General features: G+C 43.6%; 2 protein-coding genes across 3 annotated transcripts; both read right to left on the reverse strand.

The window, feature by feature from the left end:
• Window positions 1-20,993: 20,993 nt before the first annotated feature.
• Window positions 20,994-45,770, reverse strand: TRIB2 (tribbles pseudokinase 2). 2 transcript variants are annotated; one of them, XM_032294081.1, is made up of 4 exons: window positions 44,911-45,491; window positions 44,017-44,272; window positions 39,017-39,309; window positions 20,994-22,013 (listed from the first exon to the last, which is right to left on the reverse strand). In XM_032294081.1, exons 3-4 carry the CDS (start codon window positions 39,169-39,171, stop codon window positions 21,545-21,547), a joined length of 624 nt encoding a protein of 207 aa, XP_032149972.1. In that variant the 5' UTR covers window positions 39,172-39,309; window positions 44,017-44,272; window positions 44,911-45,491; the 3' UTR covers window positions 20,994-21,544. The 2 variants fall into 2 exon arrangements, with proteins under 2 accessions (XP_032149972.1, XP_032149971.1); XM_032294080.1 differs by lacking the exon at window positions 44,911-45,491 and adding an exon at window positions 45,587-45,770 and having other exon boundaries at window positions 21,004-22,013.
• On the reverse strand, window positions 45,769-47,303 carry LOC116562014. The gene has a single exon (XM_032294082.1). It carries the CDS (start codon window positions 46,264-46,266, stop codon window positions 45,769-45,771), a length of 498 nt encoding a protein of 165 aa, XP_032149973.1. The 5' UTR covers window positions 46,267-47,303.
• Window positions 47,304-72,089: the final 24,786 nt, after the last annotated feature.

Here is a 72,089-nt window from a genome sequence, read left to right on the forward strand (position 1 = left end):
TTCATTCACGTCTATAAATATACTCAAAGGGCTTCTGAGGTCCTCTCTCTGACCTTCTTTTCTTCCCATTTTACACAGAGTGGGGACGAAGCTAAACAAATGACTTCCCAGATGATGTTCAAACTCTGCTAGGCTTCCACAGGACTCTGGAAGGAGCACCAAGGAACCAGACGTGCTCCTGACATGCTGAAGACGCCGCAGTGCTGGCACTGCCTGTGTGCACTTAGGAGAAAGTACAGGATAGGCAGAGAAAGAGCTGAGGAAGATGGATGTGGTAGGAGGAGTTCCCAATTCTCAGTGTCTCAGTCTGGCTTTGTGAATATGCAATGTGCAGTCGGGCTTGCCAAAGACAAAAGGGTAACATTTGCCTACAAATTCCAGTGGATTGAAGCCATATAAAATCTCAGTGCTGGGCCAATGAGAGCAACAATCATCTTGCCTTGCCCTGCAGAGGAATGTCAGGGGTTCTTCTCTTCAAGGAAGTGGAGAGGGGAGAAAAGAGGAGAAGGCAGGGTATGAAACACAGGTCCAAGATGGCCTTGACTTTCAAACCAGAGACCTGATCTGAACTCCAGCTCTGACGCCCACTGCCAGAGTGACGCCAGCAGAGGCAATCGGTAGGTTGGCCAGCCTTATTGTCCCAGGTCTATCCAAGTCAGATGGACCTTGGGTAACCTACTTAAACTTTGCAAATCCTCACCTCCTCAGATATATAAAGGGTCTGATGATACCCACCTGCTTAGCAGGATTGTTATGAAGATCAGAAATTATTCGCATGGAGTACAGAATAGTTATTACACAGAGAGGCAAGGGAGGGGCATTTCCGTAGTCCTCTATCTAAGCGGGAGAATTTCGGAGTGGACGCTCCCGCAGGCCACTGGGCATGGGCAGAGTGAGTCCTGCACTGCAGCCTGAGAACCTGCTGTCTTTGAGTTGTGTGCCTGATGGGAAGCACACAGAATGCTCACCAGATGGGTGTTGTATAAATAGCATCTTTGCCATGCTATTGCTACTGCCCAAACTTCTTTACCAAGAACTAGGTTGTGTCTGCACTTCTGGGTGCCCCAGCCTCTCACCATGGCCAGCTGTGGCCCCTGGTCACCCTGGGGAACACGTCCCTACACACGGATTCCGGGGACTCCATGAGCTGTGAGTGGCTCCCTGGCTGCAGCAGTCTATTCAGTCAAAAGAGAGCAGCACCAGCGGATTCGGATCCAAGTGTGCAAGCACATCTCCATCTGGCCAAGCATCTTCTGTCTGGGACGCGACCACCCACACCATTCTCTTCTGATCAAACAGTCGGGCTTGCCATGATTCAGCTTCCATTCCAGTTCTGCAGGACCCACTCTCCTCCAAAGGACTGGAAGGCCTGTCTAATGAGCGAGCAGGAAGTGTAGGCTGTGCAGTCCTCCCATCTGAGACTCTGGGAGAGCCAACTCACATCTGAGATGTTGGTGGAATTTTTCTCCTGTCATTATTTTTAGCCTTATTAGCTTTGCATTGTTTTTGAGAGATGAAGCACAAAGACAGCATAGAGAGAGGCAGTCAGGCAGCTCGGCTTCGGGTTCTGATGCTGGCTTGTGACTGTATGACCTAGGACATTTGTTTTTACTTATTTGAGACTCAGTGTCCTTGTCTGTGCAATGCCAATAGTACTGTCTGCTCATCTTGCCATCGAATGTTGTTGCTAGACTCAAAAGAGAGAATAATGAAAGTGAAAGAGCTTTGTCAACTGTAAAATGCCAGTGTTTAGTGGTTATAGCTTACTAACCCCCTATGAAGATACTTTCTTCTTTCCTAAAACTGTTCCTTTTAGATGTCACCTGCATGTGGATTGGAGGCAGGGATTGTGACAAAGCCTCAAAAGATTAGAGGGAGAGAGGAGGCTGAAGGTCGCAGAGCAAATGGGGGCAGATTCTAGGTTTCTAAAGTTTGCTAAACTAAAGCTCTTCTTTCCCATCTTCCCTGCTCCCTACTCTCCCAGCGTTCGTCCTCACTGAGACTCTAAGCATTGCTTTGCCAGACACTGATGCAGGTGCTGGAGACACAATGATGTGAAATCTCTAAGGAACCAAAACTGTAAAAGGGAGACAGAAGCCAAAAGGGAACTCTAACATGATGTGTGAGGCTGTCTCAGAGCAGATGCAGGATTTTGAAACCCAGGGAGAGAGCAACTGATCAGCTTTAGGTAAAAGAGCTAACAGAAGCCTCCTGAGAGAGGTAATATTAACTCTATTTTACAGATGAGGAAACTGATACTCACGAAGGTTGGATGATTTGCCTAAGGTCAAAAATCAAGAAGCGATGTAGCCTGGACCCAATTGTGTTCTATTCAAAAGTTCTTCTCTTTCCATTTCACTATCTTGAGCGACGCTGGCTTTATGGAAGGAAGCATGATGCTATTAAAATAAAATTCTACATCAAGGTTATTGGAGTGAGGAGATAATAATCCTCTTTATAATACCCTAATTCACATTGAGAGGCTTTTTATTCTAAGGCCTTTTCCCCAGGGTAAGCCTTTAGCTTCTTACATGAAGACTATGGGATTCCTGATGCTAGAGCTCATCTTTTATCCTCATAGACATTCTATAGACTCCATCAGGTCAGTACTTGGAGGAAACTGGTGTAAACTTGTAAGCAACTTCTAGGCTCTACTCTGTTCTCTCCGCTCTACCTAACTGGCCCCCAAGTTTCTCCCAAAGTTACACAACAAAACTTGCTCTCCAGTATCATTTTCCTGAAGTCCTGCTACCTGAGGGTTAGAGAAGTGAAAAGAACGGCCCACAGAGTCAGAGACCTGGACTCTGCTCCCAATTCTGCCATTAATAGTCTGTCAGCTTCAACAAGGTTACTGAGGTCTTTGAGCCTTGATTTCTTTGTCTCTAAAATGAGAACATTAACATTGACCCCTGTAGGCATGATGCAAGCTTCAAGTGGTGTGATTTATTAGTGATAGCTAAGTGAAGTGCAAGGCATCCCATTGTTACTGACACAAAGTGCAATCTGCGGGTATGCTTCTGATCTGGAGGTCTCTCATTTTCTTTAAAGGAAGGACCATGTTGAATGCCTTTAATCCTATAGGCCTTAAATCATCTTTTTTGCAAAGATCATCTTTCAGGCAGATGCCCCTTGCCTTTAGGCTCTGGAAGTGTATATCAATTCAACCGCAGACCTGAGTCTGTTGCAATCAATGCTGAGTTTTTCTTCTTCTTTTTCTTTCAAAATGTGTTTCTCTTTTGTAATGAAGATTCCCTGCCGATAGCTGTTTGGAGCCCAAGAATTCAGCACTTGGAATGAGGTTCTGTGAACACATGCTGGAAAATGTGGGCCCAATATCAAAAATGATCGCCTCCAGCACAGTCTAGACTGTAGAGCCAGCCTCCAAGGGGAAGTGGTGGTAGCAGTGCTGCCTGAGTCATTATGCAGCTGTGCCAGAACCCAGGCTTAGAGCAAGCAGCTTGCACATTGTCAGGAGCGCTCTGTAGCTAGAGGGAACCAGCACAGGACAAGTCTACCAAGGTGGACTTCCGCCTATCGTTTCTTTGAATCTTTCGTTTGTGTGACATTGCAACTAGCTGGCTGTGTTTTTCTCTGTAAAGTTCCCCTGGAAGATTTAGGGAAGTAAGGGGGTAAGACCTCCCTTGCCAAGTTCTTTACCTGCCAGTCTTTAAGCTCTCTAAGCTTACACAGAAACGTGGGGAGGGGATACACAATGCTCCCCTCCTGCTAGAAGCAGAATTTGATATCTGGCATAGTTCACTGAACCCACTGGCTCCATTGGGTGTCCTGGGGGGAAGGTCTGTGTAATTTCTTTTCAGCATGAGAGTAGGAGAAGGTCAGAAAGACATAGGTTTAACTACAGTGTATACCACCTTAGATGAGAGGCCAGCCTCCCCTGAGCTTGTATCCTCAGCTGTAGAAAGTACATAACCATGTTGCATTACTTAAATCCAAGATGCCATTATTTTATATCATCTAAGAAAAAAAAAGCAATGCTGCCAGTTAGACTGAGACACTATTGACAATAAAATACATCCTAAAATCAGAGACGTTAAAGTGTTGAAAAAAGGAAAAAAGAAGTCTGAGAACAAATGAAACATGGCACCTACCTCAGAGGGTTCCTGTGAAGATTAATTAAGATCGTGCATCTGAAAGTGTTTTGAAAACTGTCAAGTACTGTAGATATTCTGTTATATTTCATGAAGGGAGTGCATTGTCATGGAAAAGCACCAGCTTTGAGGTCAGCCAGACTTAGTTCTAATTCCAAGGATACCACTCTCCAGCTGTGAGATGTAGGACCACTCCTTTAACTCTCCTGGATCTCAGTTTTTTACTCTGCAACAAGAAAAACTAATTCCTTCTCTGTTTCTCTTGCAAGTGTGGGATCACAAATATGCAGAAGATGTGCTAACTCGAAAGATTATTTTGTTTAACTGGAAATCTTGCATTTTTATTTGCTAAATCTAGCAAACTGTATAAATGAAAGGGATCAACAAATGTAAGGTGCAGGGCAGTCTGGGGCACCAGAATAAAACCTGGGAACTTCAGAAAAGCAGGAAGGAGAAAAGGTGAATTCATACTGATCTAAGGCTGGGGATGGATGTAAGCTTCTCGCGGTGGGCTAGAGACAGCAGGAGGGGAGCCTGCAAGACGACAGAGACAAGAAGGCACTGCCTGTGAAGGCTTCAGCCTTGGCTGGCAGGAGTCTGGAGGCGGGTGCTCAGATCCACACTCTGCCTGATGGTGTCTTACAAAAAGCCAGGAGCAACAGACTCCAAATAAATGTCTTTAAAAAATGGAGATGACTAAGTGAGTAAGAGCTGCGGGAAGAGAATTCAAGAGTTGCATTGAGTAAGAACATGTTCCAATGTTTTTCAATAAACCAAGGGAAAGTGTAAATTATTCATTTGTTATTTTTGTAAGGATTTCAAATCTATGATTTTTTTTTTCCTGTTTTGTCTCCAGCTGTTGTGTCCACAAGAATGTCTCTCCACCATTGAAAGGAACCTCTTTTTGCAAATGGAGTCTCAAACGTCACCGAAATTGCAAATGTGAAGTTAATTTCACCCTACTCAGGTCCCACTGGATAGAATCCTAGGTAGGCTCTGGGCTTAATACTACCACCTTGTTCCAAGTAGAAGACAGAGTTTGTGTGGCACTTGGTTTGTTTTGACTTTAAGAGTTGCTGAATTCAGGTCTTTGATATTTGACCATGTTTCAGAGCTATTAAAATAGACGGGTTTTCGTCAATAATAAATGAGTGGCATTTGTGTTTTCTCAGAAGACACTCATAGCTGTGAATCAGGGACCTGGGATTATGGTTTCTGGTTTACCTGTGAGGCTGCTGCATCCCAGGCTACACAGAGCTAGCCCACAATCCTGCAGTAGATTGGTGAGAGCTGGACCCTGGCCTGACTCCCCATTTCTTACTAGCTGTCTTGGCACGTCAGTCAAACCACCTGGGGCTCCATTGCCTCATCTAAAAAATACAGCAAATACTGCCTATTTGCCCAGTTGTTTGTGAAGGTCATTTGAAATATTACGTATAGAAGGGTGTTGTATACTACAAAATGGTTTAGTGGTATTAATAATTCTTACACATTTAGCTAGTTTATTAGCAGAACTGGAAGACGAATCTCCGCCTTCTTAGATAAATCCTCTATTTACCATTTTCAACATACCACCTTCATGAAGGTAGAAGAATCAACTGTACAAAGTTAAATCCTCTTCTTATGCAGGGATCTGTGGCCCCTTCTCTGGAGGCAGGAAAAGGTAACCTTGACTTTGGAATGTACCCTTACAAGGTGGATGGGGCAGAACAAGTCTCTTTGACGACTGATAGACCTAAGTGCATGCCATAAAGACAAGCTACAGAGAAAAATAGCTTTAAGGAAACTTTAAATCTCTCATTATTTCTTATATATGAAGGAAGAAGTTTACTCATATAAAGCAAACTATTAGGAGTGAGGAATAATCAACAACTTTCTCAGCAAAGTGTAAGTTTTGTTAAGACAACCAGGAAAAAAAGGAATATATTTTTAGAAGTCTGAGACTTTGTTACTAAGACTTACTTCCAAAAACTAAATGTGAAAACAATATTGTCATGTAACAAATGAACATACTGTTCTAAGACCAATACTATTAAAATATGATCCATATATAACCATTTAAAACCAGAAGAAATCCTAGTAATTAATTATACAAACCAGGACTTGGTGTTTTACAGATTTTGAAAACAAAGTCCTAATAAGGAAGGGATTTTGACAGGGCCACATAGCAAAGAAGACACCAAGCTAGAAACAGAATTTAGGTTACTTGGCTCTTAGGATCATTCATTTTTAGGCATGTCAGCTCCTTTTGCCTTTTTATAAAATTTCTATGTATTCTCCTGTTTGGAAAGTGGAGGGATTGCCTCTGATAATACAGCAATAATGCATCCAGAATCATCATCACTGATGTGAGAATTTTCTAGAGAAAACTTTGCAGTGATTTGCTCAATGAAATTGACCTTATTTACAAGTCGTCATGGTTTCATCTTGTTGCAAGACAGGAAGGAAACAGTCCCACCAAAGGGAAGATGGTTGTAGCTGATCTTCCTCAAGGGTCTGGAAACATCAAAATTGATTATTTAATTCACAACACAGTCATCTTTCCTCAACACTGTCAGCTCTCTTAATAGCCCAACCCTCTCATTTAAATAACATCTTTAAAAGATGATGGATGGGTGCATTTTCCACAAAAGACTGATAAAAAGGCCACCCAGGGTGGTAGGGATTTGGTGGAAGGGCCATCTGCTGGTTCTGAAAAAAAAGTACATGAATGCCTCATAGACAAAAGTGGTTATGGCAAACTAAACAAGATTTTAGGATTAGCAAAAAGCGTGTCGTATGAGCAAAGTGCAACAAAGACAACAAGAATCTTGTACCTACTCTTTTATTTTTTGCCCCCAAAGGGTGGAAACTCAAGGCTGAAATTGTGTTCTCAATGTTGATGTCTTTTCCCGGCTAGAACATCTAGTATAGTGCAATGAACACTCCATTTTTGCCTTTTACATTGAGGTCAGGGATTTGAGTTTCATCTTTTTTTTTTTTTTTTTGAGATGGAGTTTCGGTCTTGTTACCCAGGCTGGAGTGCAATGGTGTCATCTCAGCTCACCGCAACCTCCGCCTCCTGGGTTCAGGCAATTCTCCTGCCTCAGCCTCTCAAGTAGCTGGGACTACAGGCATGCGCCACCATGCCCAGCTAATTTTTTTTTTTGTATTTTTTTTTTTTAGTAGAGATGGGGTTTCACCATGTTGACCAGGATAGTCTCGATCTCTTGACCTCGTGATCCACCCACCTCGGCCTCCCAAAGCGCTGGGATTATAGGCGTTAGCCACCGCGCCCGGCCAAGTTTCATGTTTCTTTGTGTTATTTTGAGCTACCTAGAATGATCTTTGCTATTAATTAATTTTGAAGAAAACAATGAGTAGAATAAGCTCATAGATATCTGTATCAACTTAAAGAGAAAGAAAACGTGTAATAGATCTTTGGTCTTCCCACCGGCCTGCACATTTTCAACCTGTCTTTCTGTAAGACTATTCTGCTGTTCTTTTTGATCCTGGTGGAACTGTCAATAAGAGTGCCCTGTCCCCCCTCCATAGGTGTTGACACCAGAGCACTAGCTAACTAGTCAGGGCATCCCTATACGCTTGCCTCCAGTCACTTGTCCAGAGATAGGCAAGCAACTCAAGTGGAACCCACAAGATTCTTCCCTGGCAGTGGTATGTAGACATAGGGAGAGGATTTCCGCTGGAATGTTGTAAATCTGGGGCTGCCAACAGTGATACTGTCTGCTATTTGGAGGTAAATTGTGACTGGAGAAGCCAAGCAGAGATAATCAGAATGGCAAGGCAGAGAAAAAGGGAGAAAGAGAAAGTCCTAAAATCCAATAAGTCAAGTTACTGGATCTTGACTTATTTGATAGAATATTTCCAATATATTACATCATTTATATGGTTGTTGTCAAGATAATTTGACTTTTTGCACTTACAGCTTGAAGATTTTCTGAGTAATACAAGGAAAGAAGCATGAACTCATTTAGTGCATTAACCAAAAAAAAAAAAAAATTCTGACCTCAATGGCCTCACGGTAGACCTCGTGGCATCTCTGTGAAACTCTAGTACTTCAAGTATCCTATTTTAAAACCACCGGTATCGTATGATTTATATCTACCTAGAATCAATACGATTCTAGAACTCACCAGATTATAAGCTCAGTGAGGGCAAAACTGTAGCTGGTACCTGTCTTATTCTCTACGATATTCTTGCACCTAGCACAGTGGCTGGTTGTAAATGTACGAGTATTTTGTATGTAGAGCAAATGATGGTGCTATTTTTAACTTACGTATTCTGAACAGAGTGGCGTATTTCCCTTCTTAAATGTGAATTGCTTTAAGAGCTGCTGAAAGGTTAATTTGGAACACAATGCGTATAATGTCTAGCACTGTTCCCTTTGCCCTTCCTCCCTCCAAACTTCAGTAGGTGTCTGTTGCATTTACTAGAATACACACGAGGTGGAATCAGACCTGTTCTTTAGGGCCAGCTCCATCATGGTATCATTTTATGTAAGACCTTGTCTTCACAGGGCCCAAATTTCTGCAGTGGTAACATGAGGGGGCTGAGCTGGATGAGCCCTGAGGTCCCTTCCAACTCTACCATTCCATGGCTTAGTATAGAGCAGGATATTGATGACTCACTTAGCAGGATAAACAAGTTCTCCCCATGTGCCGTCTGCTAAAGTAATGAGCGGAACTCTTTCTAAACAGAAAAAAATTTTCGCACCAGACAGAATCCAAAACCTCTGAGGGTTAAATGAGGGGAAGCATAATACTAAGCAGATGAATCCTCTAAAATAATATTGCAACACCTCCTGGCAACCCATCCTAGTTTCCATAGGATCTCTCCTGAGCGATTTAACTGCTATGCATGGGGACACCTGAGGTCACTTCTAGCCCTGGCCCTGGCTCCACCGGTTCAGCATACCTTCTGCATTTTGTTGTTTCTGCCTATCAGGCTCATTAGGTACATGGAACATAAGGACTCCCTTACAATGGACTCCCAGGGAGCTTATGGGTCCACTGGCAGCCAGTTTGTAATTACACCTTCTTTTTTTCTCTTGTAAGGAAATGTCTATCCCAGAGGTTCCCAGGAAGCAAATTAAGATAGACTAAAATGGCCATCTAATAATAACAATAATAAAACTAAATCATTATTAGATCTCTTGTGTATACTATGCCAAGAAAATATTACATTAGACACACACATATTATCCCCAAGTTACAGATGAAGAAACCGAAACACCGAAAAGTTAAATAACTTGCCTAACATTATTCAGCTTCAAAGAGGTGAAACCAAAATTCAGACCAAGAACATTTTACTCCATTCCTATGTTTTCAACCACTGTCCTAGTCCATTCAGGCTTCTAGACACAAAACACCACAGCCGAAGTAGCATAGAAAACAACAGAAATTAATTTCTCATGGTCCTAGAGGCTGGAAAGTCCAAGATCAAGACACCAGCAGATTCCACGTCCAGTGAAGGCCCATTCCTCATAGACAGCTGTCTTCTCACTGTCACCACACATTGCTCAAAGGGTCAGGGGTTGCTAGGGGGTTTCTTTCATAAGGGCATTAATCCCATTGATGAGAGTTCTCCCCCTACCGTGACCTAATCACTTCCCAAAGGCCTCACCACCTAATACCATCGCTTAGGAAGCTAGGATTTGAACATGTGAATTGCATCCCCTATTATGTCTACAGACTTGTGAAGCTATGGTTTCCTTAGTATGTATAAAGACATAAGCTTCTGATTTTTTTAAAGGAAGAAACAATTTTCTCCAGGTAGTATAATACTGACAGTGTAAGTTATGAATCTTAGTGAAAGCAGCCATGTCATTAGACCTGGGATCCAGGGGAACATGCCCAAAGTGCACCAAGTCCTGTTTAACTCCCTGAGCTCATAGCATCAGATGGAATCCACTGTAAATGTGCCTGCACTGATTCTGCCCTGTTGGGGCTAGCCTTTTGGGGTGCTCTGCAACATGAACATCTCAAAACTCAAGGCTCAAGCCCTTTTGGTACATATTTTAATTTTAGAAAATTAATCAATGCTCAAGGATAGAGGTATCAATACCTTCCAGAGAGTCTTCTCAGAAAACCCCAGATCCCAGGGAACTATCTCCCTTCCTTAAGCATTTATACTCTCTGGCATGTTGTACCACCCATTTCAATGCTGAGAACACGCTTTTCAGGGAGGGTCTCTAAAAGACTATAAGATGAATCAGGCAAAATTTATATCTATGCCTATGACAAAATTGATCCTGAGAACTTTTCTTATGATATCACTGTATGCTCTTTATAATTCTGAAAAAGCATTGTTCAGAGTTTAAAAAACAAGAAAGTGTATTTTTCCTTGATTATTAAATAATTTTTATTGATTCAAACATGATGTATTTTACAGCCAATTGATTTTCTATCTGGATAGCAGCTGCCTGAAACATACCATAGCTTCATACCTATAGGCCTTTGATACCTTTACCTAAAAATACTCATTTTTTGCCTCACAAATGCTTACTCATTCTCCAGGACTCAATTTGGCCATGATCTTTTCCAGTGATTCCTTCTTTATCTCTGTGTAGGCTGGATTAATTCTTCCCATACTCCTCAAGTACACCTAAGGAACAGAAATTCCCACGGAGCACAGTGATCATGTAGTTTGTCAGCTTCTTCATTATATCCTGATCTCAGGAATTTTCTGGATATTCTAGTCCTTACGCCTGTATTTTCTGTGCAATGTGTGGTGCAGAAAAGTTTCTCAGGAATATTTGCTGATTGATTCTCTGACTGAATAAATACACAAAGGAAGGGAAGGAGGGAGGGAAAGGAAAGAGGGAGATGAAGTTTGAAATGAGGATGGAGGGGAGAAAGAAGTACATTTATATTCAGTCCTAAGGATTATCACCTTGGATTTTTAAGCTGTTTACTTTTTCCCCCTTTAATCCTTTTGATCTTTTGATTTCTATTCCAAAAGTCACATACAATTATTTAATCAAGAAAAAAGTAGAGTAACAAGTACATTTGTAAATATGCATAAGATCTCTGTGGAATGACTTCAGTATCACTATAAATATGATGACAATGTTGCTAAAACCCCAGAATTAACCATACATGGAAGTGAACTGTTTGTGCGCCTACGCCATGGGAGTTAAGCTACAGTTAGCAAATGGGCCACAGGGAAACTGAGTCAATAGTCTTCATGGATGAGAACTGCAAAGCTGTGTCCAATATCAAAGATACGATTTCCAGGCCCTTCTCCCTGGGAAAGGTATTTGCAAGCCAGTAGGAATGTTGAAGACTTTGAGACTGCCTCTTGGGACAATCTGCAACTAAACAACTCAGACTAAAGAAGAAGGCAGGGCCATGTGTCAGCCTGGCCCTTTCCCCACTCCTCGATGTCTGCCGCTCTTGCACACCACACCTACCAAGCTAATCCCATCAACAGATTATTTTTAAAATCAGGAAGAAACTTATCAATATTTCAATTTTATAAATGAGAGTTGGGCTTAGAGAGTCTGACTAACAGCCAAATTCACATATTGAGAGAGTTGCAGTATTGAAATATGAGACATGGCTTTTCTGTTCAAAAATCCATGTTCTGTCTACATCATACTGCCTTTTAATTGCCAAGAACCACTTAAACCTCTGTAGGACTCAATGGTATGTGTTATGGAGTCCAGTGGTCTGCTCTAGCCTACTGGTAGGTTAAGACTTACAGAAACATTTCCCATGGAGTAAAGTCAAAATCTCATTGGAGATGGACGATATGTGTATGGCTTAAAAAAAAGTATTTTTAAAAACCATTGCAAGTTCATATTTGGAAAAGGAGGGATGTGCAAACTACAGAAAACAGAGCTTGACATAATTCTCCTTATAGTGACAATAAGCTAAAAATAAACTCTTGAGGGAAATATCAGAAAATCCAGCTATTAGGGTGGAGTTGAGAGATTATTAAACTTATTTAAAGGAGCACAGTTGCATGTGGCCCTGGGCTGAACATCCCTGAACCAGTCCTCTAAGTGTCTAGAAATTTAAATCTGACTCTGGTTAACAATGTAAAAACCATACACATTGAGATAACTTCTGCACCATCCTCCTGAGAATTGTTCCTGGCAAAAAGACATCAAGCCACATCAGCTTTGTGCAGGTGCAGCAATCTGTTAAACTTAATATTCATCCTTTCCACCTATATTTGTAGATGGCCAGTCACTGACCAGATCCTATGTGAAAGCTCAGAAACAAATGTTACAGCTGCCTGTTTAGGAAGCTCACATACTCTAGATTTCTGTCTTTCAACTGGTATAAAGAGCTTAGACATTCAGTCAGATCATGACTGTACTTTATAGTATTTACAGCTTTGTATACCATCCTAGCTGCCAGCAGGATCCAATATATTAAATGACAAAGTCTCCTAGATAATAAAGAAGGCTGTGTGCGATCTCCAACTCACCAGTTGCTTTTTGCTTTCCTCCCCCATAGCTGCCTTCCCACCTTTGGCATAACCAGCTTGGCCATGAGATTCTTATCAGACTCCCATGCTCCAAGTAACTGTTAGACTCGTTTCTCTGGCTTTACACTGAGGATCTCTCTGGTTTCTTTTCAAGCATTTAACATATTTTTGATGAGCACTGCTATGCCAGGACCCATGTGGACCTCTGGGAATACAGAGATGAAGGCGAGCATGATTTTCTGGAGGCAGCTCCACAGCTGTCTGGAAGAATGATGTGAGAACAGCCACTATGTCTCTTCCCTTCTTCAGCCTTCAGTGTCCTCATCCTTATAAATGGGGGTCAAAACTAGATAACTGTTAAGTTCCTTTGCCAGGTTGGGACTATTTAATGACAGCACCTGCATGGTAAGGCACATAGAAGACTTAAGATCAGTGGTAGTTTTTATAATTATTAAGGATATTATACTTTTAAATTTCTTGTTATGCCCTCAGTCAGGTTTTGTTAGATGAGCCATATACTTGAAGTCAAAAGACCTGGTCCCTGACCCTGGCTTAGTGACTTCTGTAGAAGGATGATGCAAAACAGAGAATATCTCAGGCATGCTGGCCTCACAGGGCAAAGCTTCTCATCTCCCTGTCTCTTTTTCTCAGGGAACTGTGAGGCTAGGAGTAGTGCTAGCAGAAAAGGATACACTTCAGCAATTCTCATGCATGGATGGGTATTCCCTCTGTACCCCTTCTAGGGTCATTTCCAGGAGATTCTCCATCGGCCACTTTTCTCTGTCAGGGCAGAGGGAGGTCCTGGAGCCTCAGATTACTGCCTGGCCCATGAATCTCACACTTCCTTCCCAGAAGAGGAAAAGCTAGCCTAAGGATGTAACTCCATTGTTTCTCCTTCCTATGGGCAGGGCTGTTCCAGGAAGGATATGTACTTCCCTTTGAAGTCTTAATTTATTATGATTATTTTTTAATGAGAAATGATCACAGACCTTGGAATCCCATTGGCTCTGAAAACATAATGCCTTAAACTCGTGTCTCTCCAACTAACTTTTAAGCCCCTTCAGAACCTGAGCCATCCCTCACATCAACCTCACACAGAAATGAGCAGGACTTATTTAAATTTGGAAACTATATCTTCAGGGTGGAAATTATCTTCCTGAGAATTATCTGCATTGACATGTTCCACAAATGGTGTGGATCAAGGCCGCAGACCCAGGAAGGTGCAGCTCAGATTCGACTTCAAGAAAGGATAGGTTGAATGTAACTAGTTAGCAGCCTCTAGCAGTTCACCCTTTCAGGTCCATCTCAGCACTGGAGTTAAAGTTGGGCTGTTCTCCCAGGAGGCCGAGGTTGCGGTGAGCCGAGATCGTGCCATTGCACTCCAGCCTGGGTAACAAGAGCAAAACTTCGTCTCAAAAAAAAAAAAAAAAAAAAAAAAGGTTGTGCTGTTCTCAGAGTGGCCCCACCAATGACCACGTGAGGGATGACGTTACAAAGATCCTGTTTCTAAAGGGCAATATTTGCCATGGAGCTCCCTGCTGGGCTGAGAGAAACTTTTTCAGCTCTGCATCAATGTCTGACAGCTCCAGCTCAGCCCTGATTCCTCGGTTTTCTTTCCCAGGTATTTCTCCCCAGTAAGCACCTGCACATGTGATTCCAACTTAGCTTTTACTTGAAGACTCAACTGACACAGTGACACCAAAGTGGGATGGTCCAAGAAAGCAAGTGGTTAGATGGATTTTCAAGACTGGATCACCTGCCAGTCTGTGGGCAAGGAAGACCCCATGCCAGGTAGTATGTGGGGTACAGATAATCCCTAGCATAAAGGGGTGGCTCAATTGCTAACACTTCCATGAATAGTAACTTAAGAAAAATGTTCTGGTGAAGAGATATGACCAGCACATTGATTCAAGCATTTAAAAGGTATGGAAAATACAATGCATAGAAGGGCAATGGGATTGTATTTCAGTACCAGAGGATAATGAAAAACCAAGGGCAGTTAACAAAGTGTGGAGTTAAGAGAATCTCTTGGGTAGCTTACAGAAAAGTTCTTAAAATGGGTTAGTGGGCATCTTAGTCCATTCAGGGTGCTATAATAAAAATATTTTTAACTGGATGGCTTATAAATAACAGACGTTGTCTGACATTGGAGTGCCAGCGTGGTCAGGTTCTGATGAGGCCTCTCTTTTTGTTTGCAGACAGATGCTTGAGTGTATCCTCAACTGAGGAAGAGAGGACAAACTAGCTCTCTGGCCTCTTCTTATAAGGGCACCAACACCATTCATGACAGCTCTGCCCTCACGACCTAATTAAAAGCCAAAGGCCCTACCTCCTAATACCATCACCTAAGGGGTTAAGATTTCAACATATGCATTTTGGAGTGACATAACCATCCAGTTTTTTATGGTGGGAAAACACAAAATGCTGAAGTTCAAATTCGGGATTTAATACTTAGTGCAGAGTGTCACAGCAGCCAAACATTCAGCCAACACAGGTCTATTTTGCCAAACTCACGGCCCTACTTTTGAAAATCTGCATTCCTGATACATCTTGGTGAATTTTCCCCAGAGATTTTTAGTTCCCAGGAATCCTGGAGGCTCAAAGCCCAAAAAAGTGGCTCTCCCTTTCCCATTAAGAACTGGCATTTCTCCTGTGTACTTTTAATGGAAAAACTGCAATTACTTTTGTAACAACTTAATAGACATTTGCGAATGCATTTCCATTGCAAGACAACATGGCTCCTTTCAAAGCGTCCTCTTTGGATGTCAGGTCAATAGCTTCTGTTAATAGCCTCATAACCCAGATATATAATTTATATATACATATATACTTTAATAACTTCTCACTCCGTCCACCAAAGGAACTACCGTCATTCACTTGGTCAAATGTACTCTAGGGAAACAGGGATATCTACACATTTCAAAGACCTGTGGACACAAGGTGGGACTGACACTGATACCAAGAAACCCAGAGTGCCATCAAGGCTCCACACAGCATCTGATCAGGGAGGGAAAGGACTCCTTTTTTTTCTTGAATCATAGTGTGGTGACATCTTTATTGACCATTGTAAGTTGAAAATATCCTAAGTTGGCCGGGCATGGTGGCTCACGCCTGTAATCCCAGCCCTTTGGGAGGCCGAGGCATGCAGATCACGAGGTTAGAAGATCCAGACCGTCCTGGCTAATGTGGATTATCCAAGTGGGCCCAATTAATCACAAAGGTCCTTAAAAGTTGAATAGAGAGGCAAAAGAAGGATCAGAGGAAGAGATGTGGTTATGGAAGCAGGGTCAGAGATGCCGTGTTGCTGGAGAAGGGGAGTGAATGAATGCAGTTGACCCCTAAAAGCTGGGAAAGAAAAGGAAATAGATTCTCTTGCAGAGCCTACAGAAAAAAAGATGGCCCTTCCAACACCCTGATTTTAACCCAGTGAGACCTGTGTGCCCACATTCTGACCTTGGACTTCGAGGCTCCAGAACTGGGAGAAACCAACATCTGTTGTTTAATCCACCCCATCTATGATATTTTTTTATACCACCCAAGCAGACTAAAATCATGCTCATCCTTTAGAAGTTTTAACAGTCTGGGTGAAGAGAAGGGAGACTTTCTCCTTGAAGAAGGAAGAAGATTTAGGTGTTCAAAGCTTTCTCTCCAAATCTGGTTGAATTGTGATTAAGTTCAGGGAAAGGTGAAAAATTCATTCAGCTTCAATTATGTTTTCATCTCCTCTCTATTCCCTCGGGTCTGGGAGCTCCAGAAAACATTCCCAGAATGGGTGGGAAGAAGAGAGGGGAGGAGCTTTGCTAATAGCTCCCATGTTTTAGCATTTGCCTCTCTGTGCTGAGAAGTATCAGCATGGAACAGCTTTGGGATAGTGTGACAATGGAGATTAAATAAAGGATTCGCCATGTATTAGTTGTATGGCCTCCTTCAATTCATTTAGCCTCTCTCAGGCTCACTTTACTCATGTGTGCAGCTTACTATCTTTCTTGAAAGACTGATCTGTGAATTAAATGAATGTTGCTTCCCATATTGTCTTTCCTTTCATCTCTTAGGAAAGGTCTTTTTTTCAGGGTTTGGTTCCTACAGTGGGGTCATATGTATGGCCGGGGATTCAAGTGCACAGAAATGACACCTACCTGACAAGGGCCATTTATGGGCTCAGTGAGGGATGCAGGCTCCAAAGCTGAATTTCTTGGCCCTTGTTTGCTTTTGGGACACTGGGCAATTATCCAACTTGTATACATCTAAAAGCCACGGATGATGAATAGGCACACTTTTTAAGACATTTGATGTGTGACTGAGAATTCATAATTACTGCAGATTTTATCTGACACCTGTGAAGAATAATATCTGCAAGATATTGGTCACTGAGCTAGTCACTGAAGAGGGTGGGCTGGGTCAGGGAAGAAGGCCACAATGAAAGGGACCTAGGATTGCAGTCAAAAGAGTCGGCTTAGTAAGAACCCTGGAGTTTGTGCAGGGCCGTCGCTTACAGAGCTCCTGCACGTTGATCGTTCAGGTCACATTCCACTGTCTGGGTGACTCTGGGCCTTTGCAGGCCTTTTCCTCTCTAGACCTTAGTTGCTTTATCAAATGTTGTAAGAGTCGGACTTGATAGTGGTTTTCAAACATGTCACCTCAGTTTGTTCAGGCTGTTATAACAAAGTACCTTAGACTACATCATTTATAAATAATAGAAATTTATTTCTCCCAGCTCTGGAGGCTGGGAAATCCAAGATCAAGGCGCCAGCAGGTTCAGTGTCTGTTGAGGGTTACTATCTGCTTCAAGATGGTACCTTTTGCTGTGTCCTCACACGGTGGAAGGGACAAGGCAGCTGCCCTCAACCTCCTTTATAAGTCCACTAATCCTATTCAGGAGGACGGAATCCTCATGACTTACTTCCAAAAGGCCCTGCCTTTTAATGCTATCACATTTGGTATTAGTTTCCAGCATATGAATTTTGGAGGGACATCAACATTCAGGCCATAGCACATATATACAAGTGAAACTTTTTTGTTTTCCCCCAGATGTCTATGTAACAACTAATTCGTTAAAAACTGAGAAAAGTGGAGCTGCTTGGGTTGTAGCAGGGAAGGGTGTCTGTAACCTCTGTTTGGTGGATCCTAATAGATCCTCCATTCTAGTACCAAAGAACTCCACCCCCATATCCTCATGGCTGATAATAGTAACGATCACTATTCCAGCCTAGCGAGAGCTAAGCCCTTCACACACTTTAGCTCAGTTGATCCTCCCAACAGCCTGGTCCTCATAAAAGGTAAGTAGTTCACAGCAACTTAGAAACTCAGATCCTGGGCCTGCTATCTCCCCGCACCTCTGCCGTCACTCCTGTGGCCCAGGCCCCTTGCCCTGCCCCAGGTCCAGATTGGTAAAAAAAAAGAATGAAGTGTTTATCCCCAAGGGGATTAGAAAATGAAAGGTTTCTACTGGCTAAGTCTTCAGACCTTAATTAAGAGGGCAAGGGGGCAGGAGCTTGCTGGATCTGGGTTCCACCAAGGTGGAAGCTCATTACATAGTGGCTTGAAATGTGTGTGCCAGAACTCCCCTGCCCTCCGCCCCAGCCCCCAGCAACCACAAGGGAAGGTTTAACAGTGCAGATTTAAACAGGCATTCATTAGGCAACACGCCCATGTCTGCTTAATCACAGGCAGGAGAAAGAGCAAAATATTGGATCACACTATATGTGTCATAGCAAAAGCCAATGGTAGGCTTCAATACTTGCAAAGGCCGTTTTCTATTATAATAATGTGCAGCGTAGAAACCTGTGATTGGAAGGAAATTTTGGAGCATATAGAGGTCCTCCTCCCGCAGGACAAATTATACATCCATAAACAGTTATTTACTGAACACCTTCACATGCCAGCCACCGGGTTAGGTGCCTGCCGCTGAGCCAGATGCTAAAGACACAGAGGGAATGTCACTGAAAAATAAGCCCTTTGTGAATTTAGAAGACTGGTCCAATTGGCTAGGAAGCCTCTGCTTCGGCCACATCCTCTTGTACACCACAGACTCCAGTCTTTGCAAGATCTTTTATGAACTCCATCCAGGCCTTGGCATTCACAGTGTTAACTTGGACAAGTCTCTAAATACATGTCACACCATCCTCTCTGCAGAGTGCCACTGCTGTTTCTTTTATTATCTAAATTCTTTTCTTTCTGGACTCTGCTTCAGGTGCTACCCCTTCCAGGACACTTCCTGGCAGACATGGAGAGGAGTTGCCCATTCGATGGGCTTCCATCAATTCTGGGTGTGTGTACCCCAACACCTGATTCTGCTTACTGCATTTGTCCGTTTCCATGTCTCCTCCCAGCACATACTGAAATAACAAAGGTGCTCATGAAACATTTCAGGAGGGAATTGAGCTTCTCTGGGCCATAGTTACTTCTGTTCAGGTGCTCTATAAATGCGACTGTCTATCGAGCCCCTGCAGCTTTGATATTCTGCAGATCTCAGACTGAAGTAAGGGCTGCTGGGCAGATGCTGCTGCTGAGAGTTGGGTGGTCCCCTAGGAGGGTTCCAATCAAGTTTGAAGCACATGGATTTTTCTGGGGAAACCATGTGTAAGCCTGGATTACTTGTGCCCTGCGTAATCCTGGTTACTGCAGAGCTATTAGTACACTCTCCCTGAGAACATCTGGACTCTTAACGTTGTAGAAAGAGTAAACAAGTTTTGGGGCTAACCAGACATGGGGTCCAGTCTTGGGCCTATCATTTACGAGTTGTTTAACCTTGGACGAGGCATGCATATTTCTGGGTTTATTTCCTAATCTGTATTAGGAACATAAGTCAGGTCACCTACAGTGGTTGTGACGATTCATACAGTGTGAGCTACTGCATCCAGATTGGTGGGCGTATGCCTCAATATAATGAAAGGGAGATTCCATGTCTTATAAGTAGAAGCAGTGGCTCACCCTGATAGGGTGAATGGCGTGTGGTGGCCACAAAGCACAGGTGGCAAAAAAAAAAAAAAATTCATCTTTTACAGACTCCCACATTTTAGTTAAATACGCACAATTTTATTGATTGAAGAGATTAGGACGAAAACATTAAACCAAATACAGGACAAAGCACCAGAGGCCATAGATCCCCACCATGCATGTCACCAACCTCTCCTCCTACAAGGTACTTAAAAAATCGGGGGAGAGGGAAGAAATAAAGGTCCTTCTTGTTACAGCACCAACTTCAGAATGTAAAAAAAAAAAAAAAAAAAAAAAATTAAAAAAACAACAAAAAAACTTCTCTCCTTTATATCTTCCATTAGCAAAATAGAATCAAGGGCAAATCCATGGCTGCCTTGTCTTCTGGTTACGAAGGGTGAAGCTGCCCTCCTGAGAACGTGAGGACAGGCTCCCGCTGCGCAGGCATAAAGCATCCAAGAGTCTGCACATACATGCCACACACTATAATGAAGCACAGATTCAAGTAACATTTACATACTAGAGTCCACGTGTCACCTACCCAAAAACAGGACCATTTCACAAAACATATACAGGCAGTCAAATCCAAACAAGTGAGGTACTGGGAACACAAATATTTATGCCAAAAGAGTTCTGTATCATACAGCAATAGAAAAGCCGTAATAAAAAACATTTTGCCACTCAAAATCAAATAAAGCTATCTAGAAAAGCCAAGTAAAAGGTTATTTCAGAGACAGAAATACTCAAACAAGGAAAAAAAAATTATAAATGTTAACTACAGCATGTAATATGTCATCCCAAGTCAACCCGTAATTGAAGTACTGGCTTAATACATCACAATGTGACATTTTCCTTAATAAATAGAAGAGTTCTTGAAAATACAAAGGTGCGTATTGGGATAGAGAGCTGTTTTTATTTATATCATCATAGCTTTCAGCTAATTATCCTTCCCGCTTGTCTCTACTGAGGGTTTTTGTCCAAACCAGAGGGCCTTACAAGCCAAAAGGATCATTCTTCGTAAAGAAAACTAAATAGCTGCCCTGTATTTTATACATGTAGGACAACCTGCTTTGTTTCACTAGTTTCTAATAAAACAAAGACAAATGTTTAATTGTGATCAGAATGCTGCAAAAGCGTCAGACTCCAGGAGCTTGCTAAAATCTCAGGCCGTTGCTGTCATTCAGCAAAGAGGAACGCCTGTCACACAAACCCTCATCGTTCAAAAGCAAAACATGAAAAAGGAGTCGGATTTCTCTTTTCCTTTCTTCTTCCCTTTTCTTTCCCCCTTTAGACTAAGATAGCAGAAATGCATCTGGACGTTCAACTTCCAATAGCTTCCTGCCCATGAACCAACTGACACAAAACAGAATAGCTTGTTAAAGGACAGATTTTTTCCCCTTCAGGGAGCAAAGCATTAACATGTCATTTCCTGACCAGGATATTAAATAGTTTATTTAGAAGAAATGAGTTGAAGAGAGCGATTAAGAGACACAAACTAGACTTCTGTTTTCTTTTAGTGTAGCACCCAGGTTTCATGTCAGTCTGTGTGCACCGAATTTTTTTTTTTTTTTGTAAGTGAACCTCATTAATTACCAGCTAGGTGGTTGGCTTGCTTAAAAGAAAAAAAAAAAATTCTTGGCCAACTGCTCCTTCCCTGAATCCTAACAAGAAGTTAAATGCTAACAGTGCGATGCCAGGGTGTGTGTCTGAGGCAGAGAGTTTTGATTTTGTCAGGATCTGCAACTATTTTGGAACAAAATGAAAAGTGGGGTAGGCGGAAGTGGCCTAAGTGGCAAGGGGTGGTCTCCCAGGCGACATTAGGGAAGACAAGCTCCAGGGGGGGCTCCCATCCATCTGACCCCAACCCCCATCCCACACCTCTTGCCCCCATGCTACATGGTCGGTCAGCTCCTTGAAGGTTTTCCTTCTCTGAACCAAGAAACTGAAAAAAGTATGAGTGTCTTTCTTGCTACCCAGCCAGGCGATTTGTGTCCCCTGGAAGAACTCCTTTCCACTGCCCTCGCTCACTCCTGGTACCTGCTAAGTTTCTGGGGGGCATGAGCTCAGTTAAAGAAAGGGTCCAAGTTCTCTTCCATGTTGACATCTGGCACCAGCTGGTCAGACACTTCCTTAGCACCATATCCTGAATTCAAGACGCTAAAATCTGTAGAAAACCAAGGATGGTCCAGAATTTCCTGCGAGGTCAGCCGCTCTGAGGGCTCCCGCCGCAGAATGCTTCGGATGAGGCACTTGGCCTTGGGCGACAGAGTCTCTGGAATGTTGAACTGGCCACGCCGAATCTTGCTGAAGAGGGAGCTGGGTTCAATGTCATGGAAAGGGTACCGCCCCACCAACATGGTGTACAGCATCACCCCCAGGCTCCACACGTCGGCTGCTTTGCCCGAGTAGCTGCCACTGGTGTTCAAGATCTCTGGGCTTACGTAAGCGGGGCAGCCATGCTTGTCAGAGAGGGAATCGTCATCCCCCCGCAGAATGTAGGCATCTTCCAGGCTTTCCAGCTTGACCCGAGTCCTGCAAGAAAGGAGGAGAACATAAGCTCCTGAGGGCGCTCGGAGACCCATTACCACCAGCATCATAACATACCCCACTAGAGTGTTTCCAAAGGCTCCTCATTCACATTCATTCATTCATGCATTCATCTGACCGGCCAAGCATCACTAATGAGCACCTCCTAGCTGCCAGCCACTGTTCCAGGGCTGAGGACACCCACATGGGTGAACAAGGCTGAAAAGGTCTTTTTGCCCAGCTGAAAATCCACTGGGGAGCTCAAACCTTGGGCAACTTAGCAAACCATAAATCAATTATTATCAGCCCTATGAAAAGGGAACAGGAGACTAAGTAACTTTCTCAAAGTCACATTTGCCTAATGATAGGATACTACAGAATCCAAACTGAGACCTAACCAACCGGGAAACCCACTGCTATCTCTACAACTTTCGGCAGACTTCTAACTAACATGACAAAACGCAGTCCACAAAGACCTTTCACATTACTCGCAAGTGGCCTCACTACAGCCCTTTGTATTAGACATGCAGGATATTAATATCTCGTTTTACAGATTAGAGTATCGAGACTCGGAGAATTTGAGTAACGTCCCCAAACCTGTTAGCTGGGAAATGGAGAAGGCTTGATCCCACATCTTCCTAAGTTGACACTGCTTCTCCTTCTGCTATACCAGCTGCCTCTCTTTAAGACCAGGCAGGAAGCACGGGAAGTTCAGGCAGGAGTGGACTCTTATCATCTGGTCCTTCTGAGTCTGACACCCTCATATCAAGACCAGCTTCTTTCCCTATCTTGGCACAGTGGCTCAAACTTGTAATCCCAGCACTTTGGGAGGCCAAGGCTGGAGGATCACCTGAGGCCAGGAGTTCAAGATCTGGCCAACATGGTGAAACCTCGTCTCTACTAAAAATACAAAAACCTGCCGGGTGTGGTCGTGCACACCTGTAATCCCAGCTACTTGGGAGGCCGAGCAGGAGAATCACTTGAATCCGGGAGCCAGAGGTTGCAGTGAGCTGAGATCGCACTATTGCCTTCCAGCCTGGGTGACCGAGTAAGACTCTGTCTTGAAAAAACAAACAAACAAAAAACCATCTTCTTTCCCAGATTTCCTGCTGCCTCTGTCTTCTATCCTGCCCTTCACGCTCCAGGAGCCTGGTCCTTGACCAGGTTCTAACATCTGACTAAGGTCATCCACACCTTCTGCCTGTGCCACACATCCGTGATTCCAATTTCCCATGTGTCTGTGTGTGAGGGGTGTGTGTGAACAGAAGCATGAGCCCAAGACCCTTCTCTAGCTATCCATCCTACCCCCAGACTTCCCCTGCCATTTAAGGTCCATCGTGGATGCTGACGGGAAAGTAGGATTCTCCAGAGTATGCTCAAGAAAAGAGGTAAAGAAATCCTGCTTTAAACTCCCTGGAACCCGGCATGTATCCCTACACAGTAAGACCTGATGTCATCGTTGTGTATGAAATACAGCGCTCAGGAAATACTTCTGGAAATGAGTGGAATTCTTACCATTAGCTATACCTAATCTACTGTGAGGGCTGGGATGTACAGTGACTTGGTCAAGGCTACGGATGAAAGTCACTGAGAGCTTCCCCAAGCTCCTAGGCCAGCCTCATCTCCTTAGCCCAGGGGTGGGCCTCTTAAGAATTCCTGTTTTCCTGCCCTAATGTTCTTTGAGTGGGAAGTTAGGAATTGCTACCTTCCAGCGCTTGAAACTGAAATCTTCCTCCGACTCTCCTGACTAGGGCACTGCCTCACAGAACTCTAGGTATTTCTTGGGTCTCCTAAACTCAGTTGATCTATCCCATCATCACACCCATGGAGGCTTGCAGAGAGGTGAGCGGGGATAGAGAGGAGTTGGAGTTAGGATTAACACAACGTCTACAAGCGCTGTCTCACTCACGTCTCCTATTTCCTTCATCTCAAAAGTGTACACACAAAGCTTGTGACTCAAGTCTGTCTCCTGCTCTTTCTCTTCCTCCGTCTGCCTGAAGGTCTTAGCCTTTCAGCAGGATCACCACAGCCACCAAGAGTCACAGAAGGGGGGCAAGGTTGAAATTAACCAAAAGATTGCTGCTGGGAGCTCTCTAGCAAAAGGTTCGGTGAAAACCTGGGTTGATTCTAAGACAGCATATTCGGATTACAGGAGTACAAACCTCAAGGAGTGACTACTTCCTGCATTAATTTCCACCAACGAACAAACAGTAGCCATGCTCATGGGAACAGGCATTGGGCTAAGAGCTAGGAAGGCAATTTCCAGGCTAGGCTCCATCTCTCACCTGCTGTGTGGCTATGGCTGAGTCACTCAATCTCTCTGTTTTTCAGCCCTAAACGGAAGCACTGGACAAGGAATTTTTTTTTTTAAAGAAATTTATGTGGTAAAATAGACACAACATAAAATGTACCATCTTAAATCATTTTTAAGTGCACTTCATTGGCATTAAGTACATTTACACTGTTGTGTAAACATCTGAACAAGGCAATCTTAAAGTCTCTGCCAGTCTTACCATTCTGGGATTCTGTAATACCCGTCTCTCCTTTTTTTATGTGCTCACCCACATTCTGTTATTATCTATGTGATACATACTTTTCTGCACCTAATGTTCTACCAAAACAGGAAGAATCTACATGTGCTAATCTGGAACGGAGCTGATTACAAACAAATCTCTTTCGTCCTTTCGCTTTTTCTAATCTAAGGTGGCAGGTGGAACTGGCCCACAAGACTTGCTAGCTGTCGAGATGGGATGGAGGTGAAAAAGTGAAATCCAAGGGGTAGAGGAAGGGAGGAGGAAGGCGGAGGTCTCAAATCACAGGCAGGGTGAGTCCTCTCCACAGCTTCCTATACCCCATTCTCACCCAGTGCAAGCCAGATTCCTCACCCCCAGTTTCACTCTTTTAGCAGCAGAACAGCTATGCAAAGAATTACAACTGTGGAAATAATCGAAGAAAAGCAAGCTCTCTGTGTGATGAGGGAAGGTCCAGTGGAACAAGTGTGGATCTTGGAATCAGAGGGTCCAGGTTTTGCCCAGGTTCCTCTGCCCCGAACTTTCAATGTTGACTCAGTTCATCCAGGTAGAGGCCTAGGGCTTGGCCATGACTGCACGGTGACCACCCAGGGACTCTCAACCATCTCCTGGGTCACACTCCCTCTCTCTACATCCCGGTCTGTTTGCCGTTCCTCACCTGCCTGCTTGGCCCCAGTCCTTCTGAAGCCTTTGCCACAATGTGCTCCCTGCCCCACGGATTATGCTTCACCAACTGTGTGACAGCTCACTTTTGTCTCATCTCTAATGGAATGAAATTTATTAAACTTCATCCTGTCCATCCTATAATATGAAGCATGTCTCCTCCTTTTTCCACCAAGGGTGAGAGATATTGTACACTGACATTTCATGATTTACTATATGTCATTATGGTGATCATTTCAGGACGATCACCTTCCTTCTTACCTCCAAGAGCACATGGGCATGTGGCTCATGTCACTTTGCATCAAGAGAACAACACTTGTTTGCTGCTGTACCTTGAGCACCTAGACAAGTACCTGGCACAGAGCAGATATGCAGTCCAACAACGATAGGGACCGTCCTGCTGTTGACCCAGAGGGAGCTTCAGTGCGCTCACCAAGAAAGGAACAAGGGCCGATACTCTGCCTACCTCACCAGGGTTTAGTGGCAGTCAAGTGAGAGCTCTAGAGAGTATGGGCTTTGTACATGACAGCATCGAGGCGTCTCCCATGGTGATGGCGGTGGGCATAACAGACATCTCTCAGTAAGGGTGGGAGGTAAATATGATTTCAGGGACTTCTCCTGGCTCAGCCTTTGCAGGGTGCAGAGCTCACCACCTCAACTTTTTATGCCAGGCCAAATCTCAGGCCCTTTTCCACTCCTATCCCCTTCCAGGTCACAATTTTAGATTCTGACTTTCTCCTTCACCTCTTCCTGCCTCCAGGGGTTCTCACGTTCAAAGTATCCTAACCCTTCTTTCTGGAAGCCTCAGAAAATGGTTAAGGCCTCACTCTATCCACTGACACTGCCCCTCCCCTGATCTGGAGTTGAGCTTTCTCCTTTCCTACCTCAGATGAGCGCAACAGAATCTATGCCGATACTTGATGAATTGAGAATAAAATTAAAAGACTATTCCACATGCTGCCAAATACCAGCTGTCCCTACCTGTCCTAACCAACACTTCATGCTCTAATCCTTCAGAGGCTGAAATTTTAGTGGGGAGGGCCTGAGTCTGCTTGTCACATTTGGTTCAGCACATGCTGCAGACAGACAACCACAGAAACCAGCCCAAGTCAGAGAGCAAAGCAGTGTCCTGAGACACAGAGACCTGGGTTCAAGTTCAGGCCTTGAAAATGAAAAAGTACCAAATGTCAAATGTCACCTCTGTACCTAATACATGCAAGGCACTTACACGTATAGACTCTTTAAAGTTTAGAGGATCTATTGCCAAGGCAGGTACTATGACTTCTTTGGACAATGAGCCTAATTGCTCAGTCTGAGCAGGCTCCTATGGCTGGCAAGGTGAGGCAGTGGCTGGGTGCTCACCTTTCTCAGGCCTGACCGCATCTACGCAAGCAGCTAGTAAAGGAAACTGCCACAGGGCTGCTCAGTTCAGTAGGTTCCATCAAGGCAGGTAGCACATGTGTTTCCCCAGTGTCGGGGGAGAGCCAGTCCTTGGAGCAGGAGCCTGCTATTTCTCTAGGAGAGAATCTACATCCCAGGCGGGAGAGGAGCAAAAGCAAAGAGTAGCCCAGAGAAAGGATGGGGTGGAGATGCAGCCTTGCTGGCTTCGGCAGGTCATTCTTCTGACCTTGCTTCCTTCTCAGAACACTGTGAACTTGTTTACATCACTCCTAGGCAAGGGTCGAGGCAACTTAGGGTCGAGGCAACTGGTCTGGATTACGTCTTTAAACAAGGACCTTTCAAAATGCATGCCACGTGGGAGGACTGGAGGGAAGTCCGACGGGTGGGGGTGCATTGCAACTCTGGTCACTGTGGACTAGCTGTGTAACTGCAGGGGAGCTGCTGAAGGTCTTCGGGCCTTGGCTCCCTCGTCTGGGAAACAGGCCTCCCACTCCAGAGTCTCAAGACTATGTATGGGGAGTCCCTGGCGGGGCTCTCGCTCACGTCAGAAATGGGAGCAGAAATGAATGAACAGTCTTGCAATGGCTCACGTCCTCTCACAGTCTAGGGATTATGAATTTTCCAGGCAAAGGAGTCGATTTCCATAAAAACCAACAGACACATCTGTGGACCTAGTAATTCAAATGCCCCACCAGTCATGCAGGCATTGAAAAGACATTTACTGAGCATTTACTCTGCTTGAGTTCCCCAACTAGGCCCTGGGGAAGCAGGCATGACAAGGAACACCCGCCTTCTCAGTATTTGTGAGAATGAACTGTAATAATGCAAGTACAGTATGTACCGAGGAGCCTAGCCTGGCAGAGCTGCAAAGAAATGGTGGCAACAATAATTACTGATCTTATTATGAAGATGAACCTTCGCCTGCACTCTAAACCCAAAAGCCTAGTGGAGAAGACAGGTGAGGAGGCATGAAATGCAAGCCCCGGGCATATGGTGGTGGATGTGAATTCTCGTTCCTTCCTGGATCTTTTGCACTTGTTCCTCCCCCGGGCTGGAATGCTTTTCCCAGCTCTGTGTCCAGCCCAGTTCCCTCGCTTCATTCAGTCCTGACTAAGGTCATCAGGATATGCTTCCTGGAAGTGGTGGTTCAAGAGATAGTCCGAGAAAAATAAACACTACCCAAAGTGACCAGGGGTGGGGGGTTGGCAATTTTTGTGACTAAAACGCTGTCAGTGACAATGGTTATCTCCAGTAACTTCTCAGGGGAAGAGACATCTCCCAGCCAGCCACCAGCCTAGGGCAGGATTGGTTTGGCCAGAGAAGCTGGATCCCTGCAGACCTTTTGCAGACTGTGCCTGGCATAGGAAGAGAACAGCCTGCTTTGCTCTCAACCTGCTGAATGAACAAGGCTTACACGTGGGCAGCCTGTGTACTCAATGACGGCCCAACCCAGCGCCAGGCCTTGTGTCACCGGATCCCGGTGCCAGGTGAGGAAGCCAAATCCAGCAGGGTGCGGTTCCTCTCCCAGCATCTGTGGAGCAGCAAAGATCGACACTGAAAGCCCTGATTCTCCCCTGCGCTGCCCAACACAGGCTCCAGAGCTCCCTTGGACCACTAATTTGAAATACCAGTGTGGTCCCTGGTTCTTTCGGCCTCAGTTTCCCTTCTGTAAAATAAGAACAAATAGCTACAGGGCCTGGAAAGGGCTCGTCTAGCTTCAGAATTCCAGATTTTAAAGTTTCCTTTAATTCTTAAGCTATAGTGATTACAACACACCATATAATATCCTAATAAAAAGGATAGTAACAACAATAGAAACTATGTGTGAAGCATCTACAAGATGCTGAGATTATTATAGCCTGCGTCCTTGTTTCTCAGAACAAAGTCAAAGACAAGTATGATATATGCATGCTTCCTAATAAATAAGGAAGTGGAAGCACAGGGAATTAATGCCCGAGGCCATACACAGAGACACTGAAGAAGCTGAGCTCTGAATTGACGTCTGGACTCTAACGCCATTGCCCTTTCCAAAATACATTCTGGCCCTAAAATCACTGATTTACCCAGGATCAAAGAAAGAAAAACTCTTTTGGGGATAGGGATGGAGTTTCACTCTTGTTGCCCAGGCTGGAGTACAATGACACAATCTCTACTCAACGCAACCTCTGCCTTCCTGGTTCAAGTGATTCTCCTGCCTCAGCCTCCCGAGTAGCTGGGATTACAGGCATGCACCACCACACCTGGCTAATTTTCTATTTTTAGTAGAGACAGGGTTTCTCCATGTTGGTCAGGCTGGCGAACTCCCTACCTCAGGTAATCCGCCCACCTCAACCTCCCAAAGTGCTGGGATTACTTACAGGTGTGAGACACCGCGCCTGGCCAGAAAGAAAAACCTTTAAAGGGAGACCCTGAGATGATGGAGACAAATCTGGTGCGGTTTATTCAGCTCTAGATCTGGTGCAAAACCATCCCACACATAGCTAATTGCTATAGCTCATGAGGTAGATACAGGTGGTCAGACCTGCCCATTTATTAGGTGAAGAAACTGGGGTAACAGAACGCGGATGTGACTTGTCCAAGGCCACCTAGCAAGCAGCAGAGCTGGGATTCAAACCCTGGTTTTTAACTCCAAGTTTAGTGCTCTGTCCACAAGATCAAAAATATTCTCCACAAGCAAATCATGGTGTGCTTTTAAATCTTTAAAAAGCACCCTGGGCTCCTGGCAGGAAGAGGTCAGGACAGGGTGGGTCAGGGTGGGGCTGAGCTGGGAGTTCAGCCAAAGTAGACCTGGCAGTGACGGGAAGTCCGGTGGCCTAAGGTCAGTGAAATCCAGAGAAGTCACTGAAGGCCGTCCGGTCAGGGGGTCCAGATAGGCTTAAAGATCAAGCGAAAAGGTCAGCTGCTGCCATGTCTGACCTTGCCCTGATTGTTACTGAAAAAGGACTCTTGGAAGTCGGGCCAGTTGCAAAAGCCAGAGTCCCACAAGGGGCGACTGCTACCAAGGGTCTGGGAAGGACCACCTCGCACCATGGGCACCATCATGCCGGCATGGCAGCCACACTGGAACTTCACAGGTCACTAAACGATGCCAAATCAACTGTCATTCATTTAATTCTGGTTCATGTATGCACAGATTTCTCCAGCAGTCACCTCTGAGAGCCACGTCTGCACCAGGTCTTGTAGAGTCAGTAAATCACCCCAACTCCTACCTCAAGTGGTGCACAAATCAGCAGGGAGAGCCACAGGTAAGCCACAGGGGAAGCAAGTCAGGGCATCACGGTGGAGGGATGTGTTAGAGGGAGGAATATGCCTCTCATTATCTTACACTACCACACGATCTGGGAGGTGGGTGTGCCCACATCGATTGGATGCAGGAGACTCAGGCAGCTCAGACAGGTGAAGGAACCTGCGCACCACAGGGATGAGAAACCAAATCTGACGCAAACACTCGGGTGTTTTCTGCAGCGCCATCTGTCCAGCCCCGAGGGAACCCCATCCCTGTCTGCACGGGGGGCACATTCCTGCCCTTCACTCCCCATCCATGGTGCCTGGACAAACAGGGGAGTCACTGTACCCGAGCGCCTTCCCACGCCCCCATGCAGACAGCACACTCGAGCACAGCCTGCAGGCCGCACGGGCTTCGCAGAGGAAGCCCATTTCGTCGCCATAGGAACAGAAAGGGAAACCCAAGAAAGAGGATTCCATGCTGCCAGGAATTCCTCATCGATACTCCATTCTCTTCCCGCATTGAGACATTTAGCCATGGCTCCTGAAGAATCCCTCCTCCCCCAAATCAATGGATTGGCCTGTCTGCAAAGCTTCCGCAGGCTCAGTGCTGGCCAGGGGCACCCAGTGATGGGGTGGCTGCCCTGCCTGTTGGCTTAGGAGTGCTTTAGGGTCCAGAACTTTACAGTCTTTTCCAGGGGTGAGGTGGGAGCTTACAGAGCTCAGGAAGGCCTGTGAGCGCATCTCTGCACCCACTCATAGGGCCAGATGGAGACACACTTGACAGGGAGACCCACACAGGCTCGTGGAGACGTGCACTTAGGCACACAGTGAATGAGGTCGAGTTGGAAAACCTGGGTCCTGCTGTTGGCTGTGCCACTAACACATTTGGGACCTTGAGTACGCACATTCTCCTTTTCATTTTTTGTAAAAATAAACAGGTCGGGTTTAAACTCCCACTTATTGCCCACACCTCTTCAATCCTGCTGCCACAGTCTCAGTTTGAGCCACTTCTTCCTGGAACTCCGGCCCGGCTGCTACTAACGAATCTATCCTTTACATACGCTTCCAGAATCACAAATATGTCCCTGCCCCTGCCCTCCAGAAAAACCTTGCAATGGTTCCTTCTGGGCTTCAGGTCAAGTTGGAGGTTAGGGGTATGTCTTTTAGGCCCTGGACCTCAGTTTTTCCATCAGCCTCATCTCTGTCCTGCCCAGGGGACCCTCCAGCAGCACAGCCCTCCCTACACGTGGTTCTTTGTGCCTCTAGGCTTGACTCATGCCTTCTGGGACCTCCCCTTCTCTACTATGGCACTCAAGCCAACCTCATGCAGGAGCTGATCACCTCCTAGAGGTGACCATTCCCCAGGTGGTACTCCACCGTTGGAATTGTTAAACGCTTACAGCTAAATAACTGTTGAATAACGATTACGTCCATTAGGCAAGGACTCTCTTATACTGATTCCTGTACCACCAACACCTATCACTGTAGGACAGAGTACGTGCTTCATAAACATTTGCAAGATAGAATGGCCCCCACATCTCAGACCCTCCTAGCTCCAACATTCTATCTGGAGTGCAGGGCATCTAGGCAAGACTCTGATTAAGCAGTGCAATGTCTAGAGTCCAGAGAAATTTCAAATAGACTGGGCTCTGTTCCGTGATTTAGAGAAACTCCCAAGAGTACTGGGTAAAAAACACATTGAAAATGAGTTTCCATCCACTGCCTTCCACCTTCAATATCAAGATGGATTTTTCCTATAATATTCATGCCATGGGGACATAAGGGGCTGTTTGTATATCCATGGCATCCATGGTCACACATTCCTAAGTACTTACGATACTAAGCCCAGTGCTAGGCATGGGGAATAGAAAGAGAAGTGAAGCCCATTGTATGTTCCGGGGGGTACAAAAAACTAACCCCACAGACTGGCACAACAGCACATAGGACTGCCCATGGGGCTGGCTCATTGGTGACCCAGTCTGTGACTACTCAGGAAAACTGAATCGTGAGCCGCGTTTTGACTCTGGCTAGTCAGGTCCTCCTGGTACACACCGGTTGCCTAACTGCATGAGAAAATTCCTTCTCAGGGTTGGGCAGAAGAGAGAGTATTTTACCTGTTGTCTGCTTCCTGGAGACAACCTAGTATTTGAGAGCATAGGCTCTGGAGCCAGGGGGGCTGGGTACCAACCCCAGGTCTGCCACTGGTTGGCCATCAGACTTTGAGGCTCAATTTTCTTATCTGTAAAATGGTGAATATAAGAGTATCTTGCTCACTGGGTTTAAATTGATTGATTTAAATATGGTAGCTAATAAGAATTAAATTTGTGAATTACATGTTATGGGTGAAACATATGGTGGGCCCTAGATATCATTTCATTGAAATGTAGGTCTCATGAGAACAAGATTTCTGTCTCATTGGGCTCTGTACTATTCCCAACACCAAGAATAGTGCCTGGCACATAATAGATGCTCAATAAATATGTGTTGACTAAATAACTGAATCTATAGATTACTGGGTTATGAGGCTCAAAGACATCACAGGATGCACAATAGCAATAATGACATTTCTGTATTCAAGTACCTGCAGTGCACCAGGCACTGTGCTGGGCAATTATCAATACATTGCTTCTTCTCATGATTTGAGAGAAGGCAGGCCAAGACAGGGCTAAATGAAGTAATAAAGAAAAATCTCACCACTGTGCCTCTGCCTGGTTTGCTTGGGGACCCACACTAGCCCATCAACTAGTTACTAAACACAAGTGGTAAGCAGCCCAGCAAGAAACCCTGCTGAAGAATACCTACTATTTAGTCTACTTATGAGCATGGAACTTGGAGGAAGCTCTCCCCTCTCTAACTGTGATTAGAAAAGCCCTTCATGAATAAAATTACAGCCTGCCATAGACACTGAAAACAATGTCTTAAATAAATGTCACTTTTGCATAAATCATTAAATTATAATGGGAATGATGGGTAAATCTCTCACTTGATGGGAAACTTTGAAAATAGCTCTCTTTGAATGGGTATCTCCATAAGGGATGTATAAGTTTTCTGGGCTCCCACTCATTCCAGGCAATGACCTAGATGCCAATGTTCTACTTACCCTGCTTCTCTCTTTCTGTCATTAGAATTCAATCTGAGCTGCTCCCATTCAAAAAAAGAGACATTTCTTCAACAAATAGAAAAGCCCAACCTGTTCCAGGAGCAGTGAACACGAGACAGCCTATGTCCCCAGAAAGCTCCCAGCAGGGGACAAGCGCAGTCTTCAGATACACGCACCATCAAAATACAGATGAACTATGATGAGGTGAGGGAGTGCTATGGGACAGACAGCACTGATCCACCCTGGGAAACAGGAGGTTTGCCCGCCTTCCCCAAGGGTTGACAATCTCTTGAGTACATAAAGAGGTTCCTCATAAATAAGGGAATTTCAGAAGCTCCATTTAGCTTCAAAGCAAAAACGTAAGGTATTTTCCCAAACTACAAAGCGCCTATGACTTGAAAAAAATGTACACAGCTTTTAACGAAAGAAAAGCTGAGCCTGGTCTCCAGCACTCGGATACCTGCCCTCTGTACTCTGCTAGATATTGAGACCTCAATGGAGGCGGGAGCAACTTGAAGATCTAAAGGAAGAGCCAGTAAAGATACTAAGAGCTGAGAAAGAGAGCCTTGACCTCGGTTGGTAGGGGAGGGAGAAAGGCCTCCACCTCACAGGGAGGCACAGGTCTGTGAATCTGGGCAGGTGGCACTTACTATACTGAAAGCCCCCGGGGCCGCTGAGTTCCTGCAAAGAGTCGCAGCGTTCACCCTGCAGAAGCAGGTACTGACTGGCTTCCCCAAACAAAGGAAATGAAACCTGTCACGTTGAGAGATAAAGATCTTCTACCCAAAGAAGAACCATGTAAAGAGGCATGTTTCTCAGTTCACATGGGGTACTTCTGTGCAAGAAAATGTCAACCCTGAACTGAGAGTGGAGGCAGAGAGTGGCGGGGGGCGGGGGGGGGAGGCAGGAAGCCTTGAACCTAGAGAGAAATCCAATGGGCACAGGCAAATAGGGAGTGCTGTGGGAACAAGGCCCCACCCACCTTCCTTGGGCAGCACAAGGGTGCACCTGCTCAAAGGGCTCCTCACATCCTGAGTGAGCCAGGGAACTCGGCCTGTGACCACAAAGCGACACTGAGTGCAGAGGAGGCTTCAGTCAGCAGGAGCTTTGGTCCGCTGATGGTTAACTGTGTGCCAGGCATCAGGCTCACTTGTGTTAACATATTTAATTCCATGAGGGAAGTCTTGTTATTTCCACTTTGCAGATGAGGCAGTCTGGGCACAAAGCTTAGGTAACTTCTCAAGGTCCTTTCCTGATAAGTGCAAGAACAGGGACTGGAATCCAGACAGTAGCTCTGACTCTACATAGAAGTAACGGGACTTTTCCCAAGCTCAGGCCTTCCCATGAATTAAAATGGAATTTGATGGGCTTGAAACATGGGCTTCTAAGAATAGTCTGATCAAGCAGGTCATCCCAATGCCACAGTGTGGTGAGGGGGAGGCGGAGGGTACAGGGCACGTACTTTGGGGATGTGGGTACTGCCTTCTATCAGATTCAGAGCCCCAAACTGCAGGGGCTCTACAAGCTGGGGCTCTGAATCTACACACAGACCATCTGAGATGTCGCCGCAGGAACTGCGGCTGCACAGGGTGTGTCCAGGTGAGCTCAACTGGGGTTGGCGATTAACTTCCTCAAAATGCCTCTGGGCCCTGAGGTTCTCCTTTGCAGCAGTATAAACAAAAAGAACTGAGGCTCTGCCCTGCAGAATCATCCCTGGGAAGGAAGCAGCAGCAGTCCAAGGCCTGCAACACCAAAGCTGGTCCAGGCATGGTGGGGTGCAATCCTCCATTCCCTACAAGTATGTGCCTACTTCGGAGCACATACAGTCAATGTGGCCTTGCTGAGCCTCAGGTTGCAGACCAGAGGCACTTGACCTTTGGCACCAATTTAACAATTATAATTAAACCAAACAGAGAGGAGGATGTGGCCTAAATCTGAACCCCTATATCACGAGGATGCCACTCTTTACAGAATAGGCTACCCAAGAGAGCGGCTTCATTCTTCGTGAACCTGCTGAGTCATGGGAACTGCTCTCCCATAATGGTACATTTCACCAATGACTCTAGGAAAAGCTGTCCCTTAAAGAGCCCGTGCCCTGCCCCATGACTCACAGAATCATCTCATTTAATCCTCACAACTGCCCAACAGGAATGCCATTATTATTTCTGTTTGGAGGAAACCGTAGCATAGAAACAAATGATTTATCCAAGGTCAGGTAGCTAACAAGAGCCAGAAGTTAAACCTAAAACTCAAAGTAAAATGGAAACAGAAGACTCTGAGCTGCTGCCGTTTATACCCAGCAGCACAAGGCACACTGGCATCGGGTCCAAACATTGGGCATCATCTGTGTCTGCCTGCAAAGCTACCAGTGGGGGACAGGACTGAAGGCGCTGGCAGTTCCATTAAGCGTGTTTCCACGGATGGCCATGGATGGTGCACAATCGGAACTTTAGGCAGGAGGAGTCATAGGCAGGTTTTGTTTCACACCTCAGCCAATGTCATATGTAAAACCTGCACTTCTGATCACTTTCCAGATCACCCGAGTACGAGAAGCCATCACTGAGAGGGAGAAGACTGATACACCAAATGAAATGGTCAGAAGATGAATAAAGCAGCACTTCACAAATTTGCTTCTGTGCTTTTTCCTCATGGGACCAATACCCAAAAAATTGGAAAACAGACATCGACTCCATGGTGTAGCTTTCCAAACGCCTTTAAAATTTAACCCATTGCTTCCTTACACTTTCGACGTTGCTGAGAGAGAAGGAAGCCTTAGCTCCACTTAAAGGGATGCAATTAGGATGGAAGGTGAGGGTGACCAGTAGCAAACATAGAACCAAGGAGGTCCTGGACCCCTGGTGCTTGGCCACACACTCTTCCCGCAGGAAGTGCTGGTGATGTGCTTCACGTAGGCCACCAGGCAGGCCAAATAAGAGAGAATTTGCCAAGAAACTCAATGCTGCAAGGAGGCAGAGAGGGAGACCTACGTTGTAGGACAAAAAGCAGAAGTTTCGCATTCTGGAATCAAGAGGTTAAAATACAAAACGATCAGAAGAAAAAGGTGGGTAGGCATGATTCCCCTCTCACAAAAAGTTGATAGTTGAGCTTTAAAAAAACAAAAAAGCTCCTATCAATCAGTCAGCTACCGATGAGAACACTTAGGATGTCCTTGAAAACAGAAGTGACCTTCTCAGGGCTGCCCAGACAGACACTTGTCATGTTCCTGAAAGGCAAGCCCACTGGGACCTCACACGGCTTGGGCTGGAGGAAGAGCTCTAGAGGAAATGACAGGATTTCTAGGCTAGCTGCACCCTCAGACTGGCTGTGCTAATTTGAGCAAGCAAGGTGACCCTGCCATGGGGCCCAGTAACCTTACTGATCAGAGGCAAGAGTTATCATTTTCTCCAAGGGCATAAGCCTTTCTTACAGGGCATAAGCCTCAAGGCTGCCCATGGGGCAACAGGGCTGCACGGCCACAGGGGCTACTACACATGCCACCAGGCCGTAGGGACTATGTAGCCCAGCTCCCTAGAGTCCTCTACATTTTCTTTTTACCTTGGAAAATACTCTTTAAAGTGAAAAAGGATTTTGCTTTGGCATGTTTACTCCAGGGGATTGTTTTGGTTTCACATTCACATTGGATACGCCTTTCTGGTTCTCTCTGGACAGGGTCAAGCTCTTTCACAAAAGTCAAACGTAACTTCCAGATGGAATGTCAGAGACACACACTCCTAGGTTGGAAGCTTCTTCCCTGGGTCCTGGGACATCCAGGATTTTGACTGTGTGACACATCATAAAGGAGAAGCAAAGGCTGGGAGTAAACGCCCTGCCACAGCCCTGGTGAGACCTGACGGTTCTTCCCTGGCTCCTAGATAGCTGTGTACACTGGGGTGTGCTCTCACCTCTGGAGTTCTGCCTCCTGCCGCAAAATAAGAGAGTGCCACACAGACTCTGCAACCTCCAGGTTTTCCTATATTCTATGACTTGGGGACCTCCCCCCTGCTCTACTCATTTGTACAAATATGTATTAACTATGGGGGTGCTATCCCCAAATTCGCTGTTCCTTCTATACTCTTTGGTGCCCAAGAGTTCCTCCCTATGGAAACACAATCAAAGACAACACTTAAAAACACATATCCCTGGCCGGGCACAGTTGCTCACGCCTGTAATCCCAGTAGGCTTAGGTAGGTAGATCACCTGAGATCAACAGTTCGAGACCATCCTGGCCAACACGGTGAAACCCCATCTCTACTAAAAATACAAAAAAAAAAAAAAAAAAATTAGCCTAGTGTAGTGGTGCGCACCTGTATTCCCAGCTACTCGGGAGGCTGAAGCAGGAGAATCGCTTAAACCAGTAAGCCAGAGGTTACAGTGGGCTGAGATTGCACCACTGTGCTCCAGCCTGGGGAACAAGCGCAATACCTCGTCTCAAAACAAAATAAAACACAGATTCCTGCGAGAGAGGTCATTTGCTGTCATCATGCCCTCTGGCAGACAAATGACTTTCTTAAGAGCTGACTTACTAGTGAATGCGGCCTTACTTCTGTTCCTTCCTGTCTGTAACTTTGGGACTTCACCATGCTGCACTTCAGGGCAGTCATCTATACAATGGACATGATGATACTTCCCCAATAGGGAGAGATACTTCCGTTAAACTTTAACCTTACGGTAAGAGGTCAACAAATACTACCTCTTACTTTCGTAGGTTCAGTTATGAAATCTCCAAGAAAGTTGGAACACAGAAGGGTAAAGAGGATACTTTCATCAGTATTCTGTTGGTGGTCAACATATATTCATCTTCCAAATGAGAATATTCAAAGAAGCACATAAGCCCATGTTATAAATTGAAAAGACCTTAGAGCCAATATAACATACAGGAGGAAACAGAAGGACGAGAAAGATGAGGCTGGTGGAGGGAGGGTGGAGTCAGATGAAGGACCAGACCAAGATCACACAGGGTATGAAAGGCAAACCAGGGTACATCTCCAGGCTCCAGCGGCAGAGGCATGTGAGCTGAAGAGGAAAGGTAAGTGCGGCTCCACACTGCAGATCTTCCAACAGCTGCCCCTTCTCCGTTTGTTAATAAAGGTAAAGGTGTCCACAAGCAAAGATCAGGATATGAGCTGGTCTCCATGTTATGTGGTGCCTCCTGAACAATTCTGGAACTACGGGTGAGCAATGAATGTAGATGTGTTGCTTCCGTCCCTCTAAAACTCATATTCTTAAAAAGAAAAAAAAGTGCTTGAAGGAGTTCTTATATTCAAAATTGGCTGCGAAAGAAAGCAGGGCCCTAGCAGGGTCTGCTAAATGGAAGGTAATGAGTTAATGGCATAACCTAGGTGCCTGCATCCTGTCCAGCTGTCTCTTCAAATAACCAAGACCTCTGCAGAGCCATGCATTTGCAGCAGCAGTTTCCTCACCTGGAACGTGGTCTTCCCCACATTGCCTGTAATACAGTCATCTTTCGAGTCTTGGCTCCAAAATCACCACTCCTATAAAACCTTCCTTGATTCTCCAAGTCCTAGGCAGAACTGACGTATCCCCACCACCCCAGTTCTCATCCCACCCAGCACAGACCTCTATTCTGAGCTGGTAACATTTCCTTTATAGGTCATTGGCTATCTAATTCATCTAGATGTTAATAGTACTGAGAATTGTGACTAATACATAATATATCTTAGGTAACAGCTACAGAATTAGTGCAGGAATAAATGAATTATAAATGACTGAACCTAGGTGCTGGGTGTTCTGCAGGTAGAATTTTCAAAGCCCTGCCTTTACATTGAACATGTGGCCAAGGTTTGCAGCCACCTTTGGAATTCATGACACCTAATCATACGTGTTCATTGGGTCACAGAAGAGCCTGGTCCCTGCCCCTTGAGCACTGGATGACACCTTTAGAAGAGTAGCTATTTGTTTTCCAAGAACACTTGAAAACTGCAATATTCACTTCCTTTTGCCCTCCTAAGATTCCTTCCCCTCACCTGGACCACAGTTAAAAAATGTCCATGCAAGGCTTTTCTAGCAAGCTGTTGTTAGGAGCAGTCCATCACAGTACCCAGGTCTGGATAGGAATTGGGACCTACCTTTCTTCATCCTTAAAGATGAATTTCCGCAGCTTGAGGTCCCGCAGCACCAGCCCCCCGTCGTGGCAGTGGGCGACTGCCGAGGCAATCTGGTAGAACAGTCTGGCTGCCTCCTCCTCTCTCAGCTTCTTGCAGGTGCGGACGAAGGAATGCATGTCCCCATAGCTTCGCTCAAAGAACACATAGGCTTTGGTCTCACCCAGGAGAATTTCAGTGATTTGGTTGATGTTACTGTGAGCAGACAGGCAGAAGCATGGTGCCAGGGATTCCTGGTAGCAGCTGATCTCGAACACCTACGACAGGATTAGGAGTAGGACCAGAGTCAGAGGTGTCTCGTGTACAACCACAACACAGAATCCTGCACCTCCCACAGGCATGGGCTTTTGAGATGACAGAAGATATGCTGAACTCGGACCCAGACCATATTGGTCCTGCCTCCTACTAGCTGTGTGGCGCTGAACAAGTCACTTGACCTCTCTGAGCCTCCAAATCTTTATGTATAACCTGGGTAACTGCTACCTGACTCACAGTGTGAGGAGGATTACATGAGAAGATGAAGGTGATAGTGCTTTGTAAATTGTAATACAGTACCCAAATAGTAAGTTTTATTATTTTTCTCTCTAGCCCAATTGCATGTTTATAGAACTAAGGTAAAATTGGAGAGAAAGTGACCTCAAATGACATCAACAACACTGTACTTCAAAAACAAAAAAAAAAGAAAAAAAAAGCACATAGGCATTGTATAGCATGTGAGCAATTAAGAGATTAAATAGCTAGATGATGCCGAATGGTCTCTAATTCAACACTTTCATTTTACAGGTATAGAAACTGAGGCTCAGAGAATGAGCCAAAACTCAAGCCCCCAGTGGCAGAGGCAGGAATACAATACAATCCTTCTTAATAGGGAAATAGACTTGCTTCTTCCTCCCTTCCCTCCACAGATATCTAACTCAATGAACCAGTTATGCAACGATTTTCTATGAATCAAAATTAGCCTGTGAAATGCCAACTCACTGCGGGGTTGCTTAAAAAGAAAAGGCACCATCAATACCTTTTGAAACAGACCTCACAGAAATTAACACTACAGAGAATTTTTGAGGTTATTAAAAAAAAGAGCTTTCATTCATTTCAAGACCTCCACTAAATCAGGAATACAAGTCCCTGAGTTTGGAATGTGTTTTTTCTATCTGCCTGGGATGTGGGTAAGATGAATCTATTCAGTGTGTGCGTGAACCAGGGGCATGCGTGGGTGAGCTTCGCTGGAAAGCATCTGAGGCAGGAACGCCCTGACGATACACTGCATGCTATCAGCACACAATCATTCAGCTGCCTAAATCGCTTTTTCACCAGCTAGAGCATAGTTTCTTTGATCATCATTTTGCAGTGTGGTGAGAAAAACGCTGGCCTGGAAATCAGCAACCTTGAGGCACTAATCCTGGTCCTGCCACCAATAATCTGGATGAGATGGATAAAGAGCTTAGGGTTACAGGACCTCCCTCCTCTTCATGAAATGAAGATGTTGATTTAGAAGAGTGTTAACCTTTTTGGGGGTTCTGATGTCACATAAAATCTGATAAAAGCTCTGTTCCCTCTTAGCTGATGATGCCCATTCTCAAACGCATGCACAATTCTGGATTCAGTTTAAGGGGATTCACAGGCTTTCTGAAGCCCATCCAAGGCCACAGACTGCTATTTAAGAATCCATGAGTTAAGTTGCTCTAAGCTTCAAAAAATTGAAACAAAATCTGTGAGTCAAACAGGGATGTAAAACCTCAAGAGAGTTGGTGCTAACCCGGCCGAGGAAGCAGAGTTAACAGTAATGTTGTGAATGAACCATAATGAGGCATCTCAGAAAAGCGGCACAGCTGCTGCCACTATAACCTAGAATTTAAGAAAGAATACTGCAACATCTCCAGAGACCACAAATCACACAGTGATACTGTCAAATGATGACCTAAGAGCAGTGACCTCAGAGGCCTGTTCAATTAGGAATCTGAAATGCTTGAATCAACTCTAACATCCCACTGCAGGCGACAGAAACCTAGGGAAGCCTCAAAAATTTCAAGGAGTAATAAGCTTTGCAGTGGCCAACGTAAACACTGCGTTATATAATGAGGATGATGTGCTCTGAAATACCATGTCGCAGCTTCTGCTGCCAGTGCTCACAGAGTTATGATTATATATAGTCTACTTCCTGTTTCCAGGTGCATTTACAAAACATAAAAGGTGACTTTTGCTCAGTACTTTTAGTCTATTATTCTGCTCCACTGCTGAAAACCTGAATGGAGACAGAATTAAAAAAATAATAATAACATATTTGTGGCATCTTCAAATGTAGCCATATCTTTTGTAGAAGAGACCAAATTCCAAGATGGTGGACAGAATATGAAAAATAAAATGAATGCTTCTGTTTTCCCACATGAGAAGAAGCCAAACTTTTATTCGTAGCTATCAGAGGCATTTAGGGGCTTGGACTGATATTTAAACCATCATCTTCAAGTGTAAAATCAAGCCACAAGCTTGGATAGCAGCTTCTTCACATGTTTAATTTGGAGCCTTGGTTATGTAATGTGACAGTTCAGATAAGGCAGTAAGATGAGGCCATCATTAATAACATTTGCAAAAAAAAAAAAAAAAGAAAAGAAAAGAAAGAAAGCACCCATTCTGCCAAGATAGTAACTGTCAGTCTGCACAGTAGTTACCAGTATTTCCATGAAAACACACAGCTAAAGGCTCCTTCATTCATTTGTCTAGCAAAAGTAGGCACATGGAGACAATAAGCAGGCTTGAAATGACTCTGGAATGTCTATTCCTCCAAATAGTGTCCTATAGAATTCTCTACGCAGCCCTCTATAATAAATAGCATCTTTACATTTGATCTGTTTTTGCAAAGAATTTTTTTCATTGGTCAACACACAGCTAGGAAACATGAACCTTCTATTCTAAGACATCATAAGGAACTGATTCAATGTATAGATTTCACTGAGCCCTAAAGTAAGCTAACAGACCACAGCATATATATCTGCCAGGGCAGTTCATGGAAGCAGCCTTATAAAACTCACTTGGAGCTTCTTAGGATATATACAACTAGGCTTGCCTAAGAAGTCACCCACATCATCTTTGGTAAAAAGTCAGGAAAACAGAAGCTGCTGTGTCTTAAAGGGATGACCTCTGTCAAGCAGAACAATGACACTGCACTTAAATCCACTTGCAGCCACACTGTAACTAGTGAAGGGCTGATTCAATCTTTGCAATAACTAAACCAGCAGATTAAGTCCAATTTTAGGCCAGAGTGCAAGTCTGCAGATGACACTGTAAGCTCAGCCCAAAGTAAAATACGTCTTGAAAAATCTGGAGAAAGAAAGAGCAGAGGCCAGAATCACCTCTGATTTTAAACAAAGAAGTAACCGCCAGATGCCCCTGCAGAATTTGGCTACAGAGTCCCTATACTTAAAAGCATTTCCAGCCTTTGAAAAATATTAAAATGCTGTACTGAAGCTGAGCAAAAGGAATGAAAATATTCACTGCTGGGTGATTGTGCATATTTCACACAAGAGTGGCAGTTCTGTGGAATTCATTCATTTCAAAGGATGACTATCCTATTGTGCAATCTTGCAGGACTTTTGAGAATTCAATCCAGCTACTGAATTTTGGTTAACTGGGCACAGTGGCTCTGGGTCTCAATAACTTAGAGAAGATGCAAAATGCCAAATGCTGAGTACAAGCAAAGGCCAACATTTAAAGAGTCTCCGATTTCCCCCTAAGGTCTGAACTGAACAATCGCAAAACTGTCTAGAGATCTCTACTAAATCCAAATTTTACAATGAAATACTCCAGTCCACTATGAATTAAGGCAAGTCCACAAAGTAGACCGTGGTGAATGGCAAAAGTGTGATGTGTTATTTGTGGCACAACCGTGGCCAGTGCCCATTTCGAAGGCAGAATGGATCCCCTACTCCCCACTCTCCCCTTCCCTCGCCCCCACCACCCCGCAAAACAACAGTGAGCAAATCTAAAATTAAGTGACAATGAATTCTTGGTCTACGTCCAATCCTGGGTAGTAGTATGCTCTATTGTAATTATTTTCTTTCTTGCAATTATTTCCCCCTCATCCACTTGTCTGGGGCCCGGTGGGTGCACACAAAGATACACAGACACACATGTATATTAAACCAGTCACTGTTCCGGGTTAAAGACACAAAAAAGAAACTGAAGTGTCCATCTCGGTGTTAGCACTGCAGATCCCCAGGGCTGCAAACGGGACCCTCTTAACCTTACAGGCAAAGGTGTGTGTTCAGCGGGGAACGGAAGAGGGGGATGAGCAGGCAGCAAAGTCTAGAGATGAGGAGAGAGACCAAGACCAGAGAGAAAGACTCAAAGCTTTCACTATTCACCAGAAAGTGCGCCGGCTTTGATTTCCACCCCAACCCTCCATTCAAGGCTCCAGGCTGAAGAAAGGTCTTTGTAAACTCCTTCCCTGCCCTGGGCCCCTGGGATCAGCAGGAGGGGGCACCTTTGTGTGTCTGTTTTAAAGGGCACCTTCGGAACAAAGGTTTAACACCTGCCCGCTGCTAAGAACAATGGCTGCGAAAGAAACGAAGTCATCACTCCTAAAATTACCGGGGGATTCCCTAATCCTTGTTGGAAGAGGAGGGTACTAGACACGGGAAGAAATCCCCCCGGGCAGCGAGACGCGGCCTCGCGCAGAGAGCTGCTCCTGGAGCCTCCAGAGCACGCGTGTCCGTGGCCCCCGCGCAGTCCCGCCGCCCTCCCCTCCGCGGGCTCTCCCCGAAACGCCCCCGCTGCAGCCCGCCCCATTGTCTGAAACGGTCTAAAAACTTCGCAACTTACGGAACCCGAGCAAATAAATAAGTAAACCCATTTAACATGGCCACGATAATTAATCCCACGAATCTCCCTCTCCCAGACTCCAGGGCCTGGCGCCCTCCCGCCCCCTCCAGCCCCTTCCAAAGACAAAAAGCAACCCCCCGGCCCTTTACCTTGCACACCAGCTCCTCTCCGCTGTGCAGATGCACGGCACGAAAAACGTGGTCTCCCTCCAGAGGTTCCAACAATAAGTATTTCCCGATGCATGAAACGCAATGCGACAAGTTCGGAGTCTCGGGCGGGCTCGGGGAGCCGAGGTTCGGGCTGAAACTCTGGCTGGGCTCAGCGGACCTTATAGACGACAACTCTTCGAAATCCTGGGTTTTGTTCCGCGATCTCCCATATCTCGCTATTGTGATGGGGGTAGACCTGTGTATGTTCATGAGTGTGAGGATCGCACACGACAAACAAACAAAAAAAACCCGCTGGAGAGATGAGTCCCGGCGAGTGCGGCTGCAGGCGCCTCGGTGCCACTGGTTTTAAAAAGGATCGAGAGGGGAGGGGGTAGAAGAGGGGCTGCGCGGAGAAGAGTTAGAAGCACCCAACTGGGCGCCGCCGCGGGACACCTCGTCTGCTCCGAGCCTGGCTCCCGGGGGTCCAGGGTCGGCAGGCAACTCGGGTCCTTTTGTTACCCCAAAGCAGCCGGGGAGGTGCAGAATCGCCGCACTTTTAGTTTCTCTGTGTGTGTGTCCCCAGCGTGGGTCTGGATGAGTAACCGGGCTGCGAAGGTGCGGAGCTGCAGCGCTCCGGCTCCCGACGCTACCCGCAGGCCGACTTCCGAATCGCAGACGGGGCGGAGGAGCCCGCGGGAGTTTGTGCAGTCTTCGGGGCGCGCACGGCGGCGGCTCGGTCCCAACGCGTTGGAAACCAAACAAAAAGAGAAAGGAAACAAGCACTGGTCTGCCGGCTGGCGACGCACGGCAGCCAGAATCCGCGCTGCACCCCCTTTTTTGGTGGAAAGGGTGGGGGGCGTGGAAGGGGGGGTGCGGGAGAGGGCAGTTACCTACGTTTTAACTGTAGATGGCGTCTGAGGCTTTTCCAAGATTCCAAGCTCTCCAAAAATTAAACAAACAAACAAAAAAAAGAAAAATAGCGAGGGAGCATTTAACTTGGAGCGGTCAGCGCTGCCAACAAAAGATGCCAAAAGCTGGGCGAAGAGTTGCGGCGCCGGCTGCGCGCAGGTAGCGACCGCGACAAAGCCCTGGGCTCGGCCCGCCGCGCGGAGGTCAGCACCGGCTCCTGCCGCGGCCGCTCGCTCGCGTCCGGGGTCTTCCTCCAAGCGCAGCCAGACGTGCAGGCGAGAACGAGGACAGATCGGCGGTCTCCGCTGTCGCCAGCACGAGCTCGCGGGGTCCTGCGGGAGCTGCAAGAGGGGCTGCGTCCCCGACGCTTCCAACGCGCGGCAATCCGCTGCTCCTCTCCGCTGGAGAACTGGATCTCGTCTGGAAGAATTCGCAACCACTCCGTCTTTTTCTACCCCGAGCCCAAATTTGCCCGGCGGGGTTTGTTTTGGAGAAAATTGACGGCTCGTCTCCTCCTTCTTTGATTTCTTGCTTGTCCCCCCAGAGAAAAGCGAGGACCGTGTATTTAAAAATTAAAGGGGACGGCCGACGGTGCCCGAGGCCAATCCCCGCGCTCAGCACGCCCGCATCCCCCGGCGAGGCGGTATTAATAGTTACTTACGTGGCCGGGGATCTCGGAGCGAGCGGGGCCGTGTGTGCGCGTGTGCGCGCGCGCGCCTCGCTCGCGCTTGGTCTCCCCATTCAATGTCACCGACACATTTCCACGGAGCCTCCGCCCCCCCGCCGCCCCCGCGACTGGCTCGGCCCAGAGCCGGCCCCGCCCCGCCCCCGCCCGGGCCCCCCTCATTGCGCCGGCCGCCCATCAATCAGCCCCGCCGCTGCCAGTCCTCGGGCGGCTCCCCGCGCCGCTGCCATTGCAGCTCCGGGCCGGGGGCGCCAGCACCGGCCTCGCAGCTCCGTGACTCGGCCGGGGAGGTAAACAAAGTGAAATATCCTTCCGCGGCCCGGGGCCCTGGGCGCTGCACTCCGGGTCCGGACTGCGCGCCCTGCTGCCGGCGGCTGGGCCGGGGTTACCGGCGGCGACTCCTGGGCCGTTCCCCCAAAGCTACTCCGGCGGCGCCGGCCCCAGCTCTTCGTAGCTCCTTCATCCTCCTTGTGCTTTTCCCCAGAAAGCCAGGCAGGCTCTGAGCTTCGGACCCCAGGCTCAGAGGTGGCCCAGAACGAGGAGCTGCTCTCTGTTTTGGAAGAATGTGCTTGCATCGGTATTGCTGCCTGGAGTTTCGAGAATTTTTTCGTAGTTATCTCTCCGACATCCTTCTCTCCATTTAAAAGGAAATCCATTGCTTGCTTTTAGTTGGTGACACCGCCTGCCCCCAACCCCCACAACCTGGGCTTGGATTTCTAATATTTTCAGCAGAAGAGGAGCTGAAGGCATCTTTTGACTCAGGTCAAATTTAATCACGAATTCTTCCCTTCCCAGGGCACTGCCCGGAGGGCCTTGGAGCCCAAGCTAGACAAAACCTTGCACCCACACCTCCAGGGAGCGCTGTTGGCTCCCATCCAGGGTGCTGGGCATCCTGAGCCCTCTTTGTTAACCAGGTGAAGGCTACAGTTTTCTGCGCCCCACTCCCGACCCCGTCCCGCTCCCCGAATTATTCTTAACTTCCTTGGGAGATTGCAGTCCGCTGGCTTGGACAGGAACACAGGAGGACAGGGCGTCGAACTCAGAGGCTTCAAACGCCAGCCATGATCTAAGATATCCCGGTGAACAAGAAGCAATCTAGTAGAGGACAAACTTAAAAAAAAAAAAATAATAATGCCAAGGAACTGAGAGAGGGGACTTGGAGCGACTCCTGGAGCCCTCTGAGCTTTTGCAAGGGTGTAGTGTAATTTTCACTGGAGGAGGGGACTAAATTATTTATATTGCCCACGGTGGGACACTTTCAGTAAAAGAAGGGAGCTATTTATAATTATGTCCACTTGGGACAACAGAGTCCCTCTAATGATCAGGAGTCCTGGGAAGGTGGCCAGAGATGGAGAAGACACTGACTTTAAAGCTGCCACCCAGCAGCACAGAGTTGAGAGGAAGGTTAGAAAGTGGCCCGTGCCTTCTAGCACATCTCACCATCCTACTCCCCAAAAACCTGCCTGGGACTCAATCTCAGATCCCAGAGGAATAGATCTATTTCCCTAGGCGATCACCATGACCACTGACGGAGCAGGGCCCCCTAATCCAGTCTTAACCCAGGAAGACACTTGGCCTGTGTCAGGGACAGACTTGAAGCAACCTCTGCTGTTGAGTCAGAAAGAGAGGTGCCTGGCCTTTTCTATGCAGTGGCCAAGAGAGTTTATAATAATTGGGGTTAGGAGACCTGTGTTCTAGCCCTGGCTGGGACTCCGATTTCAAATGGAAATTGAGTGAAGACTTTGTTTTTTCTCCCTAGGTCCCTGTTTCTTCATCTGTAAGATGAGAAGCATAACACCCGCCCTGCTCACCTCACATGGTTGCTTTAGAATTATATTTTCAATTCCAGGAAATATGAAGGCTTACTATAAGCCGGGCCCTGTGCTGAATGTTAGGGATCCAAGTATGAGTAAGATCTGGTTTCTGACACCCAAGAGCACAGGGTCTAGCCCCGCAGAAAGACTGGGAAACAAATAATTTCATTGTGTAACAATGTGGCAATTAGAATATCAAGGCCTCAAGGGAGAATGGAGGAAGGAATGACTTTTCCTGAACCTCAGGGAGTTTTCCCAGAAAATGTGATTTTTATTACCTTAAACTAATCCAGAGCAAATATTTATTGAAACCTACTATGTGCCAGATACTGGATATGAAGATACAATGATTTAAAAAAATATATTTCCTGTCTTCATAGACCTTGAAGTAGTCCTATGAGTCATAAAATAAAATGAATAAGAGCTTGTTGTTGGCATTTCAGGCAGAGGGAAGGAATGTGGAAAAGCAAAGGAGTGGGATGTTCTGAAATTTCTAGTAATGGCACCATGTTCCAGCAGTGGCAGCTGGGGCAGTGGCCAGGCATGTGGCTGGCAAAGTGGATTGATTTGGATTTAGATTGGGAAGGGGTTGATAGATACAACTAGCAACAGTGGTCTTCCTAGTAGAGGGGATGGAGAATCAAGAGTGACACTGGGAAGTGGCATGGTTGTTTGCAGGATTTAGAAAGATCCTGCTGAGATCACAGGGAGCAGATACCACTGGGCTTCCAAAGAAAGAGAGAGCAGGAATCGCATAAACCTCTAGTGATGCTGTACATGGTTCCTAGTGAATTTATGACTTCTGATGAAATTATACAGTGACCATTCTCCTACCTGTCCTTGAAGGTCAAATTCATGGCTAAGTGCTACGTTTGTTGATTAAATTCATGGAGCTATTGCAGTACAGGATAAATTAGATAATTTATATCAAGTGCCTTAAAATATTTTTTATGTCTGTTAACTCAGTAATTCTTATCAAATTGGAAGATAAAAGAAAAAGCAGGTAGTAGGAAGATCTGGGTGGGGATCTTTATTCATTCACTTTTTAGCCATATGAATTTAGTCAAATTTAGAATATTTTATCTATAAAGTGAAATTACAGTGGAAATTTTGCCTTAACACATACCAATTATGGAAGATGTGTATAAAGCACCTGGCTCGATGTCTTGCCTATAATAAAAATTCAATGAACAACCATTATTATTATTGTTGTTGTTGGAATGCATCCACAGAAAGCAATCCAAGGTGAAATAATAGTAATAGATAATATGTTTACAGTATCAGCAAAGACCTGTGGGAGTTGTTAAACACACAGTTACAGGATTGACTCTATACAGTATGTGACAGTAATAAAATATGTGCTGGTTATAAAAGGATTATATAATTACAAGGGGATATATTTAAACCAAACTACTCTGTAGTGGGACAAATCCAGTTGTCTTGAGTTAGTAGCATGTTGTGCATGTTTTCTAGAACATTCTTTATTCCGAAATATATGTAGCTGCTCCTTCATTCACTTCATTGCTTATTAGTTCATTCATTTAGGAAACACACAGTGGGCATCTGCTAAATGTGAAGCCCTATACTAAGTGCTGTGTTTGTTGATCAAGTAATAACAAATGGCTTTTAAGGACTCATAAGACTACTATATCACTTTAAGGCCTTTACTGTGTGTGACAACATTTCTCCTGTTTTAACTCTGACAGCAAGTAATGTTTAGACTCAAAACTGTGTGACAAGTTTCTAGGATAAGTTGTAGAGAATTCCACCTCATACTGATGTGCATAAAGACTGTGGTCTGCTCAACTCCAGAACATTCCATTCTCATTGAGAGCTCTGTGAATGAAACCCTGAAGTTGTGTAAAATGCAGTTGTCTTGGTCTGTTTGGGCTGCTATAATAAAATAATATGCGCTGGTTGTTCATAAACAACAGAAATGTATTTCTCACAGTTCTGGAGGCTGGATAGTCCAATACAAGGCATCGGCCCATTTCGTGTCTGGTAAGGGCCAGAATCCTGGTTCATAGATGGTGCCTCCATGCTGTCCTCATATGGTGGAAGAGGCAGGACATCTTTCTGGGGCCTCATTTTAAGGACACTGATCATCTTACTGGAGTCTCTACCCTCATGACCTTATCACCTTGCAAAGACCTTACCTCTTAATACCATCACATTGGTGTTTATATTTCAACATGTGAATTTGGGGGGACACAAACATTCTGACCAAGCAGCTATTAGGGCCTTAGACATAAACCCATTGGCCTGAAATTCAAGAACTTCCCAACGACTTCATCTCTCACTCTCAGTTGCATCTGCTCATCACCCCAAGGACTCCAGGCTCCTACTTTTGGGCTTATGACTTAGATCATATCCTCCTCCATATTTGGTGCCTCTATGTTTCCCTGGAATATTTTCCAGAACGTTCCCTTCACCTGGCTGCACTCCCTCAGCTCAAGGTTACATTCCCTACTTCTCTCATTTGGCTTTGTGGATGTCTCAGGTTTTAAATGACATGTTCAAAATCCAGGTGACATGTCTGTGCTTGACCAGTAATAAGGAGGTTTATGGTGTTAATGCCTGAACTCCAATCTAGATACTTCTGATGATGGAATCTACAGATTGCTTAGTGTCAGAGTTAGTAGAGGTAGCCAAGAAAATAAGTACTCCCACTTACTGCTTCATGCAAGATTTAACCAATCAATGCATTGGAAACTCAATCAGGATCCATCCTGATCTGTAATGTTTTAGGAGGTGCCATATCTTAAACTGAGTTATTCACCATTGTCTTGGTTCTACTGTTAGTGACACATTACTACTGTTAGTGACACATTACTTTGCATTCAACTTCGTGTTCCCTTACTGCCTTCTTTGGATGTTCTGCTAGCTCTGTAAAGGGGTTCTGTCATCCACTTGTGCAGAGAAGAAGGAAGAGGTTCAGGGAAGAGGATGCATGCCTTCACAGCTGCAGCCACTGGTCCACACGACCCACATGATCCTTCGCTTTGCAGATAGTCGTGCTGCTTAGCTGCATTTGGGGTGGTAATGAGGTCACTGGGTTGCTTCTATGATTGGCTCATGTTAACTAGATTAGCTCCTTGTCATAAATTGCCCCATTAGGTTGGGAATATTCCCTGTTACTAACTTTAATAATAGTTTCATTTTAATTATGCCTTTTGAATGCTAGACCAGCCACTTTGCTTCTTTCTAGTTCTTATACAACCCTTCAAATTATTACTCCACTTTATGGATGAAGGCAACAGGACCCAGAGAGACTAATTAATTTATTTCATGGTAGCCCACTACTCAATGGCCCTGGAGGTCATGTGTGTGTGTGTGTGTGTGTGTGTGTGTGTGTGCACGCGTGCACATGTATGTGTGTATTGAGAAGAAATGGGGCAGGAGAATAAGTTTATTCTGAAACTATATATATATATATGTATTACTATATCACATTACTTGTCATTAGGCTTTCTAGAGTTGACTGAACTCTTGGATTGAATGGCCCACGTGAAATGCTTTCATAATGGTGATTTCCGATCTCAATTGTTTTAACAGCTCATGTTGGAGAAACAGCTACTTATTTACAAGGTGCTTCTTAGTAGTTCCTATTAAAAAGTCACCTTTTAGATGTTGCCTTTTTGTGCAGATATACGTTCCTGCTTTGCAATGGTTAATGTTGTATTTACATGAAATTCTATACACAGGGCCCCAATGCATGATCCAAAAATTGTCTTTGATTTAGGGTGCTGTTTGGACACAGAACGTAACAGAGGAGGAAAAGGGACGAAAGGAGAAAGTCAAGGGAAGACAACAGAGTAGCAGTAAGGAGAAGTGTATCATACAGAGATCGAAGGATTTTCCGTGCGAATGATGCTTGCTTACTTTACCATGGCTAGGTGGAGGATGTGCTTTGTCACTGAGAAAAGACTAGTGTTTAAATACAGAAGAAATAACAATGTTCCAACCATTTTTTTCTTTTTTTTGATTTTTAAAAATTATTGTTATACTTTTAAGTTCTGGGGTACATGTGCAGAACGTGCAGGTTTGTTACATAGGTATACATGTGCCATGGTGGTTTGTTGCACCCATCAACCCGACTTTCTAGACCCTGGTTTTGTAATTCTTCTTCTCATATAGGAAAATAGCTGTTGAGTGCTCACAAGTGAAATGAGACACAAGAGAATTGTGTTGTTGTTCTTAAATTAGAGTAGGGTGGGAAACCCAGCATATGGAAATTTTCTGAGTGTTGCAAATTGTCTACCGTCCTGTTAAGTATTGCTGAACAGCTAATAAAGAAAAGTAAAAACAGGTAAAATGAAACAGCTAGTCCAGGAAGTGCTGCGAATTTACATATTATGTAGAGTGCTAAGTTACTGTAAATGATTCCATTTTAAGGGTGTTCTGGTAAGTCTAGTGCATGTTCCCACACCTAGCACACAGACCTCAAAGGAGCAGACAGACCTGGGTCCAGATTGCCCCTGGTTTCACAAGCTTGAGAGGCCCTGACCATCCTTGCTCTTGGGTGGGATGGAGATAATAATACCTTCCTTATGAAGAAAATAGGCGAAATCAAATTATCACTTAACATTCTCTTCAGCTTTTACAATATAACTTTAGTGTGGGAAAATTAGGCATGTAACAAGTAGACCAATATCTGAACACCGATGTGTTGAGATTCCATCCCATTTGGGCACCAATCAATCATCAACTTGGCCTTGGATGACCCTGAGAACTCAGATTAAGGTGTATAAGAATTAATATGTGTAACAGCCTTGCCAATTTAACAAGCACCCTTATGCATTTTATCTTATTTAATCCAGACAACAGCACCTTAAAAGAGACTTTGTTATTGGCCTCAGTAGAAGCAGCCTGAGACTCGAGGAGTTTACTAGCCCATGAACACAAACCTGGTCATTCTGGTGGGAAATCCTGCGATCTTTGTATGATACAGTTCTCCTTCCTGCCACTCCCTGTTCTCTCACCTGCACTTTCTCCTTTTGCCCTTTTTCCACCACTTTCTATTATCTTCTGTGTCCAAATATCATTCTAAATCAAAGACAATTTTTGGATCACTCATGAGGGCCCTGTGCATGGAATTTCATGTGAATACAACATTTACCATTGCAAAATAGGAAAGCATGTCTGAACAAAAAAGCGACATCTATAAAATAGTGATTTCTGATTTGTGAGTTCTGTAATATAGCAAGTGTAGCATGGAGTCTCAGCTCTATGTAAAATAATCTACTCAGTAGACTATGGATGGAATAAATGATATGGCTCACCCTATCTGCACATTCTGATTACAAATATTTACACCTGCTTTTGTGGCTAATAAAATAAATGTAGGCAAATAACAAATTTCATAACTTTTTTTCATTTAGGCAATTAAAATATATATAAGTATAATTGTTATACTCTGGACAATATGAAATTTGATATTATTCACATTGTATATGAGTCAATAAAAGAGCTTACTAACAAGTGTGGGTTATACAGGATTTTGACTCCAGGAAGTAAACAGCTTTCTAAATGGCACAGCTTCTTCGTGACTCCAAGGTGTGATCTCTGACAGACCCCAGGGAAACCACATCTAGAAAAGAGCTGAATGCAAAAGTCAACTAACCATCATTAAATAGGCCCGGCATTTGCCTGAGCACTTCCTCTGAAGTTCAGTCGCTGTATGGCCTTAGGTAAACTACGCAATATCCTTAAATCTTCCTTTTGGCTTCTTTAAAATGGCAGAGTAATAATACAGACCTCATAGAATGGTTGTGAGGATTAGATGATACACAGATGAAATGCTCACTTTCTGTCTGGTTGGCAATGAGTGTCGGCTCTTACCACCACCACGACCACTATTAGTACAAACATATTAGTTAAACTTCTCTTTCTCTTCCTTTGATGGTTAATACTAGATGTCAACTGGATTAGATTGAATGACGCCTAGGTAACTGGTGAAGTATTCTGTCTGTGAGGGTGTTGCCAGAGCAGATTAACATTTGAGTTAGTGGACTGGGAGAGGAGGACCCACACTCAATGTAGGTGGTGGGCACCATCCAATTGGCTGCCAGCCCCACGTGGCTAGAACAAAGCAGGCAGAAGAAGTTGGAATAAGCTGGCTTGCACAGTCTTCCATCCTTTATCTTTGTCTTGTACTGGATGCTTCCTGCCTTTGGGCATCAGACTCCAGGTTCTTCAACATTTGGACTGTTGGATTTACACCAGTGTCTTCGCAGGGGCTCTCGGGCCTTTGGCCACAGACTGAAGGCTGCATTGTCGACCTTCCTACTTCTGAGGCTTTTGGACTCAGACTACTGGCTTCCCACCTCCTCAGCTTGCAGATGACCTGTCATGGGACTTCCTTTCTGTTGTGATCATGTGAATCAATTCTTAATAAACCCCCTTTCATATATACATATATCCTATTATTAATAGTTCTGTCCCTCTGGAGAATCCTAATACCTCCCCTCTTCTCATTTCTCTCTCTTGCCTCTTTCCCCTTCTCGCTGATCTTGTGCAAGGCAAGAAAGTTAAAGATCTGTTATGATCTCATGTCTTCTGGCTGCCTTCAGCCTGGTGGGAGAGGCAAAAACCTCAACATACAGGCATGGCAGATAGAAGGCATGGCAAGGATTCTTAGCCAGAAAATGGGGGTTCATCGGGAGCTGGAAGAGCCTCACTTGCCAGCCCCATGTGCTGCTAACATGTTCCTTTTCTCCAGATTTCTTAAAATCCCTCAGGGAGACACAGGCAAAGCACAGGTAAGTCTGGGAAAGCATCCATCGTAGAAGCTCATCTCCCCCCCTGCCAGGGTCCCTTGCTAGGTCATCTCAGAAAAGAAAAACAAAAAGAAAGAAAAACGTTTTACCCTGATGCTATAAGAAAAGCCCTAAATCCCCAAATGAGAGACTCATTCTGCATTGCAGACCAAAGTGTTCCAGCCACAGCCTGCCAGCATCTGGAGCACGGGGACTTTTGGAGTTAGGGATATTACAAAAAAATCCTGGTTAGTTTTGCCCTCAGGCCGAAGGAGGCTGCTTTCTTGATTAGTTAGGTATCCAGGATCCCAACTAGGGTATGCAGAGCCAGCCACTTGTCTCGGGCAAATATTGAAAGGAAGCTAAAAAAATCAGTAATCAGGCAAATATTTTCACACAATATTTTTAAAAATTAATATTAAAGCAAAAAGCTATTATGAGAAACATTAAGATTTTAAACAAATAGAGTGAATCAGTATGATGGATTTTCCTTTGCCACAGGCTCCAAATGTCTGGCCTGGCCATGTTAGTGATTTCATCTCTCTCCCTGGGGAGGAGCAAAGAAGGAAGGGAGGAGGTAATACATTTTTTTGCATTTAGTTTATGACAAGCACTTGCAAACACTATCTCATATCTTTCTTGTGGTCATAGTGAAATACAGGCATCATTAACCCCATTTTATAGACAAGGAAAACTGAGGTTCAACAAGAAAGAGTAACTTTTTTTGGGTAGAGACAGAATCGAAATTCAGATGTGTCTGAGCCCATGGCCTGTAGCAAGCTTGTCCAACTCGTGGCCCACAGGCTGCATGCAGCCCAGGGTGGCTTTCAATAAAACCCAGCACAAATCCATAAACTTTCTTAAAACGTTATGAAACGTTTTTTAAAAAAAGTTATCATTAGTGTTAGTATATTTTATGTGTGGCCCAAGACAATTTTTCCTCTCCTAGTGTGGCCCAGGGAAGCCAAAAGATTGGATACCCCGGCCTATAGCTTTGTCATGCTACTGTGGGTCTACTTAGTCGACTACACTGCCTGACTTGTCTTGTCAATGACAGCACTACTCTGCTTGGGCTGCCATAACAATGTGCCATAGCCTGGGTGGCTCTAAGAGAAATGTATTTTCTTACAGTTCTGGAGGCTGGAAGTCCAAGGTCAAGGTGTCAGCAGGTTTGGTTTCCCCTGAGGCCTCTGTCCTTGGCTTACAGATGGCTGCCCTCTTGCTAGGTCCTCATAGGGTATTTTTCTCAGTGCCTGAGCATCCCTGGTACTTCCTCTCCTGTTGTGAGGACACCAGTCCTATTGGATTAGGAGCTACCCTTATGATCTATTTTAACCTTACTTGCCTCCCTATAGGCTCTTAAATATAGTCCCTGAAAATAAATTCCAAAATGATTCCATTGTGTTCTAAATGTATCTCTGCAAATGTAATCATATTAGGGGTAAGGGCTTTCAGATATGGATTTGTGGTTGGTCCCAGTTCAGTCCATAACAAACAGTTACGCTGCTTTGGGACACTGTTGCTATAGACATCTCAGGGCTGTGTATATCACTGCCCTCTGAATTTATAATTGAGTTGAAGTACACAATATTTGCATAAAGTAATTCTACTGAAAAGCCAACAGTAGACACTACAATTATCAAATAAAAAAAACAAAGCCAAGGAATGTTATTTGCCATTTTATCCTTGAGAAGACCCCTTGGCGCAGAGTAGGACATATATAGATATGGAAAATTCAGAGAAGAAAAAGAATCTTGTCAGCCAGGAAAACAAGAAAGGAACACTTTTCAACTGGCCTTGAAATTTGAGTAGACTATCAGCAGGTCAAGATAGAAGCATGTTTCTAAGAGAAGATACTGAGCCAAGCCCTGGAGGCAGGAAGACACAGGTCTGCTGAGATAAGAAACAGCAGTTAGGTCTGTGTGAGGTAAGACAGAAGCTGCAAAGAACACACACAAGGCTGTAGTTAGACCATGAAAACATGTGATTATTGAAGTAAAACCCTAGGACTTCATCACTCCAGTCAGATGCTCCCGTGGCTTCTAGATGAAAGATCTTTATAAACCAGAAATCACATGGGCTGGTAGAAAGTGCAGTAGACTAGAAGGTAAGGTAGTTCAATTGTATTCTTCTTTTATACACTTGTATTAGTTATATATTGCTACATAACAAAATTACCCCCCAAAACTTAGTGGCTTAAAACAAATCATTATCTCTGTGGGTCAGGGATCCAGTCATAGCTTAGCTAAGTCCCCAGCCTCAGAATCATTCACAAGGATGTAACCAATATGTAGGCCAGGTCTGTGGTCTCATCTGAATGGTCAACTGGGGATGAATATGCTTCCAAGGTCACTCAGGCAGTTACTAGCAGGATTCAGAGTCTTGAAAGTTGTTGAACTGAGGGTTTCATTTTCTCCTTGGATGTTGGCTGGAAACCACTCTCAGTTCCTGACCACATAGATCTCTCCATAGGTGAGCCCACACGTGGTAGCTTGCTTTATCCAGGGCAAGCATGTGAGAAGAACCTGAGACAGAATATAAGCCAAATAGAAGACACAGCCTCTTACAGGCTAATTTTGGGGTACAGATTATTATGCTTAGCAGGAAGGAGGCAGAAGCAAAAAGCTACTGACATACACTGAGACACTTGATATCTCTCTAATACTAGGAAGATTCTTCCCTCTGACATGGGTGTTCCATGGCTGGGTAGTGGGCTGACTCTGCCTCTCTGCCCCTCACCATCTTAGTCTACTACTTCATAATATCCAAGTATTTTCCTAGACTCTAATAATGGGTAGAAAATTTCCTAATGTGGAGACAAAAAGACTTTGAGACCTGGAGCCTGTGTTATTTCCCTGTATACTCAAAGTGCTTAAGATGGTGATAGGCACATGGTGGTCGTCATCGCTGTTTGTTAGATAAATCAATATGTGGCATTCTTTTAGATGCCTGGCACCAGGAACAGAGCCTGGACATTTTACTGGGGCAGAGAATCCTGGGATTTACACAGAGACCTCTGCTTTCCTGTGCCCAACAAAGACCCTCCATCTGTGCCTGTGTACAGGGGGCTGCATTTTGCCTTGGAGTCTTGAGATGCTTGTTGGATGTTTCAAAATGATAACTTTTTAAAAGCTCACATTTCACAACTAAAATGATTCCATTGTGTTCTGAAAATGTTCTTAATTGAATGTTCTCTTTGTCAACCCAATAAACTGCTAATTTTGCAATCAGATTCCCCTGGCACCTTTCCTGGAAGGTTCAGTGTGAGAAATTCACTCACATAGCCATATAGTAGCAAACTCCTGTCCGCTAAGCTCCGTGGATTGATCACCTTCTGTGTGCCAAGCACTGTGCTAGGTGCTGGACACAGGACAGTGGGTCACATAGGAACTCTCAAAAGAAGGACAGAAGCCTCTTTTATGCTGCACTGTTGGTTTGTGGGAGATTTTTTTCTTTTCTTTCCTTTCACATTCTTACTTGGACCGGAAATCAACAGACTTCCTTACATATATGGGGTGACCACAAGTGGAGAGATTAATATGCCAGAGTAAAGACAGCCACACATATCTGACACTTCTCCCATTAAAAAGTGGAGCCTATTTCCTTCCACTTGAATATGGACTGACCTGACACTGCTTGGACCCATAGAAAATGGCAGAAGTGACATAAGGCCAGTCCCAGGTTTCACCTTGGAGAGACGTAGAAACATCTATCTTAGTCCGTTAGAGCCTTGACTTGGCAGGAAATAAGCCCAACCAGCCACCCGGCCAGAGAAAGTACCAGGAAAGGCCCCAAGAATATGTGAAGAAGGACACAGGCCTGGTAGAGCCCAGGCTTCCAGCCATCCGACAGGGCCGCAGGAATGATAAGGAAGCCATCCCAACCCTTCCAGCAGCACCAGCAGCCAATGGAACAACATCACTAAGTGACTCCAGGTGTGCTATCTTCCCCAGTTCCTGCCGCACAAGACCAGGATATAAAGAAGTGGGTTCTTTCACATCGGTAAGTATTGGGTTAGTTTTATACACAGCAATAAATCAAGGGACATTTTACAGCGATGTCCTAGGAGATGGCACAATAGTGGCCCCACAGGGTGGGGTGAGATGAGTTGCTGCAGCCGTGGCATGAGACTCTCCCAGATATCCTTTTTTTGATTTTCAGAAAGCACTGATGCTGCAGTAATAATAGCTAACATTTTTTAATTGCTGTAAATACGGCCTTATTTCCTGCCCCATTGGGCCATGCATTATACTCACTAGTAACTAATGCTCGTGCCCCTGGCTGCCGGGAATAAATATTCTTATAACCTCTACAAATCTTGCTGATCCTTCAAGATTCCTGTTGGGCACTAGCACCTTCAGGAACTCTTATGTTGACCTGAGAGTCTCTTTACTGTTCATAACTCTATCTTAGCCAAGTTGTATTTTGTTGAAATCATCTCAATTATCTCCACAAATTTCTATTTTCCACGTGTAAGATGGTTGGAGATACAGATTGCATCTTCCTCATGGTTGCATATAGGAACAGTTTTAACAGGGTCTGCACATTGTAAATGACCAACCTAGCACTTGCATGTTGTATTACAGTTTATAACGAGTTTTCATTATGATCCCTGTTGAACAGATGAATTGAGGCTCAAAGAGGAAAATGACTTTCTTAAAATCCCTGGGTCACAGGGGCTCCTCACTCAGAGGCTTGCTAATTTTCTCCCCCACATACTGAGGATATGGAGAACTTCTTGGTGGGAGGGAGAGAGCCGAAGCCCTGTTCTCCCCATGGATACATATCCTTTGTTTTCAGTGTCTGGGAAATGCCCCAGGATTCCCTGCTGCGTTACCCTGGGAGACTATTGCTCAATCCCAGCAGCTGTTCTGGAGGAAGGAAAAAGCAGACATTCTGAATGTATCATACATACAATGCAATATTGAATTGGAGATTGCTAATGAGCGAGAACTCTTTTATTGTGTAGTCTACTTTCAGTGAGGTCTAGCTCTTAATTTTCAGTGGGCGTAGCAGGAAGTACTCATGTAAAAAATAAAACATATATATTACTAATACTGTTGCTATATAAAACAATATTTGCCCAAGATGGTTAAGATATGATTCAGTCCTTGTTCATCAAGTTGCTAAATATTATTCAGTGAGTGGAGTCACCATATGGCATAACTGAATTTTCTTGGGAGACTGGGTAAAATATTGTGTTGGATATAGAATTTGGAATTGTGCATGTCTCTGGTGGATAGAGTCTGGATCAAGCGGCAGACTGCTAATCCCATTAATCCTTCATGCAAAGACTCCAATGCACGTGGCAAATGGAAATGGCTTAGCCCTGCATGTATCACTCTACCAGGTCTGGTTTCTTCTCAGAAACTGAGGAAGGGTGGGCAGAACCACACATCTAGACACAGATGCAATCTTTAAAGAAAAGTGTGTGTGGGCAAGTACAGTACCAGCTGGGAAAATCTAAATGACTGAAACCTATGAGTCAGAAATCTTAAATTGCCTTAAAATTAATGAAGCTCTGTGGGGATGACTCAGTTCATTCATGTCCTTAGCTTGCAGGCTCAAAAGCTCGCAGAAGGAGCCATTGCCTAAAGTTTGGAAGATCAGACTTCACAGAAGGAACGGGTCACATCCTTGGGGGTGGTCTGGGGTGCATGTGCCAGAACATGTGCTGGAGAGCCAGGTGAACTGGTTCTCATCCTTCCCAGGGACTGAGTGACCTCTGGCAAGTGAAACCTTCTCTGAGCCTGAGTTTCCATTCTTGTAAAACAAAAAGCAGAGATTGGACTTGTAACTTTTCATCACTCAGTCTGATTACTCAAAGCCCCAGCAAGAAACAGAATTTGCCCTGGGTGGTTTGGATGAAGAGATTTTAGTAAAGGGACTCCACAGATGTGTATGCTGGTTAAGAGAACAAGCAATAAAGAGTAAGCCACCCAGAGATGAACAAAAGCTTCTGCTATTACCATCTGCATGATCAAGACACCCAGGGAAAATGGTGTTACTGGAACCCAGTGAGAACCAGATCTCCGGAGGAGAGCCCTCCTCTGCTCCCACCCCAGAAGGAGTCATCTTCCTGGGAGGAGGAAGGCCCTGCTAGAAATAAAGTCTTAAGAAAGGAGGGAGCTGAGAAGAAGTGACCCGAAGCTTACTGTATTTCCCTGGTGCTCCTCTTTGGATGAATCCAACTGGACACCATTCAGGAAGGGAAGTGAGCTGTCCACAGGAGTTGGCCTCACGTGGCACAGAGCAGAGCAAAGAAGAAGGGTGGAGAGTGGGATTTAGAGTGGGTGAAAACAGAGAAAAATCAGCACACATTTTATGCTTTTATAAATTTCATTTCTGAGTTAGGGAAAAAAGCAGAACAAATATTTTTTCTGGAATAGCTGAAGAATGACTGTCAACTAACAGAGTTTCTGAGGGTAAGGACAAGATTTTGCTTACTTCTTTAACGCATCAGAATCTAGCACAATGTTGGTCCTATGGTAGATAAGCAGGAAATATTTGTTGAATTGAAGGCTGATCACAAATCTACATTTATAAACATTTACATATGTATGGAGCACGATGCATGGTAGATGTGAAAATCTGTTGGACAAATAATTAATGTGTAAGATTCAAAACAAATTATGTAATCTTTCCAATGAAAACTTCTGTAAACCTCAGACAAATGCTTGGTATTTTAGTTCTAGGAATCATTTTGAATATGATTTATAGTTGCCATTGCACAATGTGTAAAATTCTTGGACTATGAAAATGGGGTCTACAGGGCGAAGTAATAAATAAATAAGCAAGGAAGGACTGAAAAGAGAAATTTTCTGCCTATTGTCACTGTTCAGAACTTTTACAAGCAGGAGTGCTCACAAAAGTAGAATGTTCGGTATATTCAAACATACATGAGATCACCTCTGACATGTGGATATACTAACAGAGGGATGCGGTTGACAGGCAGGCAGGCAAGAGATGCACACCTAGCTATAGCATCTCTCAGCTTTCTGACTTGAGACAAGTGAACCTCTGTTTCCTGTTAACCCCTGCCTCAGGATCCATGTTAGGACTGAATGAGATAATGTGCGTTGCATTCCTAGTAAAGAACCTGGTGTGTCTTAGATGTTCATCTCTTTGCTCCATCTTTCTAGTGGGGTCATTTCTTGGAGTATGATTTTCCTGGAGTTCATATAAGGTGTAAGACAAAGGGGTCACTGACTTTCTCAGAATTTATATAAGGTGTAAAAATAGTCACTTCATTTGCTAGAGGGGGAATCGCTGCGTGACAGAAGCACAAGAAATGGTGAAAGTTACAGGACACATCCAAACTATCATTATGTTTCATATGTAGGAACTAATGTTCACCTGTGTCGTCTTAGCATGTGGAGGGGCACCATGTGTATGTGTCACTAATTCTTCCCTTTAGTATTCGCCTAGCTCATGTGGCAGGCAGTGCTGTTTGCATAAGCAGCAGCCATTCTTCTACCTATTAGTGGTCAAAGACAGTTCTCTCCCTGGAAGCTGAAATGCCAAGTACTTATGTTTCCAGCCTTCCGTGTGAATAAGCAAGGCAATGTGATACAATCCTGACCAATGGAACCTGGGGAAATTCTATCTGGGAAACATTGGGGTAAGATTCTCCTCTTCAGTAGAAGGGAGAGGTTCGTGGGGAGAAGCTCCATTCCTGCTCTGTATATTATCGTGGAAGGATATGATGCTCAATACTTCCACGGCATCTTGAGACCACAAAGGGAAAGCCGGGAGAACTGAAGAGACATTGCCCAGAGGTGTGGTATAACTGAACTGCAAAATACCACATTCCTATCTTGAGAATTCTTGTGTTTTGAGATTCATTTACAAGCACTGATTGTTTAGGCCACATGTAGTCAAGTATTCTGTTACACAGAGCTGAAAGCATTCTAGCTGAAAATCTGTTTTCAGATTTCTTCTAGGGAAATAATTGAGTTCTCATGTTTCTGACTCTTCTCTCCAACAGGTCATTAAAAGCCTAGTGTTCAGAAACTTTGTTAGATATTTTGAATTCCTCCATCCATTTACTTATTCATCCATTCAGTCATTCATTGTTTAGTCATTCAATTAAATATGTATTTATTCAGTATGTACAAATTCTTTTTTCCACTAATTGACTTTTGTGAACTTTTAGAACCCTGCTGTAGCATCATGACCTTGAAGTCTTCCTGGTCACCCATTTTCAGCTAAGCAACCTTTCTCTGCCCATACTTAATAGTCACACATAACACTTTTTTTGGCACCCTTCATGTTATATTGAAATTATTTACCTGTGTATCTTCCTGACCGCAATGTGCTTTTTCTAAATGCAGAGATTAATAGCCTCCCTCTCTCCCTCCTTTCCCTCCTTCCTTCCTTCCTTCTTTCCTTCCTCCGTTCCTTCCTTCCTTCCTCCCTCCCTCCCTTCCTTCCTTCCTTCCTCCCTCCCTCCCTTCCTTCCTTCCTTCCTTCCTTCCATTTTTCCTTCCTTCCTTCCTTCCTTCCTTCCTTCCTTCCTTCCATCCTTCCTTCCTTCCTTCCTCCGTTCCTTCCTTCCCTCCCCTTCTCTTTTTTGTCCCCCTTCTCCTTCTCCTGATCCTCCTCTTCTTCCTTAAGTTTGGGGTATAGCAAAGTTCTTAGTCATCAGTGAGTATTCAAAACTCTTTGTAGACCAGACAGAATTAACTGTGTGTCATGGGAAATACAGAGGAATCACAGAGTTAGTAATTAAGGACAGAGACTGTGCCTTTTAGCTTTGCAATACAGTGCATGACCCAGAGAAAGTGCTTTGTAAGTGTTTGCTAAATTTAAAAAAATTGTAATTCAGGAGATATTGTATTGAAATGACCACTGGACTAAAGAATCATTTTGGAAATGGGTCAGTGCCGTCTTATGTAACATTAGGTTATTGTGGTATGTCATAAATATGTATTAAATAAATAATTTATGAGCATCCAGAATTTCAAATGTAAAATTTTGTATGGTATGAAGTATATCTCTATCCTGATTTTTTTCCCCAAATTGGATACTTAATATCTCTGCCTCATTTTGTGAATATTCCTTCCCTAACATTTTGAAATATCAACTTCATCATATACAAAGTCAGCAATTTTTTTGAAACCTTCAGTTACCTTTCGTTGCCTTGCAGCTTACACAGTGTATGTGACTGTGTATACGTTTGTCTTCCTTTGATTCTCAATGTTTTTCAATAATTCTTAGACATTTAACTATCCAGGTAAACTTTGGGCTCAAATGTTAAGCTCCATAAATATCTCAAAATTCTCTCCTAAAGTTGAGATAATATTTATAGATTATGCAATGCAATATGGCACAGCAAATAAAAGCACTATTTTGCAGTTGAATGCCCAGAATGAAAAGAATGACTTTATAACTTTTTGGCTTATGATTTTTGTCTAGTCAATGAATCAGTTTCTTCATTTGCAAAAATGAGAATAATATGTATGCATAGACTTGCTAACTAGATTAAAACAAGGAAATTCATATAAAATATTGATCTAGTGTCTGGCACAAGGAAAGTATGTAACAGGGATAATTAGATATTTAATCTCCCAGCATTATTCTAGAACTTTTCACAATCATATCAGCCTTGGGTAGAAAAGAGAAGTGAATTTATCCTCACTTTTCCATTCAGTTCTTTCCAGGAGTAAAGCTTGAAAAAGGGAAATGTGGCTCATTTTATTTTTTAGTCTATATAAATATAAGGAGAAGTGTAACATTGATCAGTCCTACACACAAGTGACTTAGCAAATCCAAGGAAGTGGTATATGTAGAGATGTTTTCTACAATGAAAAGGATCACAGCCATATGAACACTGTAATTACGTTGCTCACAACTGTTGAGATTATACCTAGAAGGTCAAGTCTTGAGGGTTGCATGAATGAATTGCGACTAGATTTTGATCTTTAAATTGCCCTCTTTAGTTGCAATGTATTTGGGATTACAGAATATTAAACACCTTTGGAATATGTGTGTTTTATAACTAGGAACTATGTCTCAGGATCCAAAGACACACATCACTTACGCATTGCCACATTAAATTGACCTCAGCACCCTCATCTGCTCTATTTTTTAAAAGGCATTAACCTTGAAGCATTAATGGTTAAACCTCCAATAAAGTTACAAAGGATTAATACAAGAATGCAGTAGGGAAGTACTCTTTTGCCATATATGACTCACTATGTGTGGGAAACACTTTGTAACATGTTTACTTGCTGGGGACTACTCAGATTCACCTTGAACAATAAGAAAATACCGAAATCCCTTGGTATTTGTGTCAGAAAATAATCATAACATTCTCTAAAACTCTTTGTGACCATTTGGCTCTGACATTCTATCACTGCATTCTGTAGCAAAGACCCTGAAATGTGTCACTTTTCCATAGACCCGTGTGACAATTTGAACAGGTCTGACCCAAGCGATGTGTTTTCTGGTTAGCGGGTAGCTAGCACATAGGTAATGATATGGCTTTATAGTTAGATTTTTAAAACTACTTTTGGTTTGTCACCACAAAACAGCAACTAGTTTTTAGCCAGCTTTTTGGAATTTTTGCTAGTTAATCTAAGGGAGGTTCCATTAAGTGTGCGTAGTGATTTTTAAGGGCACTTAACTACATGTAAGTAGCACGTAGTAAGCAAATCAGAATCCTACACAATCACAAGTTGTTATTGAAGAGGCTGACTCAGAACTTTCTTAACCCAAATATTGGACTTTTTAAGAGTTGAAGATTAAGGGCAAATTGGGAGGGGAGTGACATTTGTATAAAAAGAATTGACATTACATTTTTTTAGGAATGTTTATTTATTGAATGACAAATTAATTTTATGATATTGGTGGACCTATAAAATAGTTCTGTTCAAATCTATTTTTAAAAGTAACATTCTTTTTAAAATTTGAAAAATTTCAAACAAATCTGGATCTGAGTATATTAAAGGAAATGTTGATACTTCTTTATATCTGAACCATAAAAGTTAGTCTAACCTGAATAATTAGTCTTGGAATGTATTTATCTATTTTGAACAATTTCTTAGACATTTGTGTCTCCAAAACCATGTTATAGTATCTTTCTGAAATTTAAAAAATATTATCTTATTTTTAATTTTAATAAATTGTCTCTACTCCTCTTCCGAGTTTCATTGTAGAGTTAATACTTTTGAAATTTGAGACATTCAACTGAAACGTTTCTATAGACCCTATTTTTTAATTGTGAAAACATTCTCTACAGCTGCTGAAGTATTAGGTAGGATTAGAACAAATTCTGCTGGTGGAGGATACTCTTAATAATTTTTTTCATACTGAAAAGTGTACATATTTCACATCAAATGTGTCCCAGTTCCTATCTTTTATTTCATTTGTAGCATTTTCCTCCTTCAATCTTTTATTAGAACTTGTATGTTGTTTACATTTTTCTCATCATTCAGGTCTTCTCTTTCTCTTGCAAGAACAAAGGTAAATGTCCTGTAATTTGCAAACTTTGTTTCAATAATTACAACTTTTTAAGAGCTTCAAAAGCTGTAGGTTTTTTTTGTTGTTCAGTTTTGGGCAGAGGGTGCACTTCAATTGCAGAACACCTTGATTAAAGATTCCCAACCAATTTTGAACAAAATATAACCAAATTTAAAGACCTGTTTACAAAACGTTTAATGGCATTACAGGGCTCTTAGATTGACTTATAGAGTAATTCTGAATAAATCAAAAATTTCCAAAATCTGATCAGAAAAGAACAAAGAATGTAGACAAACACACACAAACACTGTTATCAAAATATTCAACATTAGCTTTGTCAAAAATTTTGCAATTTAGTTACTTAAGATGTTTATATGTATATGTATATATCTGTGGATTTTAACAAAGACAGATTTTATTTTGATTGGCAGGTTACTTGAACTTGTTTGAATTTTATTGTTAATTTTGTTTACCTCGCAAGCAATTCCAAGGACGGTCTGTTCCCTAGATTTCTTAATTTTATATCTACATTACATCATAAAAATACATAATTTGATTTTGATATTGACCTTTCAAATTGAATTTTCAATTTATTTTAACATTCAAATAGCCTTACTTTGATTCCACAAAATGAAAAACAAAATAGATTTATGATTGAAATTATAATCTGACTTTCAATTTTTAGGATTTTTAAATAAAACTTAAATTATTTAACTCTTTCTGAATTTCTTCTGCTAGTAAAACCAACATATTAATAATTATACTTTCACACTTGGTTCAGGTTCAAAAATACTTAATTTTAAAAGTGAGTACAATTAATTTAAGGAATGATTTGATCTCACTGCAAAGTCATGCTCTGTTAGAGTGACGGTAATCTCACATTCTGCTACATCGTATGTTAAATCATAATTGGCAGGCACTTCCTTAAAGTGATTTTGAAATGGATGCTGATGTTTCTTCAGTGCAGTTGGTCTTTCAGTTTCCCTGTGGTTCGTCATATGACAACAACATGCATGGTAGAAGATAAAGCACTGAGGAGTATTTTTTGGCATGTCATGATTCATTTTCTTGAAAAAACAGAAATTTATACTTTCTGTTAATTATACTTTTTTTTAAGCTCTGGATGTTAATATGATTAATAGCAAAAGAAATGTTATCAAACAAGATCTTTAAAAAATATTAGTAGATTTGCATTACATAATAAATGGCATCCTTTTTTTCCCATACTTTGTATACATTTAACCTATATATCGCTTGTTTTCTATGCTCTTCATATGACTTGTGGCCTAGGAGCTTTGTGAAACTTTCAAGCTTCACTTTGGCCCTGGCCCAGTGGGTAATATACCAGATGACTGGCAGCAGCAGCTCAAATACTTCTTTCATTGCTACGCAAGACTGGGAAGAGTCAGTTCTCCCTATGTGCTAGTGTTTGAGCACATTTTGTTTTATTTGCAAGTCTCCTACGTGCTTTCATTTGAAAGAGAAGTGTTGGTTACAGTTTGTCTAAAAGGGTCAAGAAGAGAGATGTTATTTTGGTCATCTTTCAGACTTAATCATAGGTTGAAGTGGCGTCTCTTGATTGCACTCATTTCAACTTCACTATATAGGTCATAAAGGAAGTTTTAAGTGCCAAGTGAAGGTCTACCAAACCCAACTTAATTCATTTCGATGCATCAAATAATTATTACTTGCCTAAATAAAACAGATTAAGAACAATGTAAAATAGATGAGGCACTAAAACAAGAGGTTTAAACCAGGTCTGTGCTGAGTAAACTGAGATACGTGGTTACAATATGTACAGATTAAATGTTAGTTAATACCACTAAATTGCTGCTTAATCATCCACTGCAAAACTCAGTGGCCTAACCCAATAGTCATTTCTTCTCCTGGCTCTGTCGATCAGCTGAGGGTCTCATTTTGCTGGGTTTACACATGCTATTTCAAGTCCTCTGGGGTCAACTCACCATGGCTGTGTTCTGATCTCTGGGTCTCTAATACTCTCCTGGGATCAGCAGGCCAGCCTGGATGAGTCTTGCTCAAGGCAATAATAAGCAGAAGAGAGCAATCCCAACACTGCAACGGCTTCTCAAATCCATGTCATATTTTATGTCACATCAAACGTCTGATTGGCCAAAGCAAGGCACATAGCTAATTCCATAATCAAGAGGTAGAGAATTCATCCACTCATATGAGTAGGGAGAAAAATGTTAAGATTTTTGAACCTAAACTCCCACACAGGGAATTTTCAGGAAGCCCCAGTTAAGAGTTTTACCTTTTCATTTTGTGGACTTTTCTAATGCACTCTCATTTTGTGATGTGCTTTACAACATATGTATAAATATATTTCTCATTTAGTCATCAAAGTTCTGTGGAATGGGCAGGTTATTATTTCCAATTTACAAATGAACTGAAACACAGAGAACTTAACCCTGGACCACAGAGCTAATGGATGACAGACAAAATTCCTCAGGTGTGAATGGCCTCTCAGCCTCTCCTCTTAACTCTTTTGCTAAAATGCTCTACCTAATTATTTGGCATTAAGAAAATTCTTTCCTGACTGTTGCTAGAGGCCCTGCTAGCAGCTTGGAACACATAATCATTCTCATCTGAGCAGAATATAATTATTGGTATATTTTTGAGCTACTGTAATTTCATTCTACTAAAAAATCACAGCATGAATTTGTAATATCAGGAAGACTTTGGGGCTACAGAAAATAAAATGTCTGGAAAAATGCTGCCATATGTACAGGATTCAAGTGGCATCTGCGTGTGCTCATTACACCACATCATTCTGTTTCTGTCCAATTTGTTCCTCAGGTAACTTAAACGACTCATGGGGCTGGAACCATGATGATTTGAAGGCCTTCAGTTTTTGCTTCTGGCTTATGCCCAACAAAGAATTTTATTATTATTCTGCATGTACCATACATGCAGACAGTATTTCTCCCCTCAAGTAACTGAATAACTTCCCTAGACATGTTTTCTTTCCACTGATAGTAGCATGTTTGGCATAATGCACATCAAGGTTCCCCACCCCATGCTTCTGAAACCAATGATATTAGCTTAGAATTCTGCTTCAAGAAGGGAGTGGGTTCTAGGACAGAAATTTGGATGGGAGTGGCAGTGAAATAGATTGTTGAAGGGCAGAGGGACCTCAAAGGAAGAGGAGCAAGTCAGGGCAACCTAGAATCATATATAATATAAACTACAGAATTTGTAACTTGCTGGTATCCTAGAGTCTTCTCCAAACTTCTCTTTTTACAGTTGAAGAAATAAAAGATGTTGTGAATTCTGAATGATTCCAAGTGAATTGAGGAATGGCAAAATCAAATTTAACCACAATTTCTAGCCCTGTGTAATGGTTAATTTAAATTGTTAACCTGGCTAGGCTATGGATCTCAGTTGTTTGGTCAAATACTAGTCTAGATGTAACTTTGAAACTATTTTGTAGGTATGATTGACATCTACAGTCCTCTGACTTTAAGTAAAGTCAAAGGTTCCCTTGATAAGGGTGGGCTGCATTCAATCAGTTTAAGGCCTAAAAGCTAAAATTGAGGTTTCTGGAAAAGAAGAAATGCTACCTTTCTCTGCAGCAGAGAAAACCCTGTTGAATGGTCAGCCTGCTGGCCTATGCTACATAATTCAGAGTTGCCAATTCCTTAACTTAAACGATAAATCTCTCTCCCTGTCTTTTTCATTCTATCTCCCTATACATACGAGTGCACACACATACAAACACACACACACACGTTCTATTGGTTTTGTTTCTCTGGAGACCTTTGACACCGATATTAGTATCAAGAGTGAGGTGCTCTGTAGTAAATACCTATAAATGCACAAGTAGCTTTGGAATTGGATAATAAGTAGACGCTGGAAGAATTTTGAGGCACATTTTAGAAAAAGCCTAGATTTCCTCAGAGAGGCTTTTGATAGAAATATCTTAAATGTGATTCTGGTGAGGGCTCAGACAGAGACACACACAGTGAGATTACTGTGTGATAACAGAGGCAGGGATGGGAGTGTTGTTGCCACAAGCCAAGGAACTCCTGGGCCTACCAGAAACAGAAAGAGGTGGGGAGAGATTTTCCCTGAGAAGCTTTAGAGGAAGTGCGACCTTGCCAGCATATTGCCTTTGGACTTCTAGTCTCCAAAACTGTGAGAGAATAAATGTCTTGTTTTAAGCCACCCAGTTGTGGTGCTTTATTACAGCAGCTCTAAGATGCTAACACACCTGCAATCTGCTAGGATTCTGGAACAGTGCTAGACCCTAAGGCTACTAAGAAGAGTAAAACATGGTCTATCTTCTCAAAAAATTGATCTTCTACTTACTCTGTTATTTAGAAGTAGTGTAGTAATGGGCTAGTCTAGCAGGCCTGTGCAGTAACAGGGAGCTGGGAGAACACTCTAAATACCAGGCTGCCACCACGGTTTGGGGATCAGATACTAGTTTTTAAATCCAATATTATAAATGAGCAGTTTTAACAATGTGCTACTAACCAAAACTACCAGGTCTATGTTGACTGGAAAGGATAGGCAATGTTTCCTGGAGGAATTATTGTCTTAAACTTGTTTGGAATTATGGATGGAATTTAAATGGACAGAGAACAGAGAAACCCATTCTAGAAGAGCAAACTACAGGCAAACACATGGAGCCTGGGATGAATAAGCCACTATTAAGCTCTTACTGCATATGGTGAGCTGTAGGTTTTGTCATAATTAACTCTCAAGTATCCCAGTAAGATGGTTATTATTTTCTCCACTTTAAATATGAGGACATTGAGATTCAAAGACTCACTCAAAGTCGCATGGCTGGTAAAAGGTAGAGCCTCTTTAAAGCAGAGCTCGGAGAGCTCATGCAAATTCATGTGTGGTGAGGGGGCCAGTCTTGCAGAACCAAAATGCCTCTAGTCTCTTCTAGCCATTCTGTGTTATACTATACCTTACTGTTACTCTCATCACCCTATACAACACCAGGACTTATTTCTCCTATCTAATTGTAACTTTGTACCTGTTGACCAACCTTTCCCCATTTCCCACTCCATTCCCCAGACTCTGGTACCACTGTTCTCTGCTTTTATCAAACATTTGAGTTTTATTTTTAGATTCTGTAAATGAGTGAAATCATATGGTATTGTCTTTGTATCTGGCTTATTTCACTTAACATGATGTCCTCCAGGTCCATCCATATTCTTGAAAATGACAAGATTTCATTTTTTTAATGGCTGACTAGTGTTTCATTGTGTGTATGTGCCACATTTTTATCCATTCATTCATTGTGGGATGCTTGGGTTGTTTCCATATCTTGGATATTGTAAATAATACTGCAATAAACATGGGAGTGCAGATATCTCTTTGACATAGTAATTTCATTTTCTTCAAAAATATACCCTCTAGTGGAAGTGCTAGATTGTATGGTAGTTCTATTTGTAGTTTTTGAGGTAATCTTCATACTGTTTTCCATACTGGTTGTATCAATTTACAATCCCACCAACAATGTATAAATATTCCTTTTTCTTCATTTTCCTTACTGCAATTTTCTTTTGTCATTTTGATAATAACCACTCTAATTGGAGTGAGGTTGTATCTCATCATGGTTTTGGTTGGCATTTACCCGATGATTAGTAATATCGAGTATGTTTTCAAGTACCTGTTGGCTATGTGTGTTCACTTTTGAGAAATGTCTATTAAGGTCTTTAGTCCATTTTTAATTAAGTTCTTGTTGTTGTTGTTGTTGTTGTTAGATTGTTTAAGTTCCTAATATAATTTGAATGCCAATCCTCTGTCAGATGTATAGGTCGCAAGTATTTTTACCATCCCACAGATTGTCTCTTCACTTTACTAATCATTTGCTTTGCTACACAAAAGCTTTTGAGTTTGATTTAATCCTGTTTCTCTATTTTTGCTTTTGTTGCTTGGTGCTTTTGAGTTCTTATTTTAAAAAATCTTTACCCAGCCCAATGTCATAAAATGTTTCTGCCATGTTTTCTTCTAGCAGTTTTGTGGTTTGGGGTTTTATGTTTAAGTCTTTAATCTATTTTGAGTTGATTTTTTATATGATGAGAGGTAGGGGTCTAGTCTCATTCTATTTCATGTAGCTATCTAATTTCCCCAGTACCATTTATTAAAGAGGCTTTTCCCCAATGTGTGTTGTTAGCATCTTTGTCAAAAATCTGTTGGCTGTAGGCTCTCTATTCTGCTCCATTACTCCGTGTGTCCATTTTTATGCCACTACCATGCTGTTTTGGTTACTAGAGCCTTGTAACACATTTCAAAGTCAGTTAATGATACCTTCAGCTTTGTTACTTTTTCTCAGCATTGCCTTGGCTCTTTTGGGTCTTTCATGATTCCAAATGAATTTTAGGATTGAAAGAGCTGTTTATTTCTCTTACATTTGCATCAGCTGCTTTTTGGGTAGGTTAAACTAATGTGGTAGATTGTCTAAAG

Source organism: Sapajus apella, unplaced genomic scaffold (assembly GCF_009761245.1).
Source record: "Sapajus apella isolate SASKATOON/1434 unplaced genomic scaffold, GSC_monkey_1.0 scaffold31, whole genome shotgun sequence".
Classification (NCBI taxonomy): Eukaryota; Metazoa; Chordata; class Mammalia; order Primates; family Cebidae; genus Sapajus; species Sapajus apella.

Excerpts from the sequence above, each read along its gene's own strand:
- TRIB2 (XM_032294080.1), bottom strand. The coding sequence starts at position 45,666 with ATGGGGAGACCAAGCGCGAGCGAGGCGCGCGCGCGCACACGCGCACAC. Across the intron at positions 44,273-45,586 it reads GCTCCGAGATCCCCGGCCAC|GTCTACCCCCATCACAATAG; the intron begins GTAAGTAACTAT and ends GAACATACACAG. Across the intron at positions 39,310-44,016 it reads GAGAGGAGCTGGTGTGCAAG|GTGTTCGAGATCAGCTGCTA; the intron begins GTAAAGGGCCGG and ends ATCCTGTCGTAG.
- LOC116562014 (XM_032294082.1), bottom strand. The coding sequence starts at position 46,266 with ATGGATTTCCTTTTAAATGGAGAGAAGGATGTCGGAGAGATAACTACG.